At 37.3% G+C, this 72,089-nt stretch overlaps 5 protein-coding genes, 3 long non-coding RNA genes and 1 pseudogene across 9 annotated transcripts; 3 read left to right on the top strand and 6 right to left on the bottom strand.

Moving 5' to 3' along the window:
* Nucleotides 1–5,691: 5,691 nt before the first annotated feature.
* LOC112192512 (WUSCHEL-related homeobox 3B) lies at nt 5,692–7,128 on the top strand. Its single transcript, XM_024332270.2, has 4 exons — nt 5,692–5,794; nt 5,937–6,278; nt 6,510–6,595; nt 6,757–7,128. The coding sequence occupies exons 1-4, from the start codon at nt 5,692–5,694 to the stop codon at nt 7,126–7,128; spliced, it is 903 nt and encodes a 300-aa protein (XP_024188038.1).
* A 3,802-nt stretch (nt 7,129–10,930) lies between these two features.
* LOC112192816 (pathogenesis-related protein PR-4) lies at nt 10,931–11,550 on the bottom strand. The gene has a single exon (XM_024332694.2). The coding sequence runs from the start codon at nt 11,498–11,500 to the stop codon at nt 11,063–11,065; it is 438 nt and encodes a 145-aa protein (XP_024188462.1). The 5' UTR covers nt 11,501–11,550; the 3' UTR covers nt 10,931–11,062.
* Nucleotides 11,551–15,271: 3,721 nt separating this feature from the next.
* On the top strand, nt 15,272–15,940 carry LOC112193497 (ubiquitin-conjugating enzyme E2 2). The gene is made up of 2 exons (XM_024333671.2): nt 15,272–15,510; nt 15,595–15,940. Exons 1-2 carry the CDS (start codon nt 15,365–15,367, stop codon nt 15,938–15,940), a joined length of 492 nt encoding a protein of 163 aa, XP_024189439.2. The 5' UTR covers nt 15,272–15,364.
* Nucleotides 15,941–17,829: 1,889 nt separating this feature from the next.
* On the bottom strand, nt 17,830–18,383 carry LOC112193498 (pathogenesis-related protein PR-4). Its single transcript, XM_024333673.2, has 2 exons — nt 18,126–18,383; nt 17,830–18,041 (listed from the first exon to the last, which is right to left on the bottom strand). The coding sequence occupies exons 1-2, from the start codon at nt 18,381–18,383 to the stop codon at nt 17,871–17,873; spliced, it is 429 nt and encodes a 142-aa protein (XP_024189441.1). The 3' UTR covers nt 17,830–17,870.
* Nucleotides 18,384–49,402: 31,019 nt separating this feature from the next.
* On the bottom strand, nt 49,403–52,060 carry LOC112191782. 2 transcript variants are annotated; one of them, XR_002933120.2, is made up of 5 exons: nt 51,835–52,060; nt 51,156–51,315; nt 50,766–50,822; nt 50,017–50,077; nt 49,403–49,632 (listed from the first exon to the last, which is right to left on the bottom strand). It is a non-coding gene; the product is annotated as an uncharacterized LOC112191782 (long non-coding RNA). The 2 variants fall into 2 exon arrangements; XR_002933121.2 differs by lacking the exon at nt 49,403–49,632 and adding an exon at nt 49,730–49,812.
* Nucleotides 52,061–58,597: 6,537 nt separating this feature from the next.
* On the bottom strand, nt 58,598–59,753 carry LOC121052224. The gene is made up of 3 exons (XR_005808538.1): nt 59,598–59,753; nt 59,004–59,073; nt 58,598–58,806 (listed from the first exon to the last, which is right to left on the bottom strand). It is a non-coding gene; the product is annotated as an uncharacterized LOC121052224 (long non-coding RNA).
* A 15-nt stretch (nt 59,754–59,768) lies between these two features.
* On the bottom strand, nt 59,769–61,458 carry LOC112191510. Its single transcript, XR_005808539.1, has 3 exons — nt 61,412–61,458; nt 60,082–61,269; nt 59,769–59,945 (listed from the first exon to the last, which is right to left on the bottom strand). It is a non-coding gene; the product is annotated as an uncharacterized LOC112191510 (long non-coding RNA).
* A 2,221-nt stretch (nt 61,459–63,679) lies between these two features.
* Nucleotides 63,680–65,127, top strand: LOC112192517 (protein WUSCHEL). The gene is made up of 4 exons (XM_024332278.1): nt 63,680–63,839; nt 63,920–64,270; nt 64,513–64,598; nt 64,756–65,127. The coding sequence occupies exons 1-4, from the start codon at nt 63,680–63,682 to the stop codon at nt 65,125–65,127; spliced, it is 969 nt and encodes a 322-aa protein (XP_024188046.1).
* Nucleotides 65,128–68,442: 3,315 nt separating this feature from the next.
* On the bottom strand, nt 68,443–69,128 carry LOC112194974 (annotated as a pseudogene).
* Between the last annotated feature and the right edge of the window lie 2,961 nt (nt 69,129–72,089).

Consider the following 72,089-nt stretch of genomic DNA (forward strand, 5'->3'; position numbering starts at 1 on the left):
CGACTTGGATTGTGGTAAAATGCATGGTCATTGAAGTAATCATTTCATTAATGATAAAAACATAAAGATTTACCATTCTAACAGCAAATTGGTTGTCACACATGTTAAATTGTTCATAAACAGTACATAGGTTGTAGGGGGAATAATTACTACAATTAGAACAAAAATTATCGTTTTTACATCAATTGTTGTAGTTTGTGGCAAATTACATCGACTGAAAGTAATTACAACCTCGACGATGGAAATTACACAATATGTTACTTTAGTTACGCAAGGGAGAACTTCATTCAACCAATAAGGACATACGTGGTTTTAGTCAAAATATAATGGTTTACCTATATAATAACACGTACATTATGATAACATTTGTAAATTAGTTCAAAAAGCAGTAATAAGAAGTTACATGTGAAGTAGTTACTACATCTAAAACAAAGATTATATATTTTTACATTAATTGTTGACTTTGTCGTAAAATGCATGTAAAAAGAATTATATTTGGTTAAGGAAACTACTAGTGATATAATTAATTACTAATTAGTAATAAAGACTATTTAACTGATACTCAAACACAAATAAAGACTATTTTTTAATAAGGAAAAAATGTAATTGTCAAGTGTGTAATTGTCAATTGATAATCAAGCATTAATCAAACATTAATTGGCTAATGATAAAATTAATTAGTAATATCTAAGTAATAGTAATTAATTTAGTGAGCCTAGGTTAGAAGGTTCTTTTAATTCTTTTTAAAAAATGAAAAAACGTAATTGTCAGTTTTCAATTGATACGCAAACATTGGAACCTCCAACTCAAACAATAATGATTGTTTCTATTGGAACCTACAAATCTACTCACTTGACTTCACTTTATTTTGAATTATTAAATGACATATATAACCTACTATAAAATGACTATTAAGGACAATAATTATACTAAAAAAAATTATTATATTTATGTTCTCTAGACTTTCCAATTCAATAATATAAAATTACATTTTTTTAATTATTTTCCTTATCTAATTTCACTACATACTCATTAAAACATCTATATATATATTTAATAAGAACTAAAACTATGATTAAGATCATGTGACATAAAAATGTAAGATATACATGTTGAAAGCATGTTGGTGAGTGACAACAAAAGAAATCATATTATGACCTGAATCTAAGTCTATCTATTACATGCATTTGCAACAAAAAAAAAACTAAAAAACTATTGAAATAATTAATTATGAGGTACAAAAAAAAATAGAGAAAATAAACATTAAAAAAATGATTACTCTTCATTTCTTTTTTGCACAACTAAAAGAGAAAAAAAAAAGAAGAAGTTTTTTTTAATAAAAAAAACATAGAATAGTTCATGTTAAAATATTTTCCTTTAGAAATTAATTTTTGAAACTCAATACCTTGTGTTTGATTTCTTATATTGGATAAGAAATTTATGTTGACTAATTAAGGAATAGACATGTAATTAAGATTCAATCATTGAAATTTCTAAGTTTTTTATTTTAAAGGTAATAGTTTGCTTGCAAATTATATGAGGAATGTTATTTAAGGAACTTGAGTGAGTAAATTTAGTATTTGAAAATTTAATAGGAGGTGTAAAAAGTATAAGAGGTCAAGTGAGTAAATTTGGAGGTTCTAATAGAAAAACTCAACAATAATTGGATAAGGGCTAAACAAGTTACCAAATTTTATTTAGAAAAATCAAGAGGAGGCCTCCGTGGAATACGGAGCGACCTCGAGAAACAAAACCAAGGTTTCGTGTGGGGCGGCGGTAAGTTTGCGCTCCCCAGACCAGGCAAAGGCGGGACGGCGACGGCATGGGCTCGAAGAGGCTGTGCATCTGCAGGTGTCTCAAGCGACGACGCTGTGTTCTAGTTTCAGGTGTCCAAAGGCTCCGATCGTGGCAGTTATTGGCTGCGGCGGTTGAGGGTGTGGTTCTAGCTTGCACGGTTCAGCAGATCGAGTCGGGATTTGCAACGTTGGGTGCGACTTCACCGGCGTTTGCAGCTTCTGAGAAGGACGGCGGACTGTGCCTTGGCGGCAGTCTGACAGTGATCGTTTGTCCGGCGTTTGATCTTTCTCTGTAGATCCAGGTCGGGGCCAGGTTTCCTCCCTTGAGGCAATGGAGGAGCTTCGCGGCTGGCCACCCAAAGAATGGACTGAGCGCTACCCTTGGGCTCTGATCAGATAGTCCTGAAGGTAGATGGGAAGGAGGGGGGGTGCGTTGTGGGCCCTGTCCAGTTGGGCTCCTGCCTAGCTGGGCTCACCCTTTCTCTTTCTGTTCTCTTTTGGGCCTGATTTGGTTTGGGTTGATGGTGTGGCAGGTTCTGTTGGTTTTGCATTTGGTTACAGGACCAATTGTTTCAGATTAAGACTGCTACGGGAGTTGGTAATTATCTGGAATTCTTTTTCAAGCGGCCTATGGATAAGGAATTGCTCCTATTTGTTTGTTAGGAAGTGGCTTCTTTGTTGGTACCACAATTGTGCGCCTGGCTAATGGGGATGCTAGTCAATGATTTTGCCTTAGAAGACACGAAGCTGTTCTTTGTCTATGAGTTCGCTTACAAAGCGGGCTCAAAATTGACTTGTAATGAGTTTACATTGCTTAGATAGGAGCGTGGTTGTTATCTAGCCATTTTTCTGTCTTTTGTTAGCAGTATCAATAATATCCCACATCAAATATTAATGGATAAATTTCAGTTTAGTACCCTATAGTTTGGGGGTAACATCATGTCAGTCCCTGCTCTTTCAATTTAATCAGCAACACCCCTGTGCTTTCAATTTCAATCAGTCATGCCCAAATTTTACTGTTCCGTCCTATTTCAACGTTAACTTTGACTGGATTGACAAAATAAAATTTGGACAGAACAGTAAAATTTGGGCCGGCTGATTGAAATTGAAAGCACAAGGGTGTTGCTGATCAAATTGAAAGAGCAGGGACTGACATGATGTTACCCCCAAACCACAGGGTACTAAACTGAAATTAATCCAATATTAATCTACCTAGTTCATGTCTCATACTAGCCATTGATTCCAAACCACATGTCATCAATCTGTACATCCTAGCTCTAGTATAAATAGTTGTACTGAGCTCCTTCATGTAGTACGATTCATCATTTTCTAATACCAGTCACTATTTTTCTCCCTTTTCTTGATTTTCTTTACAAAGCTATCATGGCATCAAGAGCCAGGTTCGTTCGGGACTGATCGCCGGCATCGGAAACCTAATTGGAGTCTGCTTTTGCCGTCTATTACTGATTGATGTTCAGTTTTCAATTACTTTGCTCAAGATCGATCTTCGAGATAAGTGTGACTTTTCTATATCTGAAAAACTCATATTGGTTCCACTGAAGTTTTACTATACGCTTGATGATAATCTGTGGAAATGAAGACTAGATTCTGAACTTTGAGTATTTGGTACAAGATTCAGTTGAAAATTGGAGTCGAATTGAACCATCTCTGACCTTGTCTCTTGTAAAATGGACATCGACTTCAATATGTTTCTGCTTGGAATGATGCACAAGGTTGTGGCAAGGGCAAGAGAGGAGATGTTGTCACAAAGAAGTGTAGGTGTAGAGTCAAGGGAGAGATGCAAATCAGGAAGAAGATGCCCTAAAAAATCTAGCTATCTACACCGCAAAAATTGAAATCTTCAAGATAAGCTTGAGAGAAAACCAGAGAGAACCAGAAAATAGAAACCGAGTTTGTATAAAATGGAACAATTCGTTACAGAGATATTATGGTTCTGTATTTATAGTAACTAGCTTACTGACTTAACTAGCTCGCTAACTAACAACTCTACCTAACTAATCCATGAGACCAGCAGCTATACGATGCGTGTCAAGATAACACAAAATACAATAACAGATAGGTAAAATGGTAAATGTATATGTGTTATCAAAAATAAGGGGTGATATTGCCACTCCGTGCATTCAATTTGGCTGAAGTTGACCGGAATAAAGGCACCTTGAGGCTCTTTCCAAATCTCTCATAGTATAGCAGTTGCCTTTCTCTTACAAATGGTATAATTTTTGCCAGTGCTGGCCGGCTGAAATTGAATTTTTTTTTGTACTCCACCAAGATTCAACTGAACTTTGTTGATGTCTCTTTCTCTTCCAGAGTAGCCATATATAGCAGCTTCATTCATCAGTGCAGCAAGATATCAGCTCCGCTAAAATTTTCACGTACAAGCCACCCATGAGATCTACACCAGCATCAATAGGGATACTTCCTTCCAAGAGCCTTCAAGATCAAACCACGTTCATCTATACGTGTGGGCGAAGCGACATAAATAAGTATGCCTAACACCCAGCCGTAAAAAAGGCACAGTCCGTTACATCCAGGTCCAGGTCTGCACCATCTAACGAAAAACGAAAACATCACTTCTTCAAAATGTTCTTTTTCTATTAAAGTTCTTTTGGTTGCAAAGTTAATCAAAATAAATCTTTAAATATTGTGGTCGTTGATGGATCAGTAGAGACAATCGTTCATGTATGTCGACAATGGTTTTGTTGAAAAGTAAAAGCATTTGTCAGAGGGTAGGGGAGGCATGAAAGTTCATCATCCTTAATTCCTTTTTCATTTTTTAAAGAAGATCAAATGATTTCACTCCTACCCCTATGGTGACTCAAACCTATGACCTCGATCTTAGATAGTGGGTGCTCTAACCACTGAGCTAATAGTTATTATGAAGAGATGAAAGTTAATTGTTGGAACCTAAAAGATATAATTAAGTTATATATATAGCCATTCCACTAAGGGTTTTTTTTAAGGGATCTATTGTGATACCTACTTTTCAATCACATTTAAGCTTCTTGATTGTCCAGTTTTTAGGTCTCCTTGGGTAAATTATTGCTGTAAATTTTCAATTAAATTGATAATCGTTTGGGCATTCATAATTATGATTCACTATTAAGAACTTGAACAGTTCATGTTGATCATATTCTGTTTGTCCATTAAGTTGATCAAGTTCGTTACCTTAATAATCATCAATTTGGATGAAAATTTGCATAAGTGATCAACTCATAGGAACCTAAAAACTGAACTGTTGGGATGCCGGTTTGTGACAAAAAAAGTTGGTCTAATGAGCGATTCCTTAAAATAACTAAAAAAATGGAACCATCACTAGAAGGGCCCTGTATATATAGGGATTCCTTACTCTTTTTTTTTTTTTATCACATATAGACATCTCAAATATTCAATTTTTAGGTCTTTATGTATCTATAACTCATGCAAATTTTCAACAAAATTGATAATTGTTAATGTACCAACCAAATCAAATCATCTGTCCAATCTAAACTATTAATGTTAATAATAGTAACATCACAGTTAATCAATTATGAATACCTTAACGATTTTCAATATGTCTGAAAATATGCATCAGTGATATACTCATGGAGATCTAAGAATCTAATGGTCAATTTGCCGATATGTTATCAAAAAATAGGTCCCACAACAAGAAATCCTTTACTAATAAAACGGCCTATATAATATGCGCGTGTGCATCTCCATCGATCCTCAGCTCTACTTCTTCTTTTTTTTGGTCAATCCTCAGCTCTACTAGCTAAATGATTCTCCCTTATGTAGTCGGACTTATTGTTCATGCTATTTGAATATCAATCATTTTATCACAATCCCGAGTCAAAAGATTTCCTTGTCGAGCAGCGGTGGTTTTAGAAAGCCTAACATGAACAATAGTAGGGATATCCATCAGGATGACCACTACTCGATCAAAGCTGCAAATGTTCATGAGCCCGCTGCAGAAGTAGCATTCACTCCAAAGCTTAGCGGTACTTCCAACATGACCCAAAGTCATGTGTTATCATTCAACCACCACCATCATCAGGGTACCTAGTAGATTTTCTCAGTTAAATTTTAAATTTGAAGATGTTGACATGGGATATAGTAACACAATTAATATATTTCATACAGTGGTTGGAGTGACATCGTCTGACCAAGGCAGAAGTGCCAGTGTTGGTCAACAACCCCCCTCTGCAGCTTCCCAGCGAAGTTCCAGATGGAATCCAACCCCGGAGCAGTTACGGTTCCTGGAAGAGCTGTACGGACATGGTTTAAAGACACCGACGGCAGAGAAAATTCGACAAGTGACTGCGCGGCTTCGACACTTTGGAAAGATTGAAGGCAAGAATGTCTTCTACTGGTTTCAGAACCACCGAGCGAGGGAGAGACAGAAGAGACGAAGAGAACTCATGTCCGTGCCTCAGTATCACTCAAAGGAACAACAACTTTGGAGTAACAAAGAATCTGCAGGAGGTATTGTTCTCGGGACTGTACTGTATTAAATATTTTCATCTTTTCCCAAGTAATATGGAACTAGGGCTTAACACTAGGCTGGTGAGGCTACCTCCTTTAGGTTAATTGATTGAGTCCTCGAGTTTTACAAGAAGTTTTAAAATTTGTTTCTATATGAGTTTCACGTAAGATTGATAGGCTCAAGAAGTAATTAACAGATAAATCACTAGTATGGAAATTGTCTACTTGCAGCTGCAGGACTGAGAAGGTCAAGTACTCTTGAAATTGAGCGCCAGAATAAATGGACACTGTCAAACTGCCGTGTTCTTGTTGATCAGGTATATATCATTTTCTTAACGTATGTGGTTCTTAGACTTAACTTCATCTAACCAAAATCTCAAGAAAATATAGAAATGGATTGAATGCTAGGAATTTTTACTATTTTACATTACGTATGTACGTACGTGCATGAGTTTCATTTGTTACAGTAACTCTGCAGGAATTATCTCCAGGGCTTCGAAAGAGGATGAGCATGGTAACGGGCAATTACTCTGGTCAATTGGAGGAGCAATCCTATTCGGCTACACTGACCTCGGAAGCACAACGAACAAACTCATCAGCTACATTAATATACCCAAAGCTCTTCGACTATCATCATCCCCATTATGATTATGATTACGGTATGGTGTTGAGTGCACCCAATATTTACAAAGGAGCAGAAAGTAGATTAGAAACTCAAACTCTGGAGCTCTTTCCACTTGAGAGCGGCAATGTTAAGGGTGTTAATGATACTAAATCACCAATGATTAGAACCACAAACACAGACAGTAATGAAGATTTCATTGCAGACCAATATTTTCAATTTCTTTGAAGAATCGGAATGTCTAGCTAGAAAGAGAGGGAGGGAGAGAGGAGGGGGGTTGTGTTGTTTAAGTACCTCTTTATCAGGTTGTGTTCTTTGTTCTTCCTACTTTTATTTCATCTTTTTTGTTTAAAGGCAGTTTTATTTGTTTGGAAGGGTAACGTTGACCGTTGATGTCTCCCTTTCTGTTTAATTTTTTTTTTTTTTTTCTGTATTGTTGATCGATCGGGGGGTACGTACCAGAAAGTTCGTCTAGTTAGTTGAACGTACCTTTTTCTTTTTCTGTAAATAAATGAATAAGAATCTCCATCGTATTCTCGGGTTCCATGAAATATTATGAAACTAATATGCTTATGTGTACGTAGAAGCTGTCGAATATCTAGATCAGTTTCAAAGTGGCCTGGTCCTGTATTTTCACTTGGTAATATGTAATTCTGTAAAATGATATTGTGTAAACTGCGTTTCTTAATAGATCTGACCCAAAAATATGCATAGAACCTAAACAATTAAAAACTGTCACCAATTGTATGGCCATGCGTCATCTAATTCAGTTTGGAAATCAAATTAAAAAGAAAACTGAAAGGTTGGTAATGTCTAGCCTATAGCACAAAATTAAACATATAAACTATCCAAAAATGTACCCATGTAACAAAAAACCATAAATTACATACTTACCAACGAATTAAGATTGATCAAATTGGAGAGAGTGTGGTGGATTGGTTTTTTTTTTCTTTTACACAGTAAATTAAAATGAAAAAAAGGAAAAAACGCTCTCTCTCTCTAAGAAGTAAGAACTAGGGTTTCTCCCACTACTTCAAGTATGGCTATTAGCCACATACAACACGTGTGACAAAATTGGGCCAAAGGCCACACCTGTGCGTGTCTCACTGTCTATTGCCCAGGCCCACAGAAGCTACTTTCTTTTGGGGGACTGACAGCTGCTTTCTCATGTACTCACGTTTATATCAGTTATCAATACGTGGGGCTATAATGAGTTTCGAAGAATGCTGGACCATGCTTTTTATATATCCACCAAAGATGCGTGTCCAACGATTTGAATTTAATATGACAACAATTTAAATTTAATTGTTTTTTTTTTTTAATTACACCATCAGTTAAACAGGTGGGCCCCTGAATTTAATTGTCATAAATTAAATGTAAAGAAAATTTTATTGCTAGCTAACCTGTTCCATTCAATTCAATGTAAAGAAATTTTTAATGCGATTGGACTGAAGGATTAAAACATTACATCATTCAATATATACTTCATATTACATTAAAGCAATCCCAGGTAATATGATACCTAACGAGTAATTAGGAGACAGAACCTAAATAATGATACTTGCCTATGAAGCTAAACTGTTGTGGCCGGAGTTTGTTTCTTCATTTCCTCCCTAGGCTTATCTTCCTGTTCTTGCCTTTCCTTCAGATCGTTTCAATATCAGCCTCATGTTGTTCTCACATTACTTGTACCTCCAAATGAACACCTCTTTCCTGCACTAGTATTCCAGGAACTTGGTCACGTATAACTCCACTACAGCCCCCATTGCCAATTAATAAGAGATAAATATTTGGGAAGCATGATTGGATTAAGTAATGTACCTAGCCAACAGAGTAAATGAAGATTTCAAATGGCATCCAAATAGCTGATGCAGATAAATGCGAGGCACAAAATACAAAGTGATACATGCACACGAATCCAATCAGACAATTCAAATAAGTATTAGAAAACCTATTCGTGACATGAAGGGAAACCTTTACTCAAAAAAAAAAATTGACATGAAGGGAAAAAAAGATTAAATTGCGATGGTTTGGAGGGTAGGCGTTGTGGAGGGGCCTCAAACTCAATTGCGAGGTCGAGTTCCTGGCGCGGCCACTCTCAAAAAAATTAAATTTTTTTAACGTACAATAAGCCTTAAAATAATCATTATCCATTTAAAACAATTTTTTGCACTTAACCAATCCAAACTGTCTCCAAACGTCCAAATGCAATAGAACTAAGAATTCTCGCTTAGGAAAAACTACATGACCAGCTTAAATAAAGTATAAGGGATGAAACATATTCAAACATATACGCTTCCAGCTTCCTTATTCCCTTTCACATTTTCAATTAGCATTATATATAGTTCGCATAAATGTTCCACAGAATCCTTTTTATCCTCGTATTAATAATAATAAGAAGAAACCCTAATCCCCATAACATGCATGGCAGGCAGGAAGAGAAATTTTCAGACTTGCTGGATTTGTATTACAGCTATTAGCTCAGTTCCATCATCTTCTTTCATCGTTATATAATGTGATCGAGGTACTAATCCAATTGGTTTTTATACGGTTTGTTAAGTGTGTTTTGTAGTTGGTATGGAGGAGGAAGACATATAAAGTACGATGGATGATCTGGGATTGTGGTACTTGTTATAGAATAACAGATATTCCACCCAATCCTTCAGATCATAATGCCAAAAGTGGTGTTAGCTCAGTGGTTAGAGCACCTACTACCAATGTACGAAGTCATGGGTTCGAGTCACCATGGGGGCAGGAGTGAAACCATTTGATCCTCTTTTAAAAAAGAAAAAAAAAAAAAGAATAATGCCAATTGAAAATGAAAAACCACAACAGTTAATTAATTCATTGGTTTCATGAATACAAAAATGTGTGTGTAATTTGGATCTACAATTTTTTTTAAAAATAAAAATCTAACAGCTGCATCCATGGCAGAGCCATGGCACTAGCTTGGAAGAACATGACTGGAGAGGAGGGGTCAATTCTTCTGCTGTTGAAATCATTACTGATTTATTTAATAATAACTAGTCTGTAATCACATGCTCATTTAATTGTAAAAAAAAAAAAAGTTATCTGCAGAAGAAATAGATTCAGTGGGTAGTTATTGCAGAGAGAAAATAGTGGGAGAGAAAAGTGGGGGTTGTGGAATCATTTCTTTTTAATTTTCTGAATAAAAATCTATTTTATAATTGTCCTATTTACCCTTGTGATTTAATTTATTCTCAAAGTTTTTTAATATTTCAGGGTTAAATCTGTCAAAATTTTTAGTTTTGGCCAACAAAGCCTCTTCTCTTAATAATAGTATAGATTAGCATTTCTCTACACATGTTTTGCATGTGCAAGTTTTTTTTTTCTTCAAAAAATAAAAAAGAAAATAGTTGGTTATTGCAGAGAAGAGAAAATGAGAGAGAGAAAAGTGGGTTGTGAGTAATTTAAAAAAAAAAATTTAATAAAAATATATTTTGTAAATGTCTTATTTATTATTATGCTTTAATTAATTCTCAATGTTTATTAATCTTCTAGGGTCAATTCTGTTAAAATTTTAAATTTTGACTAACAAAGCTTGTTCTCTTAATAATAGTATAGATATATTAATATTTTTTTGATAATGATAAAATTACAAGAGGGAAACATTGCTGGAAATTATTGTCTAAAATGATGATGTCATTTGGTATTGATATTTGGTATAATTTTTTGGTGTCTCAAGCATTTTTGATTGTTTGATAGTCTAATCCAGGCCGATCTATAACTCAATCCGCTCGTATTCTTATGGCGCGGAAAAAAGAATTATCATCTAAGCAATTAATTCATTTGGCATTAATACAACGCAATGCAATTGAACAGAATTTCATCCAACTCCATATATATATATATATATATATATATATATATGAGGAATTATTAGCAGTGAATTTTGCGATTATTATGCTTGTAATTATCAGAAGAAGAAAAAATGCTTGCAAAAAAAAAATGCTAGTAATTATAACTAATCAAGAAGCTATTCAGATTAAAGAAAAAAAAGAAGAAGAAGAAGAAGAAGCAACAATACCACTTTTGTTAATTTATTCCATCCTTCATCTATGATGAAGTTTATTCATGTCTTTGTGTGTAAATTTAGCTCCCTTATCAATTCATGATAGAAGCTAACTAGGGTTTAATTAGTTTAGTCCCCACAGTCGACAAAGTCGTAGTTGACTGTAAGATGTCCTTGCTGATACCCACTTTTGTCCGTGTCTATCTGGTTAAACACATTCACGTCCAAGTCCAGCCCTCCGTTGCTGCACTGGTCGACAATCCTCACCGTCGCCTGAGCTCCTGTAGCGGTGTTTGTCACTCGGAGGCACTTTCCACAGGCCGCTTGTCCGGTCGGGCCCTGGGGGCCACAGAAGGCGGTCCATCCGTACTTGCTGCGCCATTCCAAGGGCTTGTCGGCATCCCACGTCGCGCAGTAGGCACTCACGGCTCCCAAGTCCCAGTTGTTGTCCTGCGGATTGTAGAGGTGGTACGTGGCTCTCACGTTCGTAGCACTTTGCGCAGAAGCAATTCCGGCCATCGCGGCACACACCATCACCAAAAACACGATGCATTGTTTCCCGGCCATTTTCTGATAACTGATTAATATACGATCGGGGATGTGGGAGATGATCAGGGAAGTAAGGGATTGAATTTATAGGACGGAGGTTGGTGTTAGAATTATTAGTCAATCCCGAATTGCACGGCAGGTATGAATTGTCTACCAGCTTTCTTCGATCACCAGTACGTCAGACTTTCACTGAAGAAATGCATGCATACAGAGACTGAGACTAATTCAATTCATAAACGACTTTTCCTTCTGATTTGGCCGGACACAATTAATATACAGACCATGCATAAGCCCGGCAGGTTAGAATTTATAGGACGTGGCAAAGACTCAGAGGTCATAGCATTTGCTTACGTATACGGAATTAAACTCTCCGGGGAGGGAGGGAGGGAGGGAGGGAGAGAGAGAGAGAGAGGGGACAAAAATAGTGACTAGGGTGGAATGGTACATAGCTGCTAAGCTGCAAATAAACTTCAATCACGGCAGAAAATCAGGTAGAATTGGAAGTGGGTCGTGCTAAGGATCCAATAAGTCCAACATTGATTCCTTCAGACGTGTCAATGGGCAAAATGCGTCCGTAGTGACTGGGGTGAAATGTCTCATATCCGAAAACTAGCAGTTCGCCCCGTCAATCCTCCAGGGCCCAGATAACTCGATTTTCTCCTATAAACTATTTGGGTCAATGGATTAGTTTGATCCAAAACTTGAGATAATGGGTGTAATCCAAAAAAAGATTCATAAGTGGTTGTTAATGGAGTTGAAGTTACCAAATTCTGAGGGGTGGGTATCAATTTATGCGGGGACGTGGGGGCGTAAAAAAAGGAAAGAGAGGGATGGGGTTTCTTGAAAAATGAAAGAAAAGTCCATTTTGTTTCTGTTAGGCAAAAATTTTTTATATTTGAACCTCCAAATTTGCTCACTTGACTTCTATGTTTTTTATACCTCTTATCAAATTTTCAAATACTAAATTTACTCACTAAACCTCACAAAACTTCCTCAAATAACCTTACTCATATAATTTGCAAACAAATTATTAATTATCTTTAAAATAAAAAAATTAGTCATTTCAATGATTTAATCACTCTATAAATCTTAACTAAATATACATTTCTTAATCAAACTTGAGTTTCAAAAATTAATGTCTAATCAATAAGAAAATGTCATGAACTATTATGTTTTTTTTTTCTATTTTAGCTGTGCAAAAAAAAATGAAGAAATCATTTTGTTTTTATTCTAACAAAAAATCATTTGTTTTTTAATGTTTATTTTTTTTTCTGTATTTTTTGTACCACATGATTAATTATTTAAATAAATTTTTTTCCCCAAAATATAATGGATTGACTTAGATTTAGGTCATAAATCATAAGATGATTTATTTTGTTTTCCCTCACCAATATGCGTTCAACATATATATCATACATTTTTATGTCACATGATCTTAATCATATTTTTAATTCTTATTAAATATATATGAATGCTTTAATGAGTATGTAGTGAAATTGGAAAATGAAAATATATAAGGAAAATAATAAGGAATACAATCTGATATTATTGAATTGGAAAGTTTACAAAAAATAAATATAATATTTTTTGGTATAATTATTGTCCTTAATAGTCATTTTATAGTAGGTTATATATGTCATTTAATAATTCATAATAAAGTGAGATCAAGTGAGCAGATTTGGAGGTCTCAATAGAAACTCTCTAGGAAAAAAAAAACTAGAATCTACACATTGATTCATTTTTTTTCATGATTTTTGTTGAACCGTATGCATCGGTTTTTCATTCTTGAAAAGTTCCATATGGACTAATAGAAGTCACCAAAAAAAAAAAGTATAATTAAGCGTGGAGTGATTAATATATTGTATGTGAGAAATAACTCAAGTAAATGGCAGGTCTTTTAGCTTATCTTATCTAAATTAAAATGTGGAATTAATCTAGAAGCAGTGAGCAAGATATTCAATTTGACAATATACGTTGGCTTGATCATTGACTTAAAATCTAAGTAAGACAAACAACCATGCCAAATACTATTGACTAGAGGTCCCTAGCTGGCTTGTATTGTACGTAACGTTATGATGTTAATTGGCTGCCTCAAAGCTCCACATCAGGTAGCAAAAATTTATAGTCTTCTGCGAATACAAAGTAATAATTGTAAGCTGCAAGAAATCAAAGCTTAAAAACGATCGATCACCATGTCATCATCCACTGGTTAATTTGCATTGCATTGATATATTTGTATTGGTGATATGTATGTACATGATTGTATATGTTTGTTTTATGTATTAACTTAGACTTGTGAGAAAATGGGTAGTATAACATGGAAATTGCCTACATCTACGTGTTCAACTGTTTTCTCCACGTCTCATTATGATGAGGACAATCTGTCGTCGAGATGTATAGCATGTTATTTGATATGATGATAGTAACGTTTTGAATGTGTTCATCCATTTGCTTTATTTATTATTGCTAATATTCTAATAATACACAACGATTCATATATCCTTTCTCAATCGCCAAAAGGAGTTGCTTCTAACGATTGCCATGCATCACAAACACGTCGAGTGTGTACAAGATTTGGTAGGGCTATTTACATTTGATATAATATGATAGAGATAATAGAGTATAGATAATTGTCTCTAAGATTTTGAGAGTCGAATCAAATTATAAACATAGGTTAATCGATAAATCATATATGAACCAGTAATATCATATAATTTTATGTATATTTATTGATAGTTAGCTACATATGCCTTATTATGTTCCTCTCAGTAGTTCCCTGAGATAGTTCCTCATTTAAGAGTTCTGTAATTATGAACACAAGTCTCCATTTCTTATTCCGAGCATAGAAGAGATAAATACAATAACATTTGTTGCTTCCAAAAAATGCGTCCCCAAACCGTGCTTGCATATTTCTTTGCATGAGGTGGCTCTTTTGGGCCCGATTTAAGTCAAGATGACTAATTAACCAATCTTAGCTTATTTTCAACTCTCTAATACATTCCGTCGTTTATTACAAAAATAATTAATTTTAATTTTCTCATCTTTATCATTCTAAATTTTAAATTTTAGGTTCGGCGAAGTTTACTCACTCAACCTTTACATTTAGTCTTTCTCCTTAAATTTTTGGATTTCACCCAGAAATTTCAATTGCGTTTATATTCAGGCTCAAGTAGGGATACTCCGACTCCCAAATCTGATATATTTTTAGTGGTCTAAAGCGCAATAGAGAACCGATCCACTCGTGTACAGCCCAAGATCTAAAACTCAAAGGCCCAACCCAAGAATATAAACCAATAAACTAAAACCTTTCCTCTTTGGTCATTTTCCCAATCAGTAGAACAAAAAGAAGGCAAAGTAGTTTCCCTTCCCGCCTCGTACGTTCCTTGATCACCGTCCCGATCGTAGACCACGACCCGGTTCGGACCCTCTGGTTTGGTTTTAGGGTTTAGGGTTTATGAACAGGAGAAAGATGATTGCTTTCGTTGTGTTGCGTACTGAAACTGTTGAATTGAAGTGAAATTTTTGATCTTTGAGCTGGGTTTTACTGTTTTAGGGTCTTGAGCTTTAACTCAGGTCAAGCTTTTGTCTATGTTGGTGTGTTTTTTAAGTGTTTGTGTTGGTAGTTTTACTCCAATTGAACTACCCCAAATTTAGAATTGGTTTGTTTGGTATATAGACGTGTGGTTGCGCCGGTTTTGGGGGAATGGTTAGTTTTGAAGGACTGTTTTACTTGGTTTTGGATGGTGTTTTATTGTTTTGTGACTGTGGTGATATGTAGGTGCATGGTAGAGGACTGAACTGATGATGTTGACTTCTTCGATCAAGACTCTGTCAATGGACTTGGATATGCTGCGGATTGAAGACCCGCCTCCGGGTGCGTAGATGAGTATGGTGCTACCTGACTTGGACAGATTGCGGCTTGTACAAGACCCACCTGCTGGCGCGGAGATTAGTATGGTGCTCCCAGGTTTGGACAGATTGCGGCTTGTCGAACACTCAGGCGCAGGTGGAGAGGATGTTTTTGCAAGGTAAATAGGCTGTTTAGAGAGATTCCATAAGAGTAGGCTCGGTTGATATAGTAGACAATGTATGACCCCTTCATACTTGGACAGGCTGCAGAAAAAAGTGTCGGATGACCCACCCCCGGGCGCAGATTATACTCTTGCAAGGTATAGGTTGTGTAAAGAGTTGAAGAGGCTGCTACAAGACCCACCTGCAGGGATCGGTGTGGTTCCCCCGGACTTCTACAATTGCGATATAATGTTGTGGAATGTTGTTATAGCTCCTCATTCCTTGGATTCTCCTTGGGAGGGAGGCGCATGCACATTTAAGTTGACTCTTCAGTTCAGTGAGGATTATCCGCTCAAACCATCAATGGTGCGATTTGTTTCTCAAATGTTTCATCCAAACATTTCTGCAGATGGAATTATGTCTTTTAATAATGGGTTTTTATCATAGGTGGGGTCTAAACTATGTCTGACCGGACTGAATGGTACCTGGACTTTTAAAATGATCAAATAGGTACCTGAACTTCCAAAACCATATCATTAAGGTACTTCCGTCTATATTCCGTTAATCCTCCGTTAATTGCAGGGATAAATCAGACATTTCACCCAAATTGACCACTAAAATGACTGTTATAACCTCATCTGACATTTTGTCCATTTCCCTCCTTTCTATCTTAATTTCCCTAAAAAAAAAATTGACTCTTCCCCCCAACACTATTCATGTAAAACTTTTCATCAAATTTTACCTCCAATTATTGTCTTTCGATAAATAATAATCAACATCTCAACATCAAGTTTTCTTGAATAATTTTTATTGTTCTTCAAAAATTAGCCTAACATAATGAAATACCAAATTATTCAAGTTTTACCTCCAATTATTGTCTTTCGATAATAAAATTAGCCTAACATAATAAAACTTTTCATCAAATTTTACCTCCAATTATTGTCTTTCGATAAATAATAATCAACATCTCAACATCAAGTTTTCTTGAATAATTTTTATTGTTCTTCAAAAATTGGCCTAACATAATGAAAGGCAATAATTGGAGGTAAAACTTGAATAATTTGGTATTTCATTATGTTAGGCTAATTTTTGAAGAATAACAAAAATTATTCAAGAAAACTTGATGTTGAGATGTTGATTATTATTTATCGAAAGACAATAATTGGAGGTAAAATTTGATGAAAAGTTTTACATGAATAGTGTTGGGGGGAAGAGTCAATTTTTTTAGGGAAATTAAGATAGAAAGGAGGGAAATAGACAAAATGTCAGATGAGGTTATAACAGTCATTTTAGTGGTCAATTTGGGTGAAATGTCTGATTTATCCCTGCAATTAACGGAGGATTAACGGAATATAGACGGAAGTACCTTAATGATGTGGTTTTGGAAGTTCAGGTACCTATTTGATCATTTTAAAAGTCCAGGTACCATTCAGTCCTGTCAGACATAGTTCAGACCCCACCTATGATAAAAACCCTTTAATAATTTACTGGATCGGTGGGCTCCTATAAATGATGTGGAAGATATACTCAGGTATATCCAGGTATGTTTTTCATTGTTTGGGTAGCATTCTTGTTTCCTTGATTATATTTATGAATTTACAAAGCACTTACCAAGGGTTACATGTGGGATATAGCATATGCATTAGTCTTGTGTGTGTGTGTGTGCTGAGAACTTTAGTGTGTTGAACACCAAGAATCTGCAAAGACTCCTAACACACACCATTCACTTACTGCAGTCCCTAATATGTCATCCCAACCCGAAGTGTCCTGCAAATTCAGAAGCTTTCTACATGTATTTCAGTGAGAACAGACTCGAGTACAACCGAAGAGTGAGGATGATTGTGGATCAGAGTTGTATGGCAGACTAGTAACTTCTTTATGTTACAATCAGTAGCACAGTTAGTATGAGAATCATTGTGCAAATTCATCCACAATTTATCCTCCATGTATATCCATGTTTTCCTCCCAGATTATGACTCTTAGAGTTTGTTTCTTATTTCGAAGTAGACATAGTATTCAGTCTGGTAGAGTTTTGGTTGCTCATCACTGCTTTGCTTTCTTCTGTATATACAAGGGGATTAAGACCTGAATTGAACCTAGTACTTCGACAGCTTCGAATCTGATCGACTACAATGTTGAAATGACAATCTGGTTACAAAGACTAATCCTTTTTCTTCGTTATCTGATCTAGCCAAGAAATGCTCATTGTTTTTATTCAGTCAGCTCCAGTTACAATAAACAGTTGCTTCCCAGTGCGACATATCAATCATTTGATGAAACTTTGTTTCATATCCTTATGTTGAAGTTTATTTACTACTTAGCAAAGAAATAAAAAATAATTAATTTGGACCCTAATTAAGTATTAGATGGGGTTGATTTAGTCGCCGCAGTCCACAAAGTCATAGTTAACAAGAAGGTCGCCTTGTGCATAGCCTCTTCCATCAGTGTCTATCTGGGAAAACACATTCACATCCAAATCCAAACCTCCATTGCTGCACTGATCGATAATTCTCACTATTTCCTGAGCTCCTGTCCCCATGTTCGTCACCTTCATATATAACATATAATGCAATTAACTATTTGCACAAATAGATTGATGAAAGATTGAGAATTAAGATTCTTAAGCAATTACCAGTAGGCATTTTCCGCAGGCCTCCGCTCCGCTAGGGCCTTCAGGTCCGCAGAAGGCGGTCCATCCATACCTGCTGCGCCATTCGAAGGGCTGATTGGCATCAAATGTTGCGCAGAAGGCTCCTACTGCAAGCAAGTCCCAGTTGTTATCTTGCGGATTGTAGAGGTGGTATGTGGCTCTCACATTAGAAGTAGCAGAAGCACTTCCCACTATTGCACAGAAGATAAGTAACAAGACAATGCTCCTCTTCCCGGCCATTTAAGTTTAGTTTGGTGGAGAAGGAAATGGTTACCCTATATTTATAGGGCAGCCTATGTTGAGGCAACACTAGCCACTATGTTGATGATGTCAGCCAGCTCATTGCCAGCTTATGTTGCAGGAGTGGACCTGAGTATAGCCTTGACACAGCAGATCAGCTCTTTAGCTCAGGTGTTAAGCGTGACTTCACACTATGCAACTAACCTGCATGGAGGAGAAATCTGGACCGCATCGTGATGGCCACGTGGCACTATCTGCATAATATTCTAGAATAATTGTCAGCTGAATTAGTTGAAATCCAATTAGTATAAATATCTAGTCGTGTTGTTTTTTCTGTGAGTTGCTTCATTTTGTAAAATTACGATAAAATACCGGTTCTCTCTCTTTTACTTCGTCTTCTTCGTCAGGTTAGGATTTCTTTACTGCCATTGTTGCTTAGTTTTTCAAGCTTACAGTAGATCATGTTTCATTTCTAGCAACCTAAACCTAATACGACGTGACAAAGACGGCATATAGACTCATCCATGGAGATCGACAAGTACAACACACAGAGATACGCATAGAAAATTAATGTGAAAATCAAATACATTAGGCATAGCCGCATCTGCCTTGTTGCTTCAAAGTTGTTAAATTACTATTTTAGATAATATAATTACTATAGTTTATACTTTGATAAAGAACTGTAGATTAGCGTGACTCGTTACTATAGGATCAAAGTCATCAAACAATATATTGAACTCAAAACATTCCTAGATTACTATAGTTTATACTTTGATAAAGAACTGTAGATTAGCGTGACTCGTTACTATTGGATCAAACAATTAACATTCCTAGAACTAGTAGTACACGAACAATTTTCTGTACGTGAACGGCCATACATATTGTTTCCTACTAAATGCGAAACTCTTTACCTTCTTTACTAAATTCGCAATCGATATCACCAAAACGATTATTTGGAAGCAAGATATATAATAGCATACTATCTAAATAACTGTGCAAAGAACCACGTACGTCAGATACTATCATAGATGCCGGGCATAGAAACATGCTTATACTGATGTACGTAACGTTAATTTTCATGTTGATTGATGGCAGACCGAATCAAATACTGTAAGCTTTTCTTTTTATTTATTTTTCGGTCAAAGACTGCATTGTAAGAAAGTAAGCTTCAAGAAGATTCCCATGCATAAGGATCATTGTCTTTGTTTATATTGTTGCGTACTTTTATTTTGCATATCAACTTGAGCTTATGACAAATAAGTTTAGCATAACTGCATAACAAGAAGATTAACAATGCTATTCTGCCGTCTGATAATTTTCTCTGTCTCTTGCCGTCTATGCTCTCAAATTGCTTTCCTTGGGAGCATGCCTCGTATTCTCATCGTGATAGACATATATTGTGAAACATTTTTATTTTTTAAATAAGAAATTAGAAAATATTAGTTATTTAAAGGCAGACAATTAGTTTCATCCCTAATTTTGAAGGAAAATGATCTACCTATCACACTCTAGAAGTTCACTCCCGGTCTCCCCATTTTATTAAAAAGAGAAAACTAATAATGAAAAGTTGTAGAGGGTTATATAAACCTAAAAGGCTAAACCCAACAATAGAATAGAAGAGACAAATCACAACCACAAGTACTTGCTAGGAAACTAGGCAAAGAATTCCACCACATGAATCCTTCATGAAGTGCAACATGATTCGCAAGCTTATACGCCAAAGCATTACCCTCTTTATAAACAAGAGATGAGCAAAATTGAATAGAGCGAGTAAAATGAAGACAATTAAACCAAACCACTAGCTTGAAGTCTCCACAAAATAGAATTCGGTTTGTTGAAGTAAAGTATCACGGGAGCTAAATCAGTCTCTAGCCATACCTTGGTCCAGCTTCTAGCCCAAGCAACCCTCTGATTGACATGTGAATTTCAAATGACACGCGAAACTTAGAAGACATCTAAACGTATTTCTATTCAAACTCTTTCATCCATGAACCCATACACTATTGTTGGACATCTTGTCAAAGCCCAATAAGTGTGTCCCAACACACCAAAAACACAAAGGAAATGCCTACGTTTTCTCAAACCGAGTCCTTTCCCGCCTAAACAGGCCGAAGTAGTTTTATTCTCCGGACGTTTTCTTCCTCTTGACTCAAACCCTTACCACTCTGATAGAACCCTAAACCTCCAAAGTTCCCTTACTCGATCACCCTCCACACCTTAGTGTCTTATGTATATATGCTGAGAAGTGAGAACTTATAGTGTGTTGAACACAAAGAATCTGAGAAGACTCTAACACACCCCATGAATTCGCTTATTGCAGTCCCTAATATGTCATCCCTGCAAATTCAGAAGCTAATTTCTACATGTACTTCAGCGAGAACAGACTTGTGCACAACCGAAGAGTGAGGATCATCATGCATGGGTAAGAGTTGGACAACAGACCAGTAACACTCTTCCATGTTACAAGTGCTAGAGTTTCAACCATGGAAGAAGAAGGAAGGAGGAGGAAGGAAAAAAAAAAGCCGAGAAAACTAAGGACTACATTGTGACTGGAATTTCTAATTACATTTTTAAAACCATACATTCTCTTTATATACTAAAGCAAACTAAGTGAAATAACCAACACTAGTAAAAATAACCAACACTCCTATAATACCCTTAACATCCCCCCTCAACCATATGCTGGGGTACCAAGCATAATGGTTGGAACAAAGAAAAACAATGGAAAGCATCACCCTAACAGCTTCAATCAGTTTTCCCACCAAAGCAGAAAGCATCAGTATCCCATTATTCTAGCTATCTGCCTCAAAACAGGGCTCCTATCATGATCCATGAGCTTTGCCAATCTAAAATCACCAAGCTTTTTGTAATGAAATTCCCATCCAGCAACTTATTAACAGTATCTCTATGAATCACTTTTGCTGCCCACATTATATCAAAAACAGATGCTAAACCAATTGCAACATTTTGCCTATGAGGCCAATCTAACAAGTTACCGTCTTCAGTTTCTTGGTAAAGCACAAATTTCTTTACACAATTTCAGTGGAACCTTCAGCAGAACAGATGGACATCCTTAATACACACATTCACATTATCAGCACACATTCACCATATCAGCAGGGTCCATATATAATTGTTGCATGCCAATGGAACATGCCACAGTTCACCAACCCTGCCCTTTCTTTTAATAGCATAACTGTGAGAGCAGAACAGCCACCAAGCTGAGATACCCAAGGTCAGCAAACTAACTACAGTAGTCCCATCTTGAGTGGAGTGGCCACAGCCTCAGCCCAGAAGAATATAGGAAAGAAGAAGAATGAAGAAAAGTGCATAAGGCAAAAGATTGAATGGTCATTTTACAGATTTTGATCTTGATTTGGTAATTGTACAATAGGAAAAGAAAAGCTGAAAATGAAAGGAATTGGATAGTATTTTGACCGGTAATTGTACAGAAATGCATAGAAAAAACAAATAATCTCTTGGTATTTTAATTGGTAATTGTACAACTAGAGAAAACAAAGAATCTCTTGGTATTTTGACTGGTAATTGTACATAAGCAAATTGAAAGAAAAATCTTAAAGGAAATCAAGAAGAGGGATAGGAAAGAAAACAAAAATGGGAAAGGCTGTGGCATAGGACAATTGAATATCTTCATAAGCATATGATCATATTTTACTTAAAGAGTAACAAATCATAACATATCAACATCAACCTTATCACACCAAATACCATCACCTAAGCAGACAGAGTTCATAATCCAGGTAATATGGTGCAATCGATACGCAAGAGTAGGTCACACAACAGTAGCACTCAATATACCCAACTTAATTTTCAAGAAGCAATTGAACTTTCATGAGAGGCACAGTCCAGATTTTACCAGAAGAAGATAGAATGTAGCATTTGAGCCAAAGCTTGAACCACACACACTCTGCAATTTCAACATCGTCGGAGTCGGAATTGTCATCTGTAATCTTTGGGCCTGAATCGACCAATGACACAGATGCCGATGGATTCTCATGGGAAGCCGTCGAATTATCTTGACCTCCGGTTGGAGATAGAGGTCCAGTGGTCACCGGCGACTCGGCGAGAGTAGAAAGCAGAAAGACGTCGACTTTGGAGATGGTAAGAGTTCGTAATTGGACGACGGCTTGGTGATGACGAGGGATTGAGAGAGATCGACATTTTTAGGGTTTGGGAATTCCGATTGGGAGATTTTGGGGCTTATTCGATTCGATTTCTACTATATTGAAACACAAAAGAAACTAAGAATGGAGAGAATTGCAGCGGAAAAGCAACGGTGGAGAGATGGTCAGGCCGCCATGGCTTTGATACTATGCTAGAGTTTCAACCATGGAAGAAGAAGAAAGACGAGGGAAGGAGGAGGAAGGAAAAAAGGCCGAGAAAACTAAGGACTACATTGTGACTGGAATTTCTAATTACATTTTTACAACCATACATTCTCTTTATATACTAAAGCAAACTAAGGGAAATAACCAACACTAGTAAAAATAACCCACACTCCTATATTACCCTTAACAACAAGTAGCATTGTTAGTATGAGAACCATATCATCAACAATTTATCCTCCATGTATACCCGTGTTTTCCTTCCTGATTATGAATCTTAATTATCTTAGTTTCTGATTTTGAAGCAGACATAGTATTCAGTCTGATAGAGTTTTAGTCCCTACCACTGCTTTGCTTTCTTCTGTAAAGGGGATAAGATCTATATTGAACTTATTACTTTGGAAGCTACAAATTTGACTACAATGGTTGAAATGACAATCTGATTTCAAAGACTAATCCCCCTTTTTCTTTGTTATCAAATCCAGGCACGAAATTTTCATTGATATATAAGCCAAGAACTCCAATTGTACCTTTCACTTTTATTCATTAAGCTCCAGTTATAATACACTTGATTCTAGTGCTACATTTCATACATATTATGAAACTGTGTTTCATATCCATATGGTGGATTTTATTTACTAGTTAGCGAAAAATTAAATAATTAGATTGGACTCTAATTAAAAAATAATATAGTGGATTTAGTCGCCGCAATCCAAAAAGTCATAGTTGACAACAAGGTTATTGAAAATCATGGTGTTGTGTATCAAAACCCTAAGATCTGTGAGAGCGAAGAAGATGATGAAGAAAGAGAGCTGAACAGAATTGGATATTTCTATGTGTCTGTTACAATGCTTAAATGGCTAACAGCTTATCTGGTAACACTTATCCTATTTATACTGACTTAGAGATAATTGTACTGTTGACCTTGCTTCTGTTGACTATTGACTATGACCATCAGCATTTGACTTATACTCTCTTGACAAAGGTGTACTCTTCCACATAGCCTCTTCAATCAGTGTCTCTCTAGTTAAACACATTCACATCCATTGCTGCATTGATCGATGTTTCTTACTGTTTCCTGAGCTCCAGTCCCAATGTTCGTCACCTTCATATATGCATACATAGATACATACATACATACAAATTTCAATTAATTATGTGCACGTATAGATTAGTGAAAAGTTCAAGAACTGATAGTCTTAAGTCTTAACTAATTACCAGTAGGCATTTTCCGCAAGCGTCTGCTCTGCTAGGGCCATTGGGTCTGCAGAAGGCAGTCCATCCATATCTGTTGAGCCATGAAGGGCTGATCCTCATCAAACGTGGCGCAGAAGGCACCTACTGCAAGCAGGTCCCAACTGTTATCCTGCGGATGGTAGAGGTGGAATGTGGATCTTAGGCCATCTCCAATCGTGAAGGTCTAAAATAGATCATGGTCTAAAATTTTAGACATTTGAAAGGTACTATTCATCCAAATAGTAATTAAGGTCTATAATTTTTCCAACTCCAATCGTTCGAGGTCTAAATTATAGACTTTAATATATTTTATTATTTTTAATTTGTATACTTCAAAATTATAAGTGGCCAAATCTCAATGGAGGAATATATACATGCTACGTTATAGGATGATACGCTCACATTACGCAAACAATGATTTACAACAAGACCTTATCAAACATGTTTGGTCAAGACGAGGACAAAGAAGACCCCAATGATATGGATGTGGCTTGTTTTCAGATTATATATTTGTGGTTGTAATAATTAACAATTTATTGTCATGTTTGAATCTGCCTTTGCATTGTCTTCGTTTTTACCGTTATTTGTTTTATTTGTTTTTTTTTTTTTTCAATTATTGTAATGAATAAATGCAGTAAAGTATTATTGTAACGGCTCATTTTGTATTATACTTCATAATTATATTTAGTTGATGTATCATACCACTAATAAATAATAATTATAATTATAATAAACTATGTCAAATTTATTTCATAAAATTAGAGATTTCATAAAATCAAATTTATTCAAAAAAAAAAAAAATTGGATTAATTATGCAATCATGCAACTTGAAGCTTGAAGTGGGCAAACTTTGGTGGTCTCAATGGTGGTCTATATTTAGACCAAGAAATGGACTTTAGACCTCCATGGAGCATTTTTTGTAATAGACCTAATCCATGATTGAAGATGATTTTTGCTCAACCATAGTCTAAAATATGGACTTTGAACCTTATATTGGAGATAACCTTACAATAGAAGCACTTCCCATTGTTGCACAGACAATAAGAAACAAAATTATATTCCTCATCTTCCCGGCCATTTTCTAAGTTTACTTTGATGGTATATAGGGCAGTTGATAATATGATCCTTGGAACTGATCAAGGATATGGTATGAGGAACCTTATATATAGAGTAGCCTAGACCTCATACGACGTGACAAATACGGCACATATAGCACATGCATTGAAATAGAATGATCCTTGTGCAAACTAGTACATTATTACTTAATACGTGGTCGATCCAAAATAGAAATTTACAGTTGATTATTCTAAATTATAAATTACTGAAGTAGCGTGAGTCTTGTTTAAAATAAAAAAATTGAGGATTGGCCAACATTACTACCACCGATATCGTTTTCAATAACTTTCTTAAAGATACATGTGAATAATAAACCGGCCACATGAAGAGGTGAAAAACATTTTCATCTTTTTTCTTTTGTTATATGTACATATTGCCCTAGGAAATGTAATCAGGCAGTGCCTGCTTTAGCTAGAAACGAGTTTTTGTTTCCTGCATTTCAAGTTTGTGTAAAAGACGGGCCACAATGGCTCTTTGATGTACTTCAACCTTATGTATCTATCTAATTTGTTATCAATGAAAGCTTCTTCTCAAAAAGAGGGGGGGGGGGGGGAGTTGTTTTCAATGTATTTTGATATTTATTGTTTGATATGATTAAACGGCAATTTATCAAATATACCATTGGTTATTGTCGCATAACTTCATCCAAATAATTATTTTGTAAAAGCAAGACATACCATTGACTACAAAAGAACCACGTACGTACGTCAAAAACTATAGGCCTGTTCGGTAACAGTTTACAAAACAATTATCAAAAAATTATTTTACAAAACAAAAACAATGAATTATATTTTGCATTTTCATAATTTTAGAATGTGTTCGGCAATAAAATTAAAATAAAATTATCATCTTCCTCCCTCCACCTGTCGACCTTTCTTTTACCCTCCCTCCCCTAATGACCTCCATGTGTCTGCAACAAAATTATCAAAAGCATCCACCTACACAAATCCAAAACCCAATTTCAGATTTTTTCTATCCAAAATGAGCAGTCACTGTCCCTATTTCATGCTAAACAGCCCACCTAGATCTCTGGGATTTTGTGGATCTATCTCATGAGCAATTCGATCTACAACCAGGCTAATTAGAAAAGGAATGGCACAAGGAGGAAACTTTGGGGTTCAATTATATGCACAAGGAGGAAACTTTGGGGTTCAATTATATGTCCTCTCTCTCTCTCTCTCTCTCTCTCTCTCTCTCTCTCTCTCTCTCTCTCTCTCTCTCTCTCAATTGTGTGGCGCTTTTGAATGTTACAATTGATAGACAAGAGTCTACGTATAGAATCCACTAGATCAAAACTACAGCCAGAGAAAGTTACAGGAGGAGATCAGTGGAACAACTGCAGGAGAACGAGGGTTGTGGGGAGAGAAGGAACGAGTCTATCAATGAAAATAGAGAGCTTGGCAGAGATTATGAGTAAGCACGAAAACTTGCGTGTTTTTGTTTGCGCTGATTATACTTAAAAAATAATGAAAACAATAAAAAGACGTTTCCACAAATTACGTGGTGTTTCAGAATTGTACTATGAGAACCATTCTTCTCGTTTTCAAAATTCACCGCACCAAACGCATATTACGACTATTTCTGAATTCATAATACGAAAAACAGTATCCTAAAACAATACCGAACAGTTGTAATTGTATCTAACATCAATTAAGTAAGAAATCCATTTCCTCAATCAAACAAGAGAACGAACTAATACATTTCTTGAGATATGTAGATTTAATTGTAAGCCGATCGAAATTAATGAATAGCTTCAATAAGATCCCCATGCATGCCATACCTCTGTTGGTAAATTGGCATTGAAGTTGATATTTCATTATGATCCATAATTCCATATGCATATACTTACATTGTTGTCTCCTTTTGTTTTACATATTAAGTTAAACTTATGAGACACATCTGTAGCAAAACAAGGAAAGTAACAATGCCTGTGCCATTTGCTTTCCTCCATCTCTTGCCGTTTTGCTTTGTCTCATATAATTTTGCAACAAAAAAAAAATTGACATTCCCCAAAAAATACAAAAATTGAAGAAAAAAATCAAAATTAATTCAGAGCTAGTTGCGAAGTGGTTAGTGCTTCCACTATGCTATAAGTTCAAAAGGTTGAAAAGTGAGTATGGTTCTGTCGTGCCGATGTTGATGCATTTTTCTGTTTATATTGAAGGGGAATTGAAATCATTGATATAGCCTAGTCTTAATCCAATTTCCAACCGCTCCCTTCCCACCACTCGAGCTGAAGGTTAAAGAAATAAAAGATTTAGAAACTCACACACAAGAGATTTGAATCTCGAACCTTGTAATCGGAAGATTTGTAGGCGATGTTAATGCAAGTGCTAATTAAAAGTTAGAACTAACCAGGGTGCGAAGATAAGTAGTGTTTTAGTGATTAGTTTTTGATTCCAAAAATTTCTCTAGATTCATATTCACTTGATTTCTATTCCACTCATCGACCAAAAGTTCCTTATTTAGTTTACTCATACACAAAGAAAACACTATTGTTGGAAAGTGGGCTAATCTGGTTAAAGCCCAATTAGTTCGGCTCAACACACCAAACACATAAAGGAAATGCCCAACCCTTTCCCACCAAAACGTGCCGAAGCAGTTTAATTCTCTCTACTTTTCTTCCTCTCCGCTCAAACAGAGATCAAACCATAAACCTCCAAAGTCCTCTTACTCGATCACCCTCCTCCAAACCCGGAAACATCGACCTGATTCAAAAATCCATTCCGATTGAGACCTGTTTTGGAGATAATTTGGGGGAAATTATCTCACCTGATTTGGTTGAGATAATTGATAATTTCCCCTATGTTTTAGGGAAACGAGAATTGAGAGGAATTTGCTGTTTATTCTCATTGATAATAGGGGTCTCTTTATATAGAGGATTAAAATGTATAGAACCTCAATCATACAAGGAAAGTAATCGTACATTGAATAGGAATATAGATCCTTCTAATTCAACTCTATTACCACTAGGTCAAGTAACCTAGAGTTTAGGCCAAACACAAATAGAGATATCCTTAAACACTATCCCTTGTGTTGTCCAAACGCGGTGCTTCTCTCGTTGCCTATTTAAAAACCTTGCCGAGTAACAAAAACCCAGTGGGACAAAAATAACCTCGGTCGAAAGGGAAAAAGAGCACAACACACCATTCACTTTTCAAGGTGAACATGTAGACATCTCCCCCTAATGACTATACGATCATGGGGATTCAGATAATTTCCGCAAGCCAATTCTTGCCACATGTTTCTCGAACGTGGATTTGAGCAATGACTTAGTAAACAAGTCTGCTACATCATCCTCACATCGAACCTAGTTCACTTTGGTATTTGAGGAGAGTCTGTTGTTGCTGATTATGCTTGGTGTTATCGCTTTTGATGTAGCATTGCCTCATTTGTTCAAAACAAGCAGCACTATCCTAAATGCTCGTAGGCTCATCTGTGGTAGATTTCAAACCACAATTGCTTCGAACATGCGTAATTATGGATCCAATCCATATACATTCACGAACCACTTTGTGAAAAGCAATAATCTCTGCATTGTTCGAAGATATAGCGACTAGGGTCTGTTCTGTAGACCTCCAAGATATCACGGTCTTTTCCTATGGTGAACACTTAACCATTTTGAGAGCGACTTTTGTGTGGGTTAGAGAGGTACCCAGCATCAGCAAAACCTTCCAAAACACTTATATCGTTTTGTTATGGGGATAGAGAACGCAGGCCAGCGTTGGCGGCGTTCCTGGTGTGTGATGGGTCCGAATCCATCATCTCTTTGTAGGGATAGAATAAGCCCATATCAATCGTACATCTCAAGTACTGAAGGATATCTTTTACACCAATCTAATGGCGTCACGTTGGCGCAGAACTATATCTTAGCTAACAAGTTCATGGTAAATGAGATGTCCGGCCTTGTGCATTGAGCTAGGTACAATAATGCGCCTATTGTACTTAACTAGGGCATTTCTGCCCCTAGCGCATTTTCGTCATCATCCTTCGAACGAAAAGGATCCTTTTCAGGATCAAGACTATGGATGATGATGGGGGTGCTTGAAGGCTTGACCTTGTCAAAATGCCTAAGCATCTATCAACACGATGCTTAAGTTCCAAACTGAGACATAATCGTGTTCGCCCATAATCCTTTATCTCAAAATCGGATTTCAAGTGTTCAGCGGTTTCCCTTAACTCTTTAAGGGCTTCTAATGAAGATCATGTCCAACATGACCCGCGATGGAATCCGAAACTTATTATGGAAACGCGTGGGCATATCCCTTCCCAATCAAGTAGTCATTTTAGCGAGTGTTTCAACCTCTTTGTAAATGCGCTCCGTGATCTAGAGCCACTTGACTTGGATAAATGAAGTTCACCATGAGCCTTCATGTATATTCCGTATCTAGATCCCTATAGAGATATGTAGTGACCACATTTGTAAGCTGCATGTTCAGTTATTCGGAAACTACCAAACTGACAGGGTAGTGGAGTGCAATGACATCCATTACGAGAGAATATGTCTCATCGTAGTTGATTTCAGGGCATTTTGTGAGAAGCCTTGCGCCATAAGGCGAGATTACCATATCTTTTTCTCACTACGCTTTCTAACGAAGACCCATTAGTCAACAGGTTTTATGTTAGGAGGTGTTGGCATCTCTAGCTCGAAAACCTTCCTCTTCGTTAGAGAATCCATCTTAACCTGGATCGCATCTTTCCATTTAGGTCAAATTTCTCTACGTTGGCATTCATTCATCAACGGAGCATGGTTCGATATCATCTGTGTAACGCCCCAAGCTGCACCTCACCAGCTTAAGCACATCACAGTGCCGCGAGTCTCTAAAACATAAACCGAACTCTCGATTTACATCCTAGAGAACCGCTAGGCATTTTGTTTGAAAAACTTTTTGTATAAACACAGCGGAAGCTACAAATATGCTTGAGGTGAAAAACTTGAGTTGCTGAAATCTATTTCACTCGTTCAGAACTTGGATAAAGACTCACACAAGGTTGAATTTCACTTGAAGAGAATGCAACTAAATGATGACACGAGACTAGATAACCACAAGTTCCAGAACACAAAGTTCGAGAAATAGAATTTAGAATAAGGTTCACACGGTAATTTACCGAACTTGTTCTGCACACCCAGCTCCATCCGCTATTGTCCCGTCACCAGTGCACAGTACCTGCATTCGTACTGTTGTAGGGGTGAGCTTTCGTCCTCGCTGCTCAACAGGAACTCTAACTCGACTAGGTTTGAAAATCAACAGATAAATGTTTGGAGCTCCAGTATGAACACATGCTTTAAACCAAATATTTAAAGGAACGACAAACTTTAATGTTTTTCAACTTGAAAACCGATGCATGATGCTTAAATAAATACGGCGCCAAATCCAAGAATTACCTGATGGCCGGTCCCATAGACCCACTACACGACCTTACCTCAATTTAATTTATTACCAGGTAAGCGTAGCGAGAGCGTCCGCTACCTAGCTACACACACGGATCGGGTCGTCATTGCGATCGCTCACCGTCCGACCGGTGTAACTAATCCTCCGGAGGTTTTGGGGATCGAACCCAAGGAAGTCAGAGCCACCCTTCGCTCTCAAGCCATCACATTTCTCACATGGTTTGGTTAGTATGCATTGCATTTGAACATGACCAAACCATACCAACTAACATGCATCATTTAATAACAATATAAGAAAATCACTAACCGAGGAGAGTCCTGAATCCCTACCTGGATTCCAATGCTTTCTCTCACATACTCTGAGAGTCGCGAACCTTCTGTTCCTCGGGTAACTGGAGTCCTAGATTCCGACATTTCGACCGTTAATAATCTATTGAACAATTATACGAAATATTGACGATTAATAAATCGTCTAAACCAACTGTTCCTGGTTGGACCAGGAGTTGACCAAGGGTTGACCAACCTTTCCTGGTTTGACCAGGATTGACCGTTTTGACCAACGTTTGACCATCCGAGACTTGTTCGATAATTAACCCAAATTATCGAACCTTTACTTATTTTCCTTTCTTTGCTTATTACCATTTCATATAATGCTCAAACAACGAAAATTATAATAAATTTCCAATCTCGTCAACGAATAAGTTCGACTTTACTTAACGATTGTGTCGCGTAATAATTCGACGGAATTACTATGGACACCCAATATTTTTCCAACATATTTTCGACTCAATATGGGTGTATCTAATTTACTCTGGACACCCATGTTTAGAACTTGATCCAAACTTTCAGTAAATTTTCTTTAGCAAACAAATCCACTTACAACAGCCATACCAACAACACATGCAGCCAATTTCAGTCCAAAATCTCAATTCAATTACCAATTCCCAGATTTACTTGCAACAACTTAAAACACCACAACAAAACAACATAACCAATTCGACAACAGAGTCTTCAATTTCATCATATCAAACCAAGCTCGGTTCCATAGCTTTCGATCACTAACACAGGAACAAAACGTGATTCTAGATCAAGATTATACCTTCGAAACCGGAAATCAACCTGAATCAACCCAACTCAGCTCCACGAACTCACTGCCCAGATGGGAATGGGTGATGAACTGATGAGTGTGATGCCAACAATCCGAAAGCACTTCGATTGTTAACCTGTGAGTACAGCCGAGCAAGAAACGAAGCCCGGAGAGGCCGCCGGAGACGAAGAACACGGCCAGGCCGTAGCTACCCAGAAACGTAAAACATCAAAACTTAATCTAATTCGAAACTAAGTGCAGAAACTTGTAGAGTAGGACGAGGAGATGGGTTTCCATACCAAATGCAGCTTAGTCGGTCGCCAGAAGTTGCAGGTGGCCGGAGAAAGCTCGGGGCTTCCTGTCGTTGCTGCTTCGTCCACCGTCGTTGCATGGACGATCTGAGGGTATAGGGAGGTAGGAGATGCAAAGACGAAGGCGCGGGTGGCAGCGCGCCGACGTGGGGTGGCCGGACGTGGAAGTTCCTGTCTGGTTTCCTTCTCGGGTCGGTGGCGTCCGGGTTAGAGAACTCTGGTTCTCTTCCTCTCTCTCGATCCTTCTGGATCTCCCAACAGAGCAACACTTAGATATATAGACTGATCCAATTAAGGATGGACGGCTACGATAAAGCGGTGGGTGAATCAATGGCTGGGATCGCGCCACGTGTTTTTTTTTTTTTTTTTTTTTTTTCTGGAATTAACTTCCTAAAATCTCAAAAGTTCGGAAAACCACGATAAATAGCTCGGGTATCCGAATAATTCTCCGAAAATTTCCACGAACTCGTCGTGCGGTGTACTTTATTATCCAACTCCTAAATTGAGGATTTCACTTTATGAAAATGTCTGAAAATTTCCTCGAGCATCTTAACATTTATCGAGATCGTTGAATAACCTCGTGTACGATCTCCATTAAGCTCGATACATTTTTTCGGGGCTCACAATCTGACTCAACAAACTCATGCGCAACAAAATGCGCAACTACATCATCAATCATGATGGAGTTTCTATCCCACGTCTCATGTACACTAGTGTAATTTTCATGGAGCTCTATATTCTCCGGAATAGGTTTTGACGTTGAGGCGTCCCCCAACGATAACCATAACCCGGAAGATTCTCATGAGACGGATTTTGAGTGTCGATGATTCAAGTATTGGTTTGTGCCAATGTATCCTTCGAACCCACATGCCTCCCATGCATCCTAGCTGGGGCAATGGCCTATAACGCCAGAGTGCCACTCTCTTTGGTGTTGGCGCCATGCCTACCTCCATGTAGGGTGGCGCTACGTCCTTTTGTAGGGACGTACTTCCTTGCAGGCATGTTTGCAGCATATTTGTGTGATCTAATCACTTTAACGGGGATCGAGATGAGACATAGTGGGGATAGACTACGACAATTCCTGTCGTTCCTGTTGAACATTCGTGTTCTTATTTCCCCCTAACGACGGGAAGACTGTCTCATCAAAGTGACATCCGCAAATCTAGCGGTAAGGAGATCGCCTAGCAAGGGCATTAAGTGGCGGACGATTGTTAGAATCTCAAATCCAACGTAGTTGACTATTCGTTTGTAAGGACCCAACATAGAGCGTTGTGGCGGTGCAATTGGCACATAAATGCCACACTCAAAGATGCTTAAGTACGATACTTGTACCCAGTCACTAGCTGTAACGCAGAGGTAGATTGAGTAGCAATGGGTCGTAGACGAATTAGCATAGTTGCATGCGATATTGCATTACCCCAAGCGGATATAAGGAGATTGGTGCGCATTACCAATGTCCTAACTACCATCGTAGTCGTTTTTGCTAGATCATTTGGGTGTGTCTATGAGAATATGATATCCAACATCAATCCCATTGCAATATCCATCGAAAGTCTTCGATGTAAACTCTCTACCATCCTCAATTCCAATTGATGGAATAAGATGATCTGGGGAGTGAGCCCGTTGTCATATGATATTTGGTAGGAGTGTAGCATAAGTAGCATTACAAGCGGACAATGGCACAACACGTGACCAACATGTTTGCGTGTCAACCAACATCATGAGATATTTAAACGTCCGCAAGTTAGTTGAACTTAGATAATGAGTATTTTCATATCCTTTGTATAGGATGGTCTCAGTCCTAATTTCCCTAAGGAACGGGCTTTGTAAAACGAGCGAGAGGCTTTAGAAGCAACCAATGAGAATTTTGGTTAGGCCTGAGCATCTAAAAAGCTATTTGAAGCAAGTTGGTGATTGCAGCATCACCTAGGGCGCCATCACCATGATGGACGCCATCCATGGCGTCATGGATAGGAACTGCGCCAGCCCTAGGCTGGTGGTGGATGGAGGCAGTGCCCTAGGCAGCAGCGTAGGTCACACTTAGTCCAGGAATCGGCCTTTGATTCATGCTTCATTTCACTCAAGAGAAAGGATGTCCATGTGAAGTCTTTGGTAGACGAATCATCATATCATGACTAAGATGATCTATCATGTCGTGACAAAGCCAATATGTGTCTAAATCCAAGAGATCTTCTCTCACAACTTTTATTGGATTAATAGCTCGAATAGGGACATAGAGCCCACTAGAGAGACACATAAACTTCTCTAAGATGCGTCATTGTTCTCAATCATTAGAGGTATTGCAAAGGAACTCATTTCCATTCTCTACATGCGCTTTCGCGTGAAATCCGTTGGCCATTCATAGTGTGATTCGCCCTAGAAGCATAGAGAGTTTCTGTGACAGTAATTAAGGTGTCATTTGGCAAGTGGAACTTGGGCTATTCCATGTCCTTGAATTTATACTGATGGCCCAGCAATTGTAATCATAAAAGTCATATGCTCAGAATCAAAATGGAGTAATAAAGAACTCGAAATTTTATTCATAAGCCAACGGAGTTACATCTTTGTCTCTTTGACTAAACAAAATCTAATCTAAAATGATAGGTAATGCAAAACAATGGTTGTAGTCTAACTTCTTTCGGTAATTCCAAAATAAATGTGACCAAGTGGGTAGAGAGATGTCGGTGGAGCAAGGCTCGCTTAAATACCACTAATCTCAGAACCTTCCTAGACATCACACTTACTTTGAGTGAGCCTACTTTGAAGAAAAGCTAAACCATTAGCATTTACTACAAAAATATATGGCAATTGCCTATTATATCTCTTGGAAAAATAAAGACTTAAACAGAATTGGCGATCTATTGATCCCAGCCAGATTTGTAGTCTTCGACCCTTCACTCTAGATCATCTTCTTGATCTTCTTGTTCCATATAGTGAGCTTCTCTTGCTTCACAATATGCTTTGTAGGCGGTGACAATTTCTTCACGAGCTCTACAAATGTGTGCCTAATGATCAGACACTCCACATCGAGAACATACATCTCTTTGCTCAAACTCCATTGATTGAGGCACTTTGAAAGCATCATTTAGATGGCTCTTAGTGTTGGTGGCGCCACTAACATGGCCAGAGGCGTTGCCTCCCTCTCTCTTTCCATGTTGACCTCTTCGGTTCGGTGTTTGCCTATTTTGGCGGTTACCTTCCCAAGTAGAGCGATTAGATGGACCAGAATGTCCAGAAGTATCCCTAAGATTAGGGTTTCGCTCTTGGCGCCCTCTCTTAGAGGTGCGACTATAATTGGATTCCGGAATATGCTCTGTTTCCACGGATCTTGAATTATAGTTCTTCACAAGGACATTGTCATGCTTTTCAGCGACATTCATAGCTCCAATGAGCTCATGAAACCTTGTGATCCGTCTTGCATTAACATCGATTCGATAGTTCTTAGTAACCATCAATGCAAAGACTGGGAAGGTAGAGAGAGTCTTCTCAATCAACATCGCATCTGTGATCTCTTTATCACATAATTCCATTAAGGATTTAATGCGAAGTGCTTCCGAGTTATAGTCAAGAACTGACTTGAAATCACAGAAGCAGAGGTTATGCCATCTCACTTCTAGGTCAGGAAGCAAGGAGTCACGGACGTTGCCAAATCTTTCTTCGAGTGAGACCCACAGCCTTCTGGGGTCTTCTTCATTCATACACTCGTACTGGAGCGAATCATCCATATGACGAGTCATTAGGATGATGGCTTTTGCCTCCTCTAAGGCTGCTCTATTTGCTTCCAAAGCTTGAGCTTGCTCAACAGTTAGCACGTCCTGGCTAGGCTCGAGAATCATATCCAAGATTCCATCAGCCTTGAGATGCTGGTCGATATCACGAACCCACCTGTGATATCCAGAGCCAGTTGTTCCCAATGGAGCAAAGTCCAATTTGTTTAGGTTACTCATCCTGAAAGAGAACAAGAAATTAGGGTTAGTTTCAGAGCGAAATAGGCTACCACGAAAACATATGAAATTTCTGAGCGTAATCGCTTCCAAGAAATTAGGAATTTCCTAGCGTAGTCTCTTGTTGTGAAATTTTAATTAAAACTCGCAAGCGCACGAATCGTCGTTAGTATAGTGTGCAAGTACGAGGTCGTTCCAACTGAGGATTGATAATTAATTTAAATCCTAACCTAATTAATCCAAACACAAAAACACATAAGCAATCAAACTAAAGAAGATATGGTTTTGGATTTTTGAATAAAGAAATAATATGAAATTTAAAGAGAGAAAGAAACAAATAATGATAAAACTTAGGGTTTCATAATCAACCACTAACAATCCTATTCATGTTTTAATGCAATTAACAGATTCTTTTGTTTCTTTAGATGATAATTCTCGTATCTAAGTCCTTCTCAGGTACTCTAGACCATAGTTTTCCTTAAGTGTATGATGCTCTCCCTCTCGGGTAAAGATCGTATATCCTAACCATGCAGTTTATCCTTCTCAGGTATAAATTTAACATGCAAGACTCATTACGCTTTAGAAAACAAGGGAATCAAGCAAACCATTAGTCTTTATCAAGTAATAATGTAATTTACCACACTTAATCACAAGAAGCTAATCAAATTATATTGCATCTCTGCTTCAAATTTGTCTTCCAATTACTATATGCAAAGCCCTAAGGTGATCAATCAAAGAACTTAAACATAAAGCATCAATTCAAATAGTGATTAAGCATTCATCATAAAGAAACTATAAATCCATCAATATAACATCAAAGTACATAAACAATCATGATAGGGCATCATCCTAACCCTAGAAAAAGGTTTAGCAAAATATAACTAAATAAAACATAGGAAAAACATAAAAAGAATGGAAGGGAAAAAGATGGGGAAAGATGGATGAGTCGTCTCCGCTCCTTAGGCGTCTTCAATGTGCTCCCGAGACTCCCTCCACATGTAAATTCGTGCTCCCTTATATAGGGAAGATTTCTGCTCATCTTTGGCTTCAGGTTTCCTTGTAAGACTTGGATTTGGATTCCTTTCTTCATTTGGAATGGGAAAACCTTGAAATATCTCTTGTAGAAGTAGGAATACATGTATTCTTGAATCCTCATCTGAATTAACTTCCTTGAAACATTAGGATTGACGATCTTGTGCTGCAAAACTTGAGTTATCCACGAATGGTTGTAAATTCCCGAGCAGATTTCCTGTCTGACCTATCTTCACTCAAATAATCATAACTTTCTCCAGAAGTATCTAAATTGAGATCCGTAAAATTATGCAGAAAATAGACATCCGTAGCTTTCCATGAATATAAGGTTCATTGTCTGATTCGATCTAGATAACTCCCAGTAATTCGACGAAGTTGGTGGTTCTGCACAGGCAGATTCCCAGTCTCAGATTGCACATTGTCTTTCAATCCAACTTAGCTCATTTTGGCTTCTTTTCTTCTCTTAATGAGGCAAACCTACAAAAACACTATAACAACATAAATGACTCGAAATAAGGAGGACTAAGCATAAATACTAAGATTAAGAGGCATAGAAATATAGGATAATATGAGCATATCATCGCTTCCAAGAAATTCGATTCCAAGAGATATTGGATTAGATCGAAACAATGATGTAAGTGGTCGATCATAAATTCTCTACAAACTCTAAGTTTGGAGATCTCAACAAGCTCTAAGCTTGGAGTGAGCACGAACCCCCACAGTTCGGCTTAATTTGGTCTCCCCTATAATGCAGAAAGGGGGGGTAGAAGAAGGGAGGTTGCAAGTCCCCGAGAAAAAGAAGAGAAAAACAATAAAAACTTCAAAAACAGGAACTAAACGAACTTTTAAAACATACCTTGAAAAGTGTAGAAAATTGCCGGAAATTGGTGGGTGGAAAATTTGGTCGCCGGAGGTGGTTGACCGGAAATCGTTGCCGGAGGTGGTCACCGGAAAAGCTAGGCTTGGTGGGCTGCCCCTTCCTCTTTTTCTTCTTCCTTTTTTTTTCTTTCTTTCTTTTGGTTTGGCCCAGGCCTGCTTTTCCCTTTCCCTTTTTTTTTTCTTTTCTTTTCTGACTCAGCCTAAGCCCGCACCTCCCTCTTTGTTTTTTTCTGGCACGTGGGCCGCAGGCCCTAGGCTGCCCCCCTTTTTTTTCTTCTCTTCCTTCTTTCTTTCTTTTCTTCTCTACCTTTTAGGCTCGCCACCTTTTTCTTTTCTTCTCTGGGCCGTGTCGTTTCTGGCGTTGGGCTCATCTGGACGAGGTTTGGGCTGGACTAAAGCTGCGCAGGCTGGAACAAAGGACAGTGGAGGTTCAAGGAGGTCCGACACTTATGCAAGCCGGTCCGGCCACTTTCCTGCCGGTTCTGGAAGTTGCGTTTCTGATGGAGGATTATGGAGTCAGGGAGCCGGTTCTGACCAAATATAACAGTGGAAGGTGGTTTGGAAGAATGCGAACTGGGCAGAGGTTGTTTTTATCTTCTGGAGGCCGGTTCGGCACTATTTTGGCTGGTTCCGGTGACGCCGGCGGCGGTTCTACGCTCCTGGGATTGAGTACTTCAAGGTGTGATGTGGAGACAGAAAAAGCTTCAAGGTTTTGTATTCGGATTCAAGGTTTGGCTATTTGTTTCAAGGTTAGGGCTTCGTGCTGATAACATGTTTTAGGGAAACGAGAATTGAGAGAATTTGCTGTCTATTCTCATTGATAATAGGGGCCTCTTTATATAGAGGATTACAATGTATAGAACCTCAATCATACAAGGAAAGTAATCGTACATTGAATAGGAATCTAGATCATTCTAATTCAACCATATTACCACTAGGTCAAGTAACCTAGAGTTTGGGCCAAACACAAATAGAGATATCCTTAAACACCCTAAATTTTATTCAATTAATTTTTTTTTCCCAATTACAATTTTGCAATTATTTCAAATCTAAAAACACTTAAGAAGAGAAAGATTCCAAGTTTAACTCGTGTTTTGGTATCACTAGCTAGTCCAAATACGAATTAGGGTTTCTTTAAGGGTGCGGCTATTGCCACCATACCATTTTCTTTGTTCTCCCTACAAATATTTGAATTATTGAAAAACTATATTACCTAAATGCAAAATGACTAATAAGTACACTAATTTTCTAAAATTTAAATCTTTAATGAAAACTAAATACATAACTAATTAAAAACAAAATTCTGATAACATTAATCTTCACCTTCTCCTTCCAAATTTCAATTCATTACAATTTTCTTTTTTATATTTTTGTTGCGTCCTCATCTTTAATTTGCTATTCAATTCACAAAACTATTAGTGTTAACTTCATCAAAATCTTTATAATACATTTATAAACACCGAAAGTAAAAAATTTAAAACATGAAAAAAAAATATCAATATTTTTTTCATTGCTCATAGTAGCACTTAATAATTTTTTAATATGGATTGAAATAAACAAACATTGAAACTGAATGGAAAAAATAAAATAATGGAAGTAAATCAAATTATGATTTTATTAGGAAACTTTAATATATTTTAGGACGTCTTTTTAATTGATATAAATTAAATGAGAAATTTTTGTTAAATTTTTTTTTTTTATATATGATGGAGGATATTCCTGGAAAGATAAATGGGTTGGATAAGTAAATCTAATAATTGTAATTAAAATGTAGGGTGTAATGAGCAAGTAGGGTGAACAAAGAAAATTATAGGGTGGCAATAGCCTCACCCTTTCTTTAATTAGGGAAGGAAATATGGTTTTTTTTTTTTTTTTGAGAAAATAAATCATCTATTAATAACCAAACAGGTTACATATCATCGGATCCAACAAGAGGGACAAACATGAGCTAAAAAAGCTCAACCCCAACCCAATTTAACTTATAACCAGACCTATGTATAACGATACAACCCCGCCACCAGCATTTAGATGAACTGTTTCCACCCGTTCGGACACAGTGTCCCAAAACAACCAGACCATGTGTAAGGGTGATTCACCATCACGCTGATAACCAGAAAGCACCAACAAACGGCCAGAAACACCAAACAAAGACAACGTCACTACCTAGAAACACCCAAACCCTCGCTCACAAGAGGAGAGACTTATTTAAACAAAACAACAAAAACCCAAACAAGGAAAAACTAAGCAAATCGAAAGCAAAAGACCACCAGAGAGACCCAAGAACAAAAGCCCAAAAGGGTCACCAAAGAGATCACTCAAGCCCATCTTCTTGGTTTGGACCAGTCCACCACTCCTCCCAGACCAGTCATGCACCACAGTACGGCCACGTTCCGGCCAACCACATCGCCACGTGGCCACGATCTGCACCGCTGCACCATCTCCGCTATCCAAATCGCCGAGCCACGCTGGCGCAACCTGCATCACCAAGGAAACGCCATCCCCGAGCCAGGCCTCGCAATTCCCATCACCGTTGAGCAAGACCCATGGCGTCGTCGATCGAAGAAGCCATCTGCGAGGATCAGACGATCAGTAAATAAACCTATGCCGCACGACCATCGTCCTCGCCACCATCCCAGCCAAACCATCTGACGAACCGGAGAGAATCCCTTAGATGAAATCCTTGGGCAGTAGATCTCCCGTCCGGCAGCAACCCCAAGCCGAGGGCGAGGCAGGACAACCGGGCTCTGCCGGACGAGAACAATAATTGCAAGCGGAGAGACCGGCCTAGGGTTTCTCAGAGAGAGAGAGAGAAAACGGAACGAAAGATGGTTAATTTTGTTAAAGATCTAATTTTGCTTAATTGAAGTGAAATCCCTAATTTACTATTTTACAATTACCTTCCTTATCCTATTTAGTAATGTTCTTAGGTATTAGGTTCTAAACTGTAATTTGATAAAGACTGTTAATTGGTTGTTTCATCATAGCACAAGTCTAATTTGATGGGTGCATTTTGAGAATCTTTCGGAACAGAGCATTGGGAAAGGCCCAAGTAGAATGTCCATGCTAGAGCTCTAGGAGTAAGTGGTTCTTTACAAGACAGGAAATAGAATCCCATTCTCCATCGTGGAGAGATGGCATTAGCCTGAAGAAAGAGCCCCAATTGCGGTGTTCATACTTGTTGTTGCTTCAAGAGATTGTGACGAAGCTTAAAGTGTAAGTACTTGTGCTTATTTGTGTATTTATCGATAGCATCTGGGGTGTAGTTGTTCTAAAAATTTGGAGTTTCTCTGACTATATATGGCGTATTTTGATTATCTGCTATTCTCTGCTCTATTTTCAGTTTTTATATAACTGTATATTGTTGCTAAGTATATGTACTAGCTTTACCTGTCAAGTTGATCTTAGGTAATTCTACAAACAAGGCTGCATTCAACTAAAATGTAGGCTACATATTCTACAAACCAACACTGAGGGCATACTATAATTCTCTAATATTGCAACCCCAAAATATCGCAGGGCCAACAAAGCATAAGCCACTACCACAAAAGTGGGCTAAGGGCTAAGGCCACCATTTTCTGGGCACGAATTGGCTAATGGTGTCTGTGGGAGATATTTGGGTTGGATGTGTACTTGCATGGTCTCACTATTACTTATAGACCTGCCTAATTCTGCTAGTTCTAGTAAGATCTGTGGACCTATGTCTCTCCCAATTTCCTTCAATGGGTTTCCCACCTCAAGTCTCGATTCGAAATCATCAGCCCTATCATTTGGCATTATCCTCCGCCCCAAAACAGTATTATTTTCTTTCAATTGGGTAAAAAGCCGGCTTTCTTCATTGAATCTTACAACAACTTCTCATCTGACACTTACATGGTGTTGTGAGCATGTGTGTTTCTTTAACCCATCAAACTGATCTTTTGGGTTTCTTTAATAATCAGAAAAAGTTGAGTCTTTCATGAAGAAAAGCTATGGTTTGTATATGATAAGTTCCAATACGGTGCCATCAAGCTCAGGAGGCCCTGGATTTGTCGATTCAGCTGCTCCCAGGAGGTCCAAGCGGCCTAAATGTAAAATTTTCTTATCCAAGAATTTAGATTTTTGCTTCTTTTGGGGTTTGAGTTCATATGGGAATAAATACCCAGATGGAGATTTTGTGTGTTCACTACTAGGATAAAGTTCATAGACATCAGTTCACAACTGATGTTAAAAAAAAAAATTCCGATGTCTTAGTGGGCGATGTTAAAGATCGCCAAAACTAAGACATCGGTTCACAACTGATGTCTATTTTACAACGAGACATCGGTTTAAGGTCCAGAACCGATGTAAAAACGTTAATGTGATCACCATTTTGGTGTGTTGAGCTATTGTCAAACCTTCATATTTTGGCATTAGATGCTTAATGAAATATAGGTCTAACAACACAATTATCCATTTTAACATCGTTTCTGATTTAGAAACGATGTCTGATAATATTTTACACATCGGTTCTCATAAATTTTTGCTTGTGGTTCATAAGCTTTTCGTGTGTTTGGTACATAATATTTCACTAGACATTCAATCTACATTCTATAGTATAGTTTGAACTGATGTCCATATTTATGCTAGACCTCGGTTTTGTTTATATATCGATGTCCATAGTTATTCTAGACATCAGTTTTTCTTTATATATCGATGTCCATATTTATTCTATACATCGGTTTTGTTTATATATCGATGTCCATAGTTATACCAGACATCGGTTTTTGTTTATATATCGATGTCCATAGTAATCTAGACATCGGTTTTGTTTATATATCGATGTCCATAGTAATGCTAGACATCGGTTTTTGTTTATATTTCGATGTCTACATTTATACTAGACATCGTTTTTGTTTATATATCGATGTTCATAATAATGCTAGACATCGGTTTTTGTTTGGTAACTGATGTATTTTCTCATTCTTGACATCAGTTTTTGTTTCCAAACTTATGTATTTTTTCTTTTCTGACATCGGTTTTTGTTTTCAAACTGATGTAATTTCTGTTTTCTGACATCAATTCTTCATCAGTAACTGATGTTTTTTCCATATCCCTTTCCTGCTGTATTTGGTACTAGAAAGCTGATCCACAAATAACATGAAATTCAAATGTACTCTAAATATTAGGGAATTGTATTAATTGCTGTTAAGGCCAAGCAAAACAATGATGAAATTGACACATCATATACATTAAAACTAATGCCATGAAACTTAACCCTCCATATACATTAATATCAAGGCCAATCTTGAGAAGAACAGCAACATTATTTTTCAGATACTTCAGCACAGCGTTCCTCTTCTTCTTAATCGCCCCTAGCCTCACCTTTATGCTCTTTATATCAGATTTGCTGCATCAAAAAGACCCAAAATCAGAATCCAAAACAAAACTTAAAAGAAACAGGAAACCATACTCTACATAAACTTGGGCTGAAAGACAAACTGGGTTTAAATTTATCATTAAAAGCCACAGTCGACCAGAGAGTAATAAAAAACACATACTTGAATAAGTGATTAAGATAATGCAAAGCAGCAAACAAAGTAAAAAGCACATACTTGAATAAATATTGATGAACAGTAGCCAATCCAGTTCCTGAAAACAACCTAAATAAATTCTGAAAAGCTAAAGTCAAAGAAAATCCAAGATGGTATTAATTTTACTCCAATTGGGCTCCGTTAAGTTGGAAAAACACAACTTCAAACTAAAATTTGATTTCAAAGCTTTGGAGATACTAATACCTTCTATACATAGTTACTCCCTTAATCTTACTAGGGTAATTTACCAGAAAACTTTGTTAACCTGAATAGGTACTGGAGGTCTAAGATAGCTTACCTTGTTGGCGAATCTTAGCACATTGTTGCACAACACATATTCCAAGCTCCTGAAATGTCTTCGAAACTTCACCTAGAGGATCAGCTACCACTTCAGGTACTCCACTATCTCCAGACGCAGATAGCTGCCAGATAAATGTAATCAAGGTTTCTGCCTGTAGCAAATATACCATATTGAAAAACATTTTACAATTTGATATGATAAATTGATAATAGAAGCAAATCGTGACAGTCATGTGCTCTGAAACAAAAACTTGAACTGTATAGAAAATGTATGGCCCATGTTGTCAACCAAGCTAGTCTCAAGCATGCACTAGAAAACAGCAATCATGGTTTAAACTGATAGCTTATATGACATTGATTGAATTTCTTCACTATTAGCATTCAAAAACAGCAATCATGGTTTACCAGTTGGAATTACCAAAGCAATAAATACTTCAGCAGAACAATCTTAGAAAAAAAGCTATTGGAGTACCCGTTCTTCCTCCTCTATTGCCCCACTTAACTCTGCCGCTCGCAACATCAGTTTTAACTCATCTTCAGTAACATATGGTTCACTGATTGAAAACCAACAAGAAAATAAATACAAATAAAATAGAAGTTGAGGATAATTCAAACTTGAGTATTCAAAAGAAAACCTTCTTCCTTTCAACCCTAGAATTTTCAGCATCCCTATTAATAGGTATGTACCAACTCTTCCGACAAGATATAGTACCAATGAAAGCCAAGCCACTGGCCTAACCTAGAGGCATTAAACCAATACACGTCGAATTAAGCAAGGCAGGCAGGAGTAACATAAGTTATGCACACAGATTGTACCACTATACCAAAAGGCATGGACGTCTAACTAGTATTCACATGTAGAACTTAGTTAAAGTTAGAGAAAGAATCTAACTTACCACAAACCTAGCAACTTCTGTGGGATTGTGAACAGAAACACTTTTGGGAGTTATTTCAGTGAGGAGCAAAATAAGAACCTTGCATCATTAAAGGGAGAAGAGCATTATCAGATATTAGTTCCATACAAAAAGAAATTTCCTCATATGTCATGGCCTTCCCTAACAAGTGAGGAGAGGACAAAACAGAACAATGATTTTGCATTTTAACAAAATTTCAGTCTCAACACCCAATGTATATAACACTAACATTTGACTCGATAAGAAGTCCAGCAAATTTGATCAATCTCTCTCTTGAGACTGCTTATAGAAAATAACCTAGTCAGTCATAAATGAAAGAACATCTCTTCGGTGTCCGCTCCTGATACTAAATATATTTTAGTGTTGTGTTTTATAAGATTACTGATATAGGATAGAGTACAAGTTATTGGCATTTTCAACATTACAAGCTTGATCATACAAAATATCTATGATATAAGGACCACTAAAACATAAACTGACCAGTACCCAGTTTGTCACAAACAAACTTTAAAACCTCCAACTATGTATCATATCAGGCAGGGAAAATGAGACATACAGTCATTACTCCAGTTGCTGCACAAACACTAGCTTCACCAAATATCGCTGTTGCAGCCTCTGTAACTAAAGCAGTTGCTCTAATATTGACAACACTGAGTACACAAGTAAATTCTACAATAAGAAAGAAATGTTCAACAAGAAAGGAAAAACAAATACCAACAAATATGAGAAGGAAAGTACATTGTGCCAATAAGTATGGTTGACAAGAACTGAGTCACATCATTGCGAAGCAATCTGAATACACCATTTTCAGGCTCTTTCTCAGCCAACTCACGCACCTGACACAAATTAATATCAATTAAGTAATTTTCGTTCAAGATTCTACCAAGGTTAGATCAGTCACATTCTTTCAAATCAATGGTTTGGATCATTGCCCAGCTTATGAAGATTCTAATGTGCGTAAACTCACTGGATAATGATACATTTCAAAGACAACACAATATTTAGATATAGGAACCCAGAAGGCCAAAAGCCCAAAACCTATAAAGCTCATACATCTCGAGGCATAATGTGCTAACTGAAGATTCTAATAGGTTAGTTACTCACATTCTTTCAAAATTTTTATGGTTTAGATCATTCACGTTCTTCCAAGATTCTAGTGCAGTCTATCATTCACTAATTAATGGATAAACTTCAAACACAGAACTATGTCTGGATATAGGCACCCAGAAGGAAAACACATAAAGTTCATACCTTCCAAGGCCATAGCGTCTTCGGCCAAGCATTTCTGAACATCAATATGCATTTGTCAACAACCCCATAGCTTGCATTGACCACACCCTCCACAGCAAAAGCTCTCCTAGACCCACACACCAAAAGCCCACAAACCACAGCTGCTAAAACGACTCCACACTTCACCATTACCCTAACAAAATCAAAACTCGAACCCGAAACAGCATTTGTACACTAGAACTCTCACTATCTTTACCTACAGCTCTCAAACGAGCTCTATTAGCAAACAAGTCAACTCCTTCGCATCTTGGACCTAAGAACCTCCCAAAATCGCTAGTGCCAATGAAATTCGACACCAATCGAAATGGGTATTGATTACTTTGCACCCAAACCTTGGTGGGGAAATTTTTCTGCTTATGGTAATACAAGAAACTCAATTATTTCGAACCAGAAATGAATCTGGGTGGGCTTAGAATTGAAGACTCAAGCGCCATAGCACCCAAAACCAGAATTTGAACAAGACCCAGAACACAGAGTAAACTAATCAAAGCCAAAGAATCAAATGAATGAATTTTTTTTTTTTTTTGGGGAATATCAGAATTGGATGTTCAAGTGTGGATGGGATGGGAGGCTAACGTTGTGGGAGGAATAGAAGATGAAGAGACTTGGGAAGGAAGAGGGTCATGGTTGAAGGGAAAGGGGTTCATTATAAACATGTTCCATGGTGGGCTCGACGAGGGAATAAGGCGGAGCTCCGGCATGGACTGCGTCATTGGTGGATTTGGTGATTTGAGGAGAGAGATGAGAGAAGAGGTTTGCCGGAGGAGAACGGAGAGGGAGGCAGAGAAGGAGGAGAGTGGAGACGGAGGCCGAGGCGGAGAATAGTTGGGTGATGGTTGGAGGCGGAGGATGAGCAAGAGGAGGTCGGGTGCTGGTTGGAGGCGGAGGATGAGGAAGAGGAGGTCGGGTGCTGGTAGGGTGTCGTGGTGGGTAGGGTTTGAGAATGAAAAAATGTCGTGCCAATCAATATGACTAAGTGTTGGGGAATTGAAATTTTGTTCCCCGCGTTGAAAATTTGGTAACTTAGCCATTTTCCGCGTTTTTCAAAATTTTGAAAAAAAATGTAGACATCGGTTAACTATTAGAAATGATGTTAATTGTACGGATAGAAATCGGATTTCTAAGAACCGATGTTAGAAATTTTTTTTACATCGCCTCAAATCCTAACTGATGTCTATTAGCATTATTCTAGTAGTGGTTTCTGCCTTCATGTTTCTGTTTTTGATTAGCTAGATGTTCGTATTTGTTAGGTTTAGGAGTTTTCTTGAAGTTGATTATGTCTGATTTTGGTAGTCGAATTTTGAGATAGTTTCATGTTATTTATACTGATTTAAGAAGACTCAACTTGTACAGATTCAAGAACAAGCTCTGGTGGTTTTAGAATGCTAAACATTAAGTTTGAAGCATATAATATCTAGCAGCCTAACATAGATAATGCACTATTACTGTAATCAATTCATGGAAGATGTGGTAATTGATTTTGGAAATCTTTATGTGATTCCAGTTTACTAATGCGAAAGACTAGTTGATGCAACATAGTTACCAATTGCAAAGAGCCCCAGTTTAGTGCCTTGTTAAATAGTTAGGTTCTTAGTAGCCTTATGATTAATCCTTTCAGATTCAAGATTTACTCAGCAGGAACTTCCAGCATGCAAGCCAATTCTCACACCAAAATGGGTAGGCTTTCTAGCAATGAATCATATGTCTACCTGGTATCCATATACCTGTTAGAATTCCAACTGTACTCTTTATACGCTTGTGCTTGTAGGTAATCTCAGCATTCATGCTCGTTGCAATCGTTTGATAAACATTGGAGTTGCTACCTTATTTGCTTCCCGAGATGTATGTTCATGTGAAACCCAATTTAATGCATAACTATTCTTTTCTAGCTCTACATGTCCTTAATCAGGAACATCTTTTTATCAGGTTGTTGAAATTGTTGATCGATATGAAACTGATTGCATACTAGCATGGCAGCGTCCTTTGGAAGTGTTAAGGTCATATACATCCGGACCTCGGGAAATAAAACATGCAACCGAACTCTGATGGTAATTAAGACCTTCTTTCATTAACATCAAAGGACTATAATTTCCCCATCTAAATAGAGGATTGCTTGTTATTATCCTCCTTAAAATATTTTGATTAGGAGGCAGCAATATTCCATTTGTTGAGCTAATCATTATGTCTCATCTCATTCCTATTGTTTCCAAATTCTTTTGGAAACTTCAAACTATGATGGAAGCCAAATTTTAGTAGGTGCAGCAGTGTGGCAAAAAGTAACTGTGGTGGTGTTGGTGAAAGTGGTGATTGTGCTTGATTAATCAGAAAACATGGAGCACCAATCCTACAAAATAACCTGCTAACTGATATCTCCAATTCTGTTATTTCATTCTTGGCCTCCAAACTGCAATTTTGTTTATGTTTTGTTTATTGTCATGGCTCTGTTACTTTTAGGAATCCATGGTCAACATTGATCTACCAACAACATGAATAGCAGGGTATGTATTTTTTTTCTTCTTTGTGAAATTGGATATGCACCAAGCCTATGTTTATGTATTTCAAAAGTTATTATCACTTCATATTAACATTGTATGATGTAGCAGCTCGTGATTGAAGGAGAAGATGGATAGCGTCACTGCTAATATAGGAACATTTCAACTTCCAAGTAGTTTGACGTATATCAACTTCTCCATAGTTTTATGTTTGCATAATTAATTTTTTGTATTCAACTAGTAGTATTGTTTTTTGAAAGAAGGCGATAGCCAATATATTGATCAAAAGCCAGAATGGCTCATACATACCCTTCCGCTGCCATCTATAGACAGACAAGAAGATGTGTTAGTACCCACAGTGATACATAAAACTAGGTCACTCATTTGACATTAAATACATCGAAATAGCATGAATCTTCCATCGGTACTACTCCGAAAGATTCGCTAGAGGGCTCCCTAAAAAATTAGGGACTTATTGAAAGTAATAAAATTACTATCCTAGAGTTCCTTAAAAAAAGAAAATAAAACCAGCTATTAAATAGCCCAAATGGCCCAAAGAAAAAATAGAAACCCTAAGCCCAAATCGTTGATCCAGCCCTATTCCACCTCCACCTCCCTACGCCGAAGAGGACGCACGCCGCAACCAGAGCTCTGCCTCTACCGCACCGTATCGTCTCCGCCCACTTCAAGGACTGCCTCATACCACACCGCCACCACAGCAAAGTCAACATCGAATCGAGAAAGCACCAGACCCACACTACTACAATTCTTAGCAACAGGCACGTTCATGATTCGTGGGTATGAGGGTCAAAGGCCACGGTTATGCGTGTCTATAGAGTACAGTAACGGTGCAGCCACTTTCTTTGCGGTCCGTGCTCTGTAGAGCCGTATCTATTGCCGAAACAGACACAGACTCTTCAAACGTGACATGATGGGTCCCGCAACTGATGCAAGTGGTCGGCTTCTTTTATTTTATTAGTACAGGCCACATTTGCTTTCTGTTCGTGTCTTCATAAACAAATATATTAAAAAAAATAATACTGTTGATCAAATTTTTTTTTTTTCATAGCTGCAAACTACATATTTGATATTTCCATCAACTGCCACAATGGAATGCATACCAAACAGTAATACATAGCAAAATAACTCCAACGAAGTTCATTAAACCAGCAATCCAAAGACTTACACACTGGAACAAGCAAAGGAATATTTCACAAGAAGGAATATAGGATTTCCTTATATGATGGCCTCGTTATCATGACTTGAGCATTTCTACTAAATGACTTCAAGTTCTGGTTAAGCTCCGGTGATGACTTCAACTTCTGCTTAAGCTCTGGTGACAACTTCAACTTTTGAAAATTCTGTATATAAATGGAAGTTCTAAATATGATATCTAAACAAAAAGTTGTTACTAAAATATAAAATAGCAATTACAATGAAACATATGAGCACCAGAAATCCAATTGCAACAGATCAACTGGAGTTGCCATGAATATAACACCACCTTCAACTTCAAACTTTTCTACTACTTGGTTAATTCCCTATATGAATATTACACATTTTTAGTATGAAAATATACCTTCATTCTCTGTCAATAAGTAATACAGTAAGAGATACAAAGCTCTTACAATGGCATTATAAGAAAGCTAATCAGATGAAGTCGTCCAAAGCAAAACAAGCATATAACATTTGAAAAGTATTGTACAAAATATCACACATGAAAATATACTAAGTCATGTACTTACAAAACTTGCAAATAGCTAGATTACTTCAGTAGCAACTTCTTTGTTAAACTCCTAGTCAAACCTGTAAGGCAGGAAATGGATCATATGCCACATAATATGAAGTAATTGTAGAAATAAATGGAATTCACAAAAAATGACTTTAAGTATAAAGTTTCCAACTTCTGTAACTCGAGTATAATTAGTCTAAGTTGAAGCACACAATAACACTAAACGAGTCATCATAAAAAGGTAAGTCGGCAACAAAATGCATCTGACTCAGCTAAGTTAAGCAAAAAAATCTTACGTCAATTTATGCCTAGCTAGTCATTGGACCTTGTGAACTAGTTTTCCACTGCCAAAAGAATAGAGCTAGATAAGAACAGCCATGTTTCTTATTAGAAAATTAAGTGCCCAATTTTTGAGCTACAAGGATATTAAAATTGGTGCTAGATTACTTATATTGTTACAAAAGTAGAAAAGAATAAAAAACTAGATATGACATAAGATCTGCAACAAAACCAGTAGACCCACACTACCAAAAAATGCTTGATAAGAACATCTACTTCTGTAAAGCATATAACAAATCAATTGAAACTTACTTGCACACCCAAAAACCATATGAAAATCAAAGTCTAAAATCACACTGGACAAGCACAAGCTGTGAAATTGAGCAATATACACATGTGAAGTCCATAGCAAGAACAAGCATATAACATTGAAATGTAGTATGGTACAAAACATCACACATGATAAGATATGAAGTAATTTACTTGCAACTCTTCCAACTTGATCACTTCAACTAAGTACTGATAAACTCGTTCGCAAACCTGCAAATCAAGAAATGGATCAGAGGCCATACCACCTCAACAAAATGCTTCTAATTTGGCTAAACAGAGTTATACATTACACATCTATGACCTCGAACTCACCCTCTGGCCCTCTTATGTGCTAAAAGAAAAAATTTAAATAAACTGTGGTTATCATTTGATTGACACGCCCAGCCAACCAGCAAAAATACAAACATATGTATATGAGATTTTTTAACTCATAAAGATAATACGAGTATCAAACTCCACCGGCAAAATCCTTATTTTATATAGATTATGTTGGAATCCATATATGTAAAGAGTAACAAGTTCTAAATGATCAAATTGCCCAACCTTCTCTAATGATGTGTAAGATCCAATGACCCCTGATTTGTGATGTCCTTACGACAAGTCCTTTCTGCAAACAAAAATTCAGACCCAACAAGGCAACATCTCTTGCATCAACAGAAACCAATTAGGCTTCTCTTTTGTTTTCCAACTATCTGTCTTACATCTATAGATAATAGAAACAACTAAAGTTAAAGTCTTAAAAGGAAAAAATATAAATTGCTAACCATTTCAGCAAAAGTCTATTGGATAACAACAAGAAAATACCAAAGACCCACACAAATTCACATGACTTATAAGGTCAGAACCCCAAACCCAACACAATTTATAAAAACATGAGTTGAAATTGTTTAATTAAAACCCACCAGCCTTTCTCATGTTTCTGGAAGAACCCAGCACACTTTTAGGGAAGGTAAAGAACAATGTTGAACCTATTTTGAAATCCTAGTTACTAATCTAAATTATCCCAACTTTGCCTAATCCAGTGATCATAAAAAGAACTCATCTTTTTTGAAAAATATGAAAGTTACATTCGAAGTTTCTAACCTTCAAAGGTTAACCCCAAAATTTAGATCTGCCTTACAAAAAGGGGCATGTAAGAGCCTAAAAACAAAATCAAGAAACAACCAAACAAAAGAAAAGAATCAATTCCCTAAAGTTAACAAAGAAAACCAATTTGTTGCACCTTTCTTACAGATATGAGATTTCAGTCTCGCCATTTAAGTGAGATGAAGCCAAACACATATAGAGACCATCCGTAATAGAAGGTCATGGCCGATACTCTTGAAGCCCTAACAATGAGCAGCGGATTGCTAATCTGATAGAGCGAGCAAGTGGAAAAGTACTGCTGTTGTTGCCATGGACTGGAGATGGCTGCAACATGAGAGAGAGATAGAGAGAGAGATGAGAAGAAAAAGAAGAATAAGGAGAGTGAATGGTTACCACGTGCAAAGATAAAGACTGATGGTGCGGTAACTTGCTTGGTTCTCTATTCGTAACAGTAAAAGTGGGCCCCAGTGGTAGGAAAAAAGATAAACAATTGCGTAGGCACGATTATAGTCAGAAAAGTCGGAATCTTTACTATGCTAAGTACTAACCGAGCAAAATCTCCACGATTAACTTCTTTGTGGCTAAAGAGAGTGTGGCCTTTGCCCACATTTGTAGTAGTGCCAATCCAAAAGAAAATGATCCCTCGTGCCCCTAGAACGCCGACTGTGAAGGAATGGATGGATTTCAAAACTTTTTAATTAGTGCGGAATTAGTTTAACCATTAAACTACTAACTAAACATAAAATCCATTCCTTTAACCCATGATCTTGGCTTATTGTGATATGTATATAAACATAGCATGCATAGTAAGGAAGAACAAAGAAGTAGTTTTTGTTCTACTCACCCTTGGAGCGTGATCTCAATCCGATCCAAGTGAACCACCAAAGTTCCTCTCCTTGATCTCTCCTTGTGTGTGTTTCCTCCACCTTGAAGCACCTTGAATTAAGAACTCCTTCTTGTACTCCTTCTTGTGCTTGTGATCTTCTCCTTGATGTAATAAGTAAAGCCACAAAAAGATATGGCCTCTAAGGATCTTCACCAAGTGAATCAAGAAATGAAGAAAGATGAAAGAAAAAGAAGAAATTATGCAAGTGTTCTTCTTTCCTTTAATTTGGTAATGGACCAAGGGAGAACTCTTTCTCTCTCTCTCTCTCTCAAATCTGAAAAATAATAGTGTGGAGACACACTTATTCTCTTTGTCCATGCTTTCACTTTTATATAATAGGAAATAACTCCAATTACTAAAAGAAAATATTGACTTTCATAAAGCCAATATTTTGGCTGGTCCATATTTGTTATTGGGCACTAAAAATGTGTCTTGGGCTTTCATTTAAATCTCATTTAGTGAAGCCCAAGTCCACACGAAAAGCCCGACAATCGTTTAGGCCCAATAGGTTCGGTTTTACCCGAAAAACCTAATTATGTCCAAATAATAAATCTAATTAATTATTTGGTCATAACCAACTCTTGTTTAATCTTCTTCATATACAATCTCAAGGATCCACTTATATGGTGTGCGATCTCTTAGGTTCTAATTAACAAGGCAGTGAAGTTTATAGAAACCATTCTATTTTGTTTACGAATCAAAAACTCCATTTTTGATTCTCCCTTGTTATTAGGATTATAAATGTTTATTAATCCTCGGGGACTTCACAAGTCATGAGTGACGTCTTGCAACATATCATGACTACCCTAGTTAATATAGAATGACAAAGAACCTATTCAATTGGAATTACAATACAATACGGTCCTTCTCTAACACTATGTTCTAAATCACATCATCGGGGTATGGAATTGATATGTCAATCCTCTAATGTGATTTTCATTCTTATGTGATTCTTAGAATGTGATTAAAAACTCCTTTTTAATCTCATTCAATGCTTTGGCCAAAGACTCATTGAATCACATCTTTGAACATACACCTTATTTACTTAAGGATAGAGATTCCTTATTGTACACTCACATGTCTCCATGACCGAATTGATTATACCAATGAATGCATCTATTATATCCATTAAGGGACACAATATTATTGCATCATCAAGAGATAATCTATTCACTCATAAGACAACTATGGTGTCTCAGGTCAAATGACTAATTTGTATTATTGCAATTTAGAGTTCAAGTTTGACATGTAAGTAAGACTCCATACAAGAACTCTAATGATCGCGTTCAGTGTACTCTTTAAATTAAGAGCACCCACATACTTATATTAGTGTCTCTACACAAATGACAAGAGACATATCATCCTCCATATTGAGCATACATAGTATGTGCTAGTCTTTCCGGATTATCAATGTCCAAGTGATAATCCTATGACTAGGAACTTTTTAGGATAAGAGTGTGAAAGAGTAAAGGTCTCACACATCTAACTCTTTAGATTACTTTCTCTTTAACTCATATTCCTTGGACCTTGTTCAATCAAATATCAAATATAAGCAATGAACAATAAACTTGCCCTTTTGATTAATAATAATTACAATAATAATTACATCAAAATGATTGTTTTAGGACACAATTCCTTCAGACTGTACCCAGACAATGAAGCTGCATAGACGCCGATGCCTAGAGCCTAACACCAGCCCGTACCACCCCTTGACCCGGACGCCATGACTCCCCACCATGGAGAAGCTTCGAACCAAACAAAGCAAAATATTACTATCAGACTTAGAGCCACTGCAGATCCTAGAAGCCAGAGGACCCTAGACCATCACCACCCGTCCGGCAGCCTCACAACGATGCCGAGGCAACCCCCACAGAGTTGGAGTGCCGCCGGACGAGAGAACCTTGGCTAAACCTCGATCAAAATCCGAGCGCGAGCGGCGAGTTCCTGCCTCTCACAGAGAACTCAAAACCTTTAATAATTGAAATTGCTCAACTAGTAGTATTGTTGATTTGAAGGGAGTGCATTGAATCTGATAAAGTAATATGGGGTTCACATCCAAAACGCAATGGATGGAGTGGCTCAAACCCTTATAAACTCATAAGCAAGGTTGAAAGAGTTATATCAAAAATGAAGAAAAGCAGAAGAATAGAGATGAAGCTGGAAAACAAAATGGAATACTGAGGCTTCAATTGTACTGATAGAATATCATGCATGTACAGACATTTATACTCAAACATGTATGTGTGTGTGTGTGTGTGTGTGCATCTCTCACTCTAACTTGAATTGGAAAATTACAGTTTTACCCTTAACACTCTCCCTCAAGCTGATGGGAGAAAAGCTACCATCAGGTTGCATTAGAAAATGGCTAAAGACTTCAGCAGTATAGGAACCTGTAATATTGGTTTCAACCAAGATCAATGAGCGGCAGTGATTGACATAGCTTCAAAGGATAAGAGGCCTGCCTACAATGTAGTTTAGTTTGATATGAAGGAGTGGATAAGAGCTGCAAAGAGCCTTGTATCGGATAAGCTCCAAGTAGAGATTAAGGCTTGTAAATAATCATCTTGTTGTTCACCTCTTACACCTTGATCATGAAAATCTTGGTGATATTCCCTCCTGAAAGCATTATCAAGAGATAAACCAGATTTGATATTTTTGCATTTGTAAAATGGCAATTCATCATTCATTTGCTTTTCACTCCTTGTTGACTTTGCAACAAATGTTTGCTTTCCTTGATTGTACTCTTGAACCTGCTCAGATATCATAAAAGGTGCCCTAGCTTCTGTTCTTGAGTTGGTTGCATTATCACTTTTGTTGCGAAGAGAACTCATAAATGAAAGCTCAGGGATAGAACAAAGAGAACCCAAAACAGTATCAGAAGTAGATTCTATTACAACAAAAGAAGTAGATTTCTTTTCTTGTAGAAACTTATCTTTATTAGAAGCAACTTTCTCATCTAGAAAAACATGTTCTTGAAACTTCAATTTCTCCTCTTTATCTAAATAAGAGTCTTCTCCAGTTTGTTTCTTCTTCGAATCTTGAGGAATTTGAATGTCTTCATGAGCACAATCTTCTGTAATTAGTTGCTCAACACTCTGACTTTCAACCACAGTTGAATAAGAAGTTGAGTTATCATCAGACTCTTCTTTGACAACAAAAGTTGCAACTTCTGCTTCTTCTTTTTGAACACATTCTTCTGTAACCAATTCCTTAGCGCACTCATTTTCAATCACCATGGAACCACAATGTAAGTCATTAGCAGATGCTCTTCTCATCATATACTCAGAAGTAGGAAACGCAATACTACTTGTAAACATGATATCACTAGAGACACATGCAACATTAGTAGCTTGAGCTCTGGGAGTATCACCAAATGCAGCCATAGTAGTCTTGGAGGACAAAGACATGGACTTCACAGTTTGATTAATCTCATCTTCAATAATTAACAAAAGAGATCTCAATTCTTTCATTGAAACAGAGGATCTAAGTGTTTTGATTCTTATTTTAGTTTTTATGGCAGCAAGCTCTACTGGAAAACCATGAAGAACTGAGACTATTATATCCTCATCCGCCAGATAAACTCCTACAGTAGCAAGCTGATCACATAGTAACTTAACTCGAAGTAAATACATGTCAATAAAGTCCGAGCCTTTTTGGATGTTGTATAAGGAGGTCTTCAAAGTCATTATGTTATATGTCGATGCATTAGCATATTTCAACTTAAGTCAACACCAAATTTCCCTAGAAGTCTTACTTCCAACAATAAAGGAAAGAACATCATTAGACAGAGTAGCTGCAAGTATAGACATAAACAGCAGAATCATTTTGCACCCAGTCTATGTATTCCTTTGTCATATTAGACATAACCCCACCTTCTTATGTAATAATGTGTTGTGGTGGACGAGGGAATGATCCATCGATATATCTAATGACGCCACAACCTGTAAACATTATCTCTACCAGAAATCTCCAAGTTACATAGTTAGAGTCGTCTAATCAAACTGTGATTAGATTGTAGAAATTGGACAGTAGGCAATTTTGTAACACATTACTATTATCCATGATGTAAGGCAGCACAGAATTGTAAAAGAACCTGACAGAGACTCACCGACCTTCACAGTTCAGTTCTTCTTTTTCAACTTTGTTTCTCATTCCCCCAAGAATAAAATTCTGCTCAAGCTAAGTTGTAGATTATAGACCAGAGTAAACAACAATGATGTATATATGACCCTTTATGGGATTTACATCTTCAAATATACAAAGATGTAGAGATAACCCTTCGCCGGATATGTATATGATTAGCAAAGCAAATATCAGAGGTTCCACCAAGTATAACAAGTATATTCAACACCCTTCATGGGATTTCATATGCAAATTTCTAAGGGATACTCGCACAACAAAGAAGTGGAGATAGATAAGAGCACCACGTACGGAACGTCCAAATAACATGTAATTTCCAAGAATAGTTAACCTAGATTCAGGTAGAGTAAAGAAGATACCAAAATTCGAGCGCACAAAAACCAGAGGAACATAGAATGATCAAATCCTTGAACTTGAAAAAGATCAATTCAAGAAAAACTCCAACTCTTTGAAGAAAATATAAGATGCAGATGAAGTGTTCGACGAAATAACTGAACCAAAATTTAGCATCCAACCTCTTGAAAGCACCAAAATCTCATAGCGCGAGATGAGAGCTTGAATGGAATCTTGATTAGACTGCAGCAAAAACATCGAAAACCATTGCTTAGCACCATAACGAACACAGTGAGATGCTTATCAGGATCTAGAGCCTATAAACTATGATTCCAATACTTTGATGATGAAGTCTGGTCCCTATCAGAACCTGTCTCTGATACCATGAAAGAGTTCTGTCAAAAATGAAGAAAAGTAAAAGAATAGAGATGAAGTTGGAAAACGAAATGGAATACAAAGGCTTCAATTGTACTGATAGACTGTCATGCATGTACAGATATTTATACTCAAACATATATATATATATATATATATATATATATATATCTAACTTGAATTGAAAAATTACAGTTTTACCCTTAACAGAATCCACATAAAATGATTTCATATTTGAATTATTATTATTATTTTTTAATTTGAAATTTCTGAAGTCACCATTGTCAGCAATAGTGTGAAGCAGAATAAGTTATAAAAAACCATTGAGTCACCATTGGCATGGCAGGACCCACAATTCTAAAGCACCAAAATTCTGATGGTGAGTCTTTGAGTATATGTCACGGGACCAAAGCAAACCAACCCCATAACAGTGTTTAAGGCGGTGGCTATTGGGTTTTCACATTGGAGTCTTCTGTTGCTGCATCATATTTGTTGGATTTCGGTGTTTCCCGTTTCTGGGCTTTGCGGTTGTATTTCCTTCTTTTTTTTGTTTTGCTTTTGCTTTTTGTTTTCAACTGTTCGTTTCTTTACTTTGATTTCTCTAGTCTTTGCTTGTTTTGGCATTTGACTATGTGAATCATGTGTCTGTATTGGGCTGTGTCCCTTGTATTGTTGTTGCGGCCTTGTGCCTTCTTAATTGATTCATCCCTTTGACAAAAAAAAAAATTTGATTGGAGTCTATTCTATCAACACGCACCATTTGGAATGGTGTTGATAGCCCAGTTTTGTTGTAGTGACATAAGATTAAAGTATAAAGCATATAAATTTCTTTGGAGCTATCAAAATTTCAGTAATTTGATGTTACTAATATTTGACTGAAATTGAAAATATTTTATAATTACTAGTATTACAATCACTACTAGAATTTTCCCCAATGGGGACCAATTTGTAAAAGTGGCTTTTGGCCCAACACACACTGATTTTGGTGGCTAAAGGGCATTAGCCACTATGCAGCCACTATTTGGAGATCAGTCCCCTATATAGCAGGTGCTATTGGTACAAAGGCCACCATAAAAAAAACAGTGTGAACACAGAAACCAATGCAGCTCTTCACACTGTTATGGAATTGGTGGGTCTTTCACCTTTGTAATCACACTGATAACAGTGGCAAAATTGGTAGGCTATATTAAAAAAAAATGCACCAAATAATTGGTGCATATATGATCTTGTATTGTATTTTAAATGTATTATACAATAAATTTACAAGTTCAAAATACATCTATAAGAAACTATACACTACTAGAAGTGATACTCTTGTAAGCTTCGTCAGTGATTCACAGGGTTCCTTAGACAGTCCCTTTGCAGCTTCTTGACCTGCAATTTTACAAGCACAACTCTTTTAACTCATTGCTCAAGAACCAAGGGCTGGCAAAGCACTAAACAGAAGCTTATCGACATTCATCCAAGGAGATAAAAAGTCATGCAATTTTAAATGACTGCATCGCTCTGATCTTTTCATACTAACGTGGATTATGATTTATGATGATCCAAAACTATGTAGGCAAGCATACCTTATCAAACACGGGAGAACTTCTTAGCAGACTCCAAACACATATCTTCAGATTTCATTATTACTTCTAACTGTAAAGTAACAAAAATTAAATCATCACAAAGTATTAACAGCAATTAGCATTACATTAGCAACCATGAAAAAAGTTAGGTCCAGGTTTCCAGCATTATACTAACTTTAACACTATCCTAACTCCAGACCAAGAAAACTCTTAACACTGAATATAACATTAATTCATATGTGGATAAATACTTATTGAAAAGACTAGAGATGGAAAGTTACATTTGACACACTCCGGGTACAAGTTAGATGAAAACACTGATAGATAACTGCACATAGAGACTGTCCTAAAAGCTTGCAAAATGAATCGACTTCGGTTAACTTGTCACTTGATGTTTCTCTTAAACTACAAGTTCTCTCAAAGGTTTGTAAAGTAAATTAAAGAAATGAAGCATGTTCAAGCAAAGCTGTGCCTCTAAAAAAAGCCGAGAAAGGAGGGACATTTTATAGTCAACCAAGTTTAGTGATGCAAAAAAGAATTATATTGGTTAAATAAGTGCATGCAAGTATTAGTTAGAAGGACTGAAATCCAAACCTCTTCATCGATGTCTAATAGGTAATACTTTAGCAGTCCTTTCCATTTTGTATTTACCTTGGTAGTAGCTTGGACCAATTCACCTAAGGAAAGAACTAAGCATCATTTGTCATACATGAGCAGAAACAACACAGATTTAGTGAATAGAAGCAACATCCACATATTATAGGAAGTATTAGAATGCTACTATCCTCTAAATTGGGGGAAAACTTTCGGATAAATAGTTCTAATACAAATCTCTGCACAGAAAAGTTCAGCAGTGTACCGTGAAAAAAGGGTATCCTTGAGGCCAGCAAATCTTTTCCATGGAACCTCATATTTTCGAAGATTGTGCATCATCTTCTTTTCCTAATCACAAAAAAGTATTACAGGAATGTTTAGCAAAAGAGAAACACCAAAAGGCAGACTTATAGTAGTGAGAAATAGCTTAATCTGTTAAACAAAAAAGAATTGAGATGAACTTTGAGCAATGCCATTTTGTAACCTGAAGCTCTTGGGTCAGGACGGCTGGAGGCAGAAGGCCACGTAAGTAATGAGCATCTCTCTCCTTCTCAGTGAAGGCAAGTCCTTTGTTGCAGCGTGGTTCTCGCAACAAATTATGTCCACTGTAACACATAGATTGCACGTTATGCATCAAAAACTTTAAAATCTGCATATGCAAGTTCCTGAAATTGATTCATTAACTAGAATCATTGTGGAGGGAAAAAAAACATGGTATTTACAAGGTGTCTATTAGACAGCCACATTCCTATATTACTATTCTTACATGAAAAGAATGAAGTTGTCCAGTCCTCTTCTAGGAGACTAGGAACAACAAGTGCTGAAGCAATCAAAGAATAACCAATCACACTTTCTTCCATCTTGTGTTATCAAAACATCTAGCCTAAAATTGCAAGAGTCTGTCCTACAAATTTAAGTTTTGATACAATTAAAAAAAAAAAAAAAGCAACTCCTCTCAAGCTAAAGAAGGCCATATTATATGTGATCCCTATAAATCTGAGGTACGAGAAGAATATGAAAGAAAAAGGTCTGCCGACGTAGATTAAAGTGAGGATTATTTTGAAAATCAGGAATTTTCTCTTCAAGGCAAATGAAAAATGTGGACCATCTGATCCAATCCAACCTGCAAACTATAATGAACCTCAAAACACAATCTTTCTATTAAAACGTAATACAAACAAATGGTTCCCAACCAATCAAAAGGAGCACACATCATCACCTTTAACCAAAATAACCCCAGATTCTTTAAACGCCGTGAACAGACAACTTAAACATTAAACTTTGCGTAAAGGACAACAACACCCAAAAAAAAAACAGGGAATACAAACACAAAAATCAAAATTCCCATATCCACGATTCCATGAAAGTTAGATAAGCCTATCTATATCACCTTGCAACAGAAGCAGTCCAGGGGGTGAGAACCTGATCCTCCGTGGCACAATCTTTCGTATATATGGCTAAAGATTGAAACTTTAACAACATAAGAGAAGAGAAACAAGCACGTTACTGCGAGCACCTTTGCTCTAGGCTCAGGGCCGCTCCCCTGCCCCATCGAACGCCTTCGATGCCTCATAGATCCAAATCGTTGTCGTCGTCAGAGAACACTACAACAGATCCACCACTCCACCCTAAGCCAACCTCAAATGCCGAAAAATAACATGGATTTGAAACTCTGATCCAGAAAATCGACAGGAAATCAAGCGATTCTGGAATAACACCCACAAAATTATGGAGCAGAAGAAAATGATAACCATAGAGAGAGATTAAGAGAGAGAGAGAGCGAGAGAGAGAGATCAGATATTAGGGTTTCGAACCTGATAGAAAGGCGCCACACACAGAAAAAGGGCACAGGAAGAAGAGGCAAAGAGGAAGCTAGGGTTTTAATCGGGGCAAATGAATATATACGAAAAAGGAGTTCTTCGCTGTCTCGGCACCACACCATAAGAAGTTGAAAACCACAGGACGACTGGAGCCCACTTATATTATTGTTAAATGTTATTATACTGCATTTGGCTCTGTTTAGAGTGGATACAGTAATAGCAAAACCTCTATTCCACCCAATCCCCACTGATGTACAGTGTGAGAAAAAATTGAGTCACTGACGCCAAATAACAGTGTCATACTGTTTGAAAAAGCCACTGATAATTTTTGGTGGCTACTAAAGAGGTTCTATTGGGGAAATTTCTAGTAGTGAATATCAATATATATTCAAATGTCAATTGACATTTAAAATTTTCGTACAAATTTTCATAAATCTAAACAACCAAAATTTTTATTGAAATTGAAATTTCAAAATAAATATGTGCATATGTATATATAATATATATGAGTGTGCAAATATGCCAACACCCATTGCAAAAAGACGAAATTGCAGCAGAGTTCAGAGCAATAGCCCATAATTCCTCACTGAGATCTATAGTTCGTTCGTTCGTTTTTTTTTTTTTTTTGGTCGAATCATATCTATATTTTGAACGAGATCAGGCAAAGCAGGAAAAGTGTAACCACCAGTATTAACCAAGATGAAAAGCAACATAATTGCCATGGTACCTGGATTAGATAGTTACTAGCTAGAGGCATGATAACTAAGCATCCCCTCACCGACTGACGTTTTTTTTTTTCGATAGACTCACCAACGGACGTTACCTAGTTTCCATTTTAGTACGATCTTGGAATAGTGTGGTGACTGTGGTCTTTAATTTTATGTTTTTGGTTTTAAATGCAAGTTTGGATTTTGCAATTGATATCTTCTTCACTTCTTGTTTGCGCAGAGCAGAAGTGGTCTCTCTTATTGAAGTCAATATAATAAATTAATACCTGTGTTTTTACTATATATGTCCACTGTACAAAAGGTACGGTACGGCAGCTATTAACATGGATGCAGGTTTTAATAGTGACTGTGCGAAGAGAGAGTACTAAATCCAACTACATTGTTGGCACGTCTGATGTTTGGTTAAAAGTAGACTCTCAATGACTTGTAGATTGTATTGAAAATGTCCTACTTATAACTATTCCTTCTGCTTAATGACATACAACAGTTTTTTTATCCCAAAAAAAATATATATATATTTATATGTGGTTAAACGAAATACCCCACATGACTCATGAATTACATGAAAATATGTAATCACATTCAATTTGTTTTAGGTCTTAAAATACTCATGAATTTATTATGGAGCGGGTAGCGCGCATGATATGTAGTTATTTGCCCACATAGTATACACTGGTACTGTTAAAATAATAGTATTGTGTGAGAGTTTTGTTAGCATAATTATGAGATTATCATGTTTGTCAGTTAAAAGCAGGCACCTCGAGGCTCTCTCCAAATTTTCAAATCTCTCCATAGTATAGCAGTTGCCTTTCTGTATAGCATAATTGAATTTCTTTGATAGATGCACCTGAACTTTCGGCTGATGTCTCTTTCTCTTCCAGAGCAGCCACAGCGGCTTCATCCATCAGTGAAGCAAGATATCAGCTCCGCTAAAATTTTCACAAGCCTTCTATTTTCCAATCTCACCCAGATCTACACTGGGCTACTGGCATAAATATTTTCCGATAGCTTTCAAAATCAAACATGAATCCCACATAAATAAAGTTTACCAAACTTACTCGGCCGTAAAAAAGTCAGGTCTAGGTCTGCACCTACTAACGAACCCGAAATTATCACTTATTTGAAATGTTCATTTCTATTCAAGTTCTAATGATTGCAAAATTAATCCAAATAAATCTTTACATTTTGTGGGCATTGATGGATCAATAGACACAATAATCGTCCATGTATGTCAACAAGGAAAATATATATGGAAAGAGCCGAGGAAGGGGGGCTTAATTTTATTTGGTGCAACAGATTTTGTTGAAAAGTAAATGCGTCTGTCAGAGGGGGGGGAGAGGCATGAAAGTTCATCCTTAAAACTGCCTATATAATATGTGCGCATGCACATTCTCTGCATCGTTCTCAGCTCTACTTGCTACAAGATTTCCTAGTAGGACTTATTGTCCATGCTATAGTATCTATCACTATATCACAATCCCGAGTCAAAAGAATCCCCTGTCGATCGAGCAGCGGTGGTTTTAGAGAGCCTAACATGAACAACAGTAGGGATATGCATGAGGATGACTACTACTCGATCAAAGCTGCAAATGTTCATGAGCCCGCTGCAGAAGTAGCATTCACTCCAAAGCTTAGCGCTACTTCCAACATGACCCAAAGTTATGTGTTATCATCCAACCACCACCATCATCAGGGTACTTAGTAAGTTAATTAAATTTTAAAATTGAAGATATTAACATGGGATATAGTAAAACAATTAATATATTTCATACAGTGGTTGGAGTGACGCAGTCGCAAGGCAGAAGTGGCGGTGATTATTGCTATAATGGTCACCAACCCTCCTCTGCAGCTTCGCAGCAAAGTTCCCGATGGAATCCAACCCCAGAGCAGTTACGGGTCCTGGAAGAGCTGTATGGACATGGATTAAAGACACCAACGGCAGAACAAATCCGACAAGTGACTGCGCGGCTTCAACACTTTGGAAAGATTGAATACAAGAATGTCTTCTACTGGTTTCAGAACCACCGAGCGAGGGAGAGACAGAAGAGACGACATGAACTCCTGTCCATGCCTCAGTATCACTCTAAGGAAAAACAACTTTGGAGCAACAAAGAATCTGCAGGAGGTATTGGCCTTGGGACTGTACTGTATTAAATATGTTTTCATCTCTCCCCATTCCCCAAGTAATATGGAACTAGGGCTTAACACTAGGCCCGTGTGGCCACCTCCTTTAGGTTAATTGATTGAGTGCTAGCTCGAGTTTTACAAGAAGTTGTAAAATTTGTTTCTATATGAGTTTCACGATTGATCAGGCTCAAAAATTAATTAACAGATCAATCACAAGTTATGGAAATTGTCTACTTGCAGCTGCAGGACAGAGAAGGTCAAGTACTCTTGAAATTGAGCACCAGAATAAATGGGCACTATCAAACTACGGTATTCTTGCTGATCAGGTATATATCATTTTCTTAACGTATGTGGTTCTTGGACTTAACTGTGTCTAATCAAAATCTCAATAAAAGATAGAAATGGATTGAATGCTAGGAATTTTTACTTTTTTACATTACGTATGTACGTGCATGAGTTTCATTTATTACTGTACGTCCGCAGGAATTATCTTCAGTGCTGCAAAAGAGGATGAGCATGGTGACCGGCAATTACTCCGGTCAATTGGAGGAGCAATCCTATTTGGCTACACCGACCTCGGAAGAACAACAAACAAACGCATCAGCTACATTAATATACACAAAGCTCTTGGACTATCATCATCTCCATTATGATAATGATTACGGTATGGTGTTGACTACACCCAATATTTACAAAGAAGCAGAAAGTAGATTAGAAACTCAAACTCTGGAGCTCTTTCCACTTGAGAGCGACAATGTTAAGGGTGTTATGGATACCGAATCACCTATGATCAGAACCACAAACACAGACAGTAAGGAAGATTTCATGGCATACCAATATTTTCAATTTCTTTGAAGAATCTGAGAATCGGAGTATTTAGCTAGAAATCTCCTTAATTTGGAAGCGTCTGCCAATCTATCCATCTAATAAATAATAGGCATGTGTGTGTTCTTGGGGGTGGGGGAGTGTGGGTTGTGTAACTCTTTATCAGGTTCTGTTCTTGGTCTTCCTACTTTTATTTCTTCTTTTTTGTTTAAAGGCAGTTTAATTTGTTTGAAAGGGTAAGCTTGATGTCTCTCCCTTTATGTTTAATTTGTTTCTGGAGCTGTATTGTACGTTGATCGAGGGATACGTACCTGGATCCCTCTAGTTAGGTGAACGGACTTCTTTTTCTGTAAATTAATGAATCTCCATCGTACGTATTCTCAGGTTCCATAAATTATGAAACTAATATGCATATATGCGTACGTAGAAGCTGTCGAATATCTAGATCAGTTGTCACCTGGTCCTGTATTTTTATTAGGTAATATGTAATTCTGTAAAATAATAGCTAGTGTCAACGATCTAACCCAAGAATATGCATAGAACATAAACATTGTCACTAATCGTATGGCCATGCGTCATCTAAACAAGATTGAGATCAAATGAAAAATTGGTAAGCCTAGCCTATAGCTCAAAATGAACATGCATATAAATTATCCAAAATGTACCCATATAACACATATATAAATTACGAAATTAAAATCATAAATTACATAATATGCAAAACAAAGAGAGACCAGAATTAAATAAGCACAGGATCAATCAACAATTTTTTTTTTTTTTTGAAACGATCAATCAACAAGTTAAAATTGATCAATTTTTAGAGAGAATGTGGCGGATTGGTTTTTTTTACACAGTAAAAATGATTAACAAAAAAAACTCTCTTTCTCTCTCTATGAACTAGGGTTTCTCTTCATCATGTACTGTCACGTCCAGCGGCGTACTCGCATCGACTTGGACCTTCGGCCTCGTCGGCATGTGGCGAGTGTAGCCGGACGGGCTCCTCCATTTGTGGGGTTGTCGTTTTCCTCAGAAGTTCGTTTTGGGATTCAATTTTCTCTCAGATGGCGGAGGATGCAATGGTGGTGCCTCTAGATCGAAATCGTTCCGGCTTAGGTGGATCAGAATCACTCTAGCTTGGGTTGTCGCTGGGTTTAGTGAGAGTGAGGTGGCTGTCTTGGGTCGCCGTGGTAGCAGGTTCCGCTGATTTGGAGGGCAGGAGTTGTGGAGAGTGGCCTTTATTGCGAGGTCGAGTTCCTAGCGCGGCGTGGGATTCTATGAAGCTAGGTGGGACGGTGGGTGGTGGATGTGGCTTGAGTGAGGAGGGTGTTGGAATGATGACAGTGGTAGTACGCAGAAGATGAGGACGGGGCGGTAGTGGGTAGTCAAGGGCGGCAGTGGGCTTCTACACTCCTTATATATGATGGCTGGGCTGGGGATTGGGTCTCAAATGGTCTATTATTGGCATGATCTTACTTATGTTTTCTTTTTACTAGCCCCTTAACATGTCAATTGGGTTTTATTTATTATTTTTATTTTTAAATTAAAAAAATTACAAAAATTTCTCTCATAATTTTGTGGAACGTCCTTCTTATTTTTTCATGGGATATGTACATTGTAATTTTTTGAAATATGATATAGTTTATTGACTATCTAATCCATAGAAATAATTTGTTTATTAATATTTATATAATGTGAGGGTATATATGGAACTTCAAAAATTTAACCATTCCCTCAAGAATTGGCTTAATATATAAGATGTTGTTTTTTAGTTGATTGTGGCTTTATAAAGGAAATAAGCCCCTGCCAAGTTGTGGTAGGGAGACACGGATTTTATCCTGGATTGCACACATTGTGTGTCTTGTCTGCTCTGGATAGGTGGAGAGTTTCTTGTCTATCTCCCAGTACGTGGCAAGATGAAATTAAGTGCTACCGGATTGATTTTCTAATGGCAACGTAGTGGGAAAACTGATAGTATTAGTAAATTATGTCTTCGTGTCAGCAATATTTTTCAGTATGTCACCCTAATTTTAAAGTTAATGGAGTAGCCAGTAGTGCACTCTTCATTAATTGGTGCTTAGTATAATATATATGCTTAGTTAAGACTCCGGTTATTATATCGGGATGTTCTTTTGATATTTAATATTTGTTGGGTTTAGGCATAATGTCACCCTTCCCAATGTATTATGCAGTTTCATTAGTGATCAAGATTTGAGGGTAGTCGTATTAGCTCTATTTCAAAAGTTAGAGTGTGGTAGTGGCTTTGGTGCTGACTTGTATGGTTTATACTTTATATATTAGTATCTCAGTTAATTGTTTGTTTGTGAGTGATGCTACATATCTCAAATATTTGTACCAAATTTGGATCCCAAATGATGTGGCATATGCCACATAATCGATTTTATAGAATTTAATTTTCAACATGTCTCTCTAAAAAAAAAAAATCTTTTAACAATAAGCTTTAAAATAATAATTTTCCATTTGAAACAATTTTCTGCTCTTAACCAATCCAAAGGGTCGAGTGTTTTAGGTAGGCGGCGAGTTTCTTATTTGGTCAAATGGTCGCAGCCTCCTGGTGGCAGAGTGAAACTAAATGTCGTCGAATTTAATCTTAGGCGGGAACATAGTATGGTAATTATGCTACCAATCCAAAGCGCCTCCAAATGCAACAGAAACTGAGAATTCTCACGCTTAGGAAAAACTACATGACCAGCTTAAGTAAGGTATAAAGAACGAAACATTTTCCTGCATACTTATAACGCATACATTTTCAATTAGCATTATATATAGTTGGCATACATGTTCCTAAGAATCCTTTGTTTCCTCGTATTAATAATAATAAGAAGAAACCGTAATCCCCATATCTCATGGCAGGCAGGAAGAGAAATTTTCAGAATTAATTAATTCCAGCTATTAGCTCGATCAGTGATCCCGGTCATCATGATCTTCTTTCATAGTTATGATGTGATCGAGGTGCTAATTAATCCAATTAGATTTTATACGGATTGTTAAGTGTCTAATGTTTTGTAGCATGGTATGGAGGAGGAAAACATATATAAGTACGATGGATATATAATCTGGCATTGTGGTTCTTGTAGTTATTATTCTATAATATTCACTCACTCCTTCAAATCATAATGCCCATTGAAAATGGAAAACTACAACAGTTAATTAATTGATTGGTTTCATGAATACATACATGTGTGTAATTTAGATCTACAATTATTATGCTTGTAATTATCAGACAAAAAAATGCTTGTAATTATAATTAACCAATAAGCAATAATACCATTCAGATATAAAAAAAAATTAAAAAAAAAAGAAGAAGAAGAAGCAATAATACCACTTTTGTTAATTTATTGATTTTATTCCATCCATCATCTATGATGAAGTTTATTCATGTCGTAGTTTACATGTAAACTTTAGCTGCTTACCAATTCATGATGGAAGCTAGCAAGGGTTTAATTAGTTTAGTCCTCACAGTCGACAAAGTCGTATAGTTGACTGTATGGTGTCCTTGCTGATACCCACTTCCGTCCGTGTCTATCTGGTTAAACACATTCACGTCCAAGTCCAGCCCTCCGTTGCTGCACTGATCGACAATCCTCACCGTCGCCTGAGCTCCTGTCGCGGTGTTCGTCACTAGCAGGCACTTTCCGCAGGCCTCTTGTCCGGTCGGGCCTGCGGGGCCACAGAAGGTGGTCCATCCGTACTTGCTGCGCCATTCCAAGGGCTTGTCGGCATCCCACTTCGCGCAGTAGGCACTTACGGCTCGCAAGTCCCAGTTGTTGTCCTGCGGATTGTAAAGGTGGTACGTGGCTCTCACGAAGTCACGATAGTAGCACTTTGCGCAGAAGCACTTCCGGCCATCGCCGCACACACCATCACCAAAAACACGACGCATTGTTTTCCGGCCATTTTCTGATAACTGATTAGTATACGATCGGGGATATGGGAGATGATCAGGGAAGTAAGGGATTGAATTTATAGGAGGCGGAGGTTGGTGCATGTAAGGATTTTTAAAGTGCCCCAAATTGTATGGCATGTTTGAAGTGTCAACCAGCTTGCTTCGACCACCAGTCCATCATGACTTTGACTGAAGAAATGCATGCATATATATAGAGAGTGATACCAATTCAATTCATAAATGACTTTTGCTTCTCAGTGTTGAGAGTATAAATCCCACATGGAAAAAATGGAAACTTGCTTATGGGTTTATAAATATTTGGGACATTCTATATCATATTACTTTATCATGGTATTAGAGTCAGGTTATCCCACTTGTGCATGCCTTACAGCCACACGGACTCCATGTCGCCCAATATAAGTTGTCCACGTACATGGCGTGCATGAAAATTTGTCACACGTGTGGGGGCGTGTTGAGAGTATAAATCCCACATGGGAAAAATTGGACTTTGTCTATGAGTTTATAAGAGTTTGAGCCACTTCATCTATTGCCAATTGGTTTTGGATGTGAATCTCATATTACTTTATCACTGAGTTGGCCGGACGCATGAGGTTACCAAATTTCATTTTAGTGCAATGTTGTAATAGTGAGTTTGCAATTGATATCTTCTTATTTGTGCAGAAGAAGTGGTTTCTCTTATTGAGTCAATATATAAGAAGTGGTCTTTAATTCTCATAGCTACCTCCTGTGTTGTTACTAAATATGTACGTTCACTGTACAAAAGGTACGGTAGCTTGTAACATACATGCAGATTTTGATAGTGACTTTAAGCGAAGAGAGAGTACTAATCCAACTACATTGTTCGTATGTTTGATGTTTTACAAACCACATGAACACAATGGTGTAACGCACAACAATTGTGTGGTATGCGCTGCAATTGAGATGTTTGTTTGGTTAGAAGTAGACCCTTAATGGCTTGTCGATTGTATTGAAAATGTCTTACTTGTAAGTTGTAACTGATCCTTCTGCTTAATGAAAAATAAGTGTCCTTGAATCTAAACAAAAAAAAAAACTTATATATGGTGAAATGAAATACCCCATATGGCATGAATCACATAGAAATATTTAATCACATACAATTTGTTTTAGGTCTTAAAATACTCATGATTTTATTATAGAGCGTACATAATATATACCTATATGGTATGACAAATGTACTTTTAAAATAATAGTATTTTGTAAGAGGTTGTGAGCATTTTTTTTTTTTGGGACTAGCGGTTGTGACTTGTGAGCATGATTATGAGATTATGTCAGTTAAAGTGTACAATTTTTTTGTTGATTTGAAAGTCCTCTTTAAAGACTCTCTTACAAAAATAAAAAATGTATTTAAATTTCAAATCGTGCAGTGAGACCCCTAACTCCATCTTAACTAATTAGTCTCTGTCATGGCTACTCCGGTACTCCCCCTTCATTTCCTTCTCCTTACCAAAAGCTTCTGCAGGTGAAGAAATCATTGGTTCTTTTGCAGTGACTCCCTAGCTCACTCTTCACCTCCACCTTCTCTCTTTGCCTCTTTTATTATCTTTTTGTCTGGGATATGTTCGTAGCTAGCTGATGCCGACCACATGGGACCAAGTCAAAACTGCGCATGCTTTTAAAGAAAAGTAGAAAACAATGCTGAAAGCTAGTCAGCTAGCTAGGAGAATGTGCATATTGGATGGAAATCGGATAAACAATTAATAAAACATGGTAATTAGTTTGTCAAATAGAAATGTTCCCAGTTCCCTACTAAATTCTTAAAATGATAAACTCAGTACGAGTTCTTAAATAAAAGAGAAGAAGCCGGATCCAAGGAAAACGATGGGAGCTAGCCAGCTGGAGCTAGAAACTGCATTTGATGGGAATCGAATCAACAATAAAAGATGGTCCAGGTACCGTACCGGTACTATTGTGAAACCTGTTCTGATCTCATTCAATTCAAGTCGGGTTCAATTAATGATCTGCAAAAGATGAGAAGTTACAGATGAACAACTTCTGAGTGTGCCGACTGGGGTACTTCCTTCCAAGAGCCTTCAAGATCAAACCATGCTCATCTGTACGTGTGGGGCGAAGCGACATAAATAAGTATACCAAACCTACCCGGACGTAAAAAACGGCACAGTCCAATGGTCCATTACATCCAGGTCTAGGTCTGCACCATGTAACGAAAACCAAAAATATCAACTTCTTCAAAATGTTCTTTTTCTATTTAAGTTCTTTTGATTCCTCCCCCGGGCCGTGTAACAGGGTTTGGTTGAAAAGTAATGCATTTGTCAGAGGGTGGGGGACGCATGAAAGTTACAAGTATATACATATAGGGGGTGTTTGTTTCACCGGACTATCACTCTCGACCTTAATTTCTACAAGAGTCCTGGACTCTTTTAATTTGGGTTATGCTATAGCAAGCCATGAATCTTGTTTGGCATTGTCTAGGACTAAGAAGCAGCAAGAAAGAACACAGAAGCAACTAATGAATCATATGCACAATCATCCATGAATCACAACAAAATTGGGTCTGTCTCAACAATAGAAGCAAGCCATGAATCATATGCACAATCCTTACAATTCACAGAACTATTATGAATCTCATAAATGAAGCAAAAGCAAGCAAATCAAACACAAATTGCAAAACCCTCTCCCTTACCTGGAATTGAATTGGTTCTATCTCCAACTCTTCAATTCTTGCAGCCAACAACCAAATATCAATTAGGTCTTTCCCACACCTCCCAAAACTCAACGATTGATGGCAAATAAATTTCTGTAAAATCCTCCTTCACTCATCACTTTGGGTTTAATGGGTACCCGTCATCTCTGAATCTCTGTGTTTTGGTTGGCAGAAAATTGAGGGGATTGGCCGGATGGGAGAGTGAAAAATTGAACCTGCAGAAGAGATGGAAGGAGACCCTAGCGAACAGTAGCAGGGAAAACCACGAAGCTGAAGTGAAGAGTCGAAGAACGAGATTTTGGCTTCCACAGTCCGATGGTTTTTGACATCGCTGTGGAAGAAGGTGAGAGCAGGTTTTTGGGAACTCTGGAATCTCATTAATTG

Source organism: Rosa chinensis, chromosome 3, assembly GCF_002994745.2.
Source record: "Rosa chinensis cultivar Old Blush chromosome 3, RchiOBHm-V2, whole genome shotgun sequence".
Classification (NCBI taxonomy): domain Eukaryota; kingdom Viridiplantae; phylum Streptophyta; class Magnoliopsida; order Rosales; family Rosaceae; genus Rosa; species Rosa chinensis.

Excerpts from the sequence above, each read along its gene's own strand:
- LOC112192512 (XM_024332270.2), top strand. The coding sequence starts at position 5,692 with ATGAACAATAGTAGGGATATCCATCAGGATGACCACTACTCGATCAAA. Across the intron at positions 6,279-6,509 it reads TAACAAAGAATCTGCAGGAG|CTGCAGGACTGAGAAGGTCA; the intron begins GTATTGTTCTCG and ends GTCTACTTGCAG. Across the intron at positions 6,596-6,756 it reads GCCGTGTTCTTGTTGATCAG|GAATTATCTCCAGGGCTTCG; the intron begins GTATATATCATT and ends GTAACTCTGCAG.
- LOC112192816 (XM_024332694.2), bottom strand. The coding sequence starts at position 11,500 with ATGGCCGGGAAACAATGCATCGTGTTTTTGGTGATGGTGTGTGCCGCG.
- LOC112193497 (XM_024333671.2), top strand. The coding sequence starts at position 15,365 with ATGAGTATGGTGCTACCTGACTTGGACAGATTGCGGCTTGTACAAGAC. Across the intron at positions 15,511-15,594 it reads GGAGAGGATGTTTTTGCAAG|GCTGCAGAAAAAAGTGTCGG; the intron begins GTAAATAGGCTG and ends ATACTTGGACAG.
- LOC112193498 (XM_024333673.2), bottom strand. The coding sequence starts at position 18,383 with ATGGCCGGGAAGAGGAGCATTGTCTTGTTACTTATCTTCTGTGCAATA. Across the intron at positions 18,042-18,125 it reads CCTGCGGAAAATGCCTACTG|GTGACGAACATGGGGACAGG; the intron begins GTAATTGCTTAA and ends TTATATATGAAG.
- LOC112192517 (XM_024332278.1), top strand. The coding sequence starts at position 63,680 with ATGAACAACAGTAGGGATATGCATGAGGATGACTACTACTCGATCAAA. Across the intron at positions 63,840-63,919 it reads CAACCACCACCATCATCAGG|TGGTTGGAGTGACGCAGTCG; the intron begins GTACTTAGTAAG and ends TATTTCATACAG. Across the intron at positions 64,271-64,512 it reads CAACAAAGAATCTGCAGGAG|CTGCAGGACAGAGAAGGTCA; the intron begins GTATTGGCCTTG and ends GTCTACTTGCAG.